Raw genomic sequence first — 72089 nt, 5'->3', positions numbered from 1 at the left:
TTAATACTATAGACATCCACAAGTCACAACAGACCATCATGTATGTTATTGCCATGAATCTAAAATCCCAATGAAGCCGTCACAAATAATTGCTTAAAAGCCAAAATGGATTTCAATAAAGTAATGGTTAAATGGGTGGTTATATTTAGAGCATAAACAAGCATTTGGGTATCAACAAACAACAAACAACAAAAAAATGCTGCTACAACAAGATTATTGTTATTCAGGATTTTGCTTCAATTCCAATGAATTTTGTTCAATCTCAATCTCATAGACTTTGATATCACAAAGCATTCCACCAGCTTCATCTGCAAAACTAATTTTCTTCCTTTCTTTTTCTTTTTGAACAGGAGGAGCCTTCTCCTCAATCATGCTCTTCACATCACTACCAGAATCATTATTGTCCTCATTCAGTTTCTGCAAACAAAATATAGAATCATTAAAGTCATTGATTTGTTTATTACAGCATCATACTTTAATTTTTACTTATTACATCTATGTATATTTTTTTTAAATAACTGCTTTGAAAGGTTTATGATGAAAGAAACACAAACCATGATTTTACAGAAACGATTACAGTCCCTTGTCATCATGGACAACCATTTTTTAGCCGATTCTTCAGTTTTTGTTGCACTTTTAATAGCTGATTTCACCTGCCAAAAAGTATCATTAAAATAGTCAAGTACATGAACAAAAAAGGTGTAAAAGAAAAGACATAATTGCCCCTCTCATAATGTACCCTGCATGTTTTGAAAACTTTAATTAATACCTCATCTGCCTCATTTTTCAAGGATGGGGAACGATAAGCTTCAAAGAGCAATTTTTCTTCTACAATGACCTTCATGGAGTTCAATTCACTCATCAGCTTTGATGCTAAAGATTCAATGTCATGCATCTGTCTCTGTGAGAAAGCAATGGCATTTTCAGAACACCCTTGAACGGTGGTGCAACCTGTGCTAAGGCGGGGAAGCGAGCGGCATAGCCGAGGCCCATCCAGACAGCCTTTAGGTGGAAGGCTTTTTTCAGGTGAACCTTTTTTGTAACTTTTTGGCTTTTTAACCATGGTTTTGGTGGAGATAACACCTTTTTCCTGTTGAGGAAGAGCATTTGGTTCATTGTAGTTGATATTTGAAGTAGTTGATGAAAACTTTTTATCAGGTTGTTCTTCAAAGGACAGTTTCTCTTTGCATTCTGGAAAGTCGAGATCATATGTTAAAACAGGAATAAACATAATATTAAGAAAACAAAAGCTTTGTGAATTAAGGATATAAAAGAAAGCATGTAAAACTATTGTATCTACTGACTTACTGTAATGGTCCATGTCATCTAATAACTCAGGGGATTTCATTGCCATGCATAGCTTTTCTTGAGAGGTTGGAGAAATAGCCTGTAAGATACACACATGATAAGCATATTTCAAAGAAGAAAATAAGAAATTTGATGATGAATAACTGAATATACTATTAGCAAGTACCTTTCTTGTTGAAGGGAGCCTTTCAGGATTTCGGGGTTCTATGCAATTAGGGTTTCTAATCACTGATGCCACTTTCATGATATCAGTTTGATAGTCTTGATTGAACAACTTTTCTTCTGAATCAGCATTAGCATTAGGAGGAATAACAGAGGGCTGGTCCTGAATAATAGGAGTCTCCTCAGAAACACAAATGTTTTCTGAATTCAAAGTGTTCAAGTCCACATCAGCATTCACTGAATCTTGAAGATCACAGATATTGTTGACTTCCTCATGCGCTGGTTGACTTTGAGAGTAATCAGATGTGCTTGTAGTCAGATCTTCAACAGGAGAATCTTCTTCCATGGGACTTACAGTTAAACTTTCCATGTTTTCTTCATTATCCAACACCATGTCCTTGGTGTCATCTAAAGCATCAAGTGAAGCTTCATTGATCTCACAAACTTCCCCTTCATTTGTAGATGAACCTGATTTATTGCTATTTAGTTCATGATTGATAAAAACAACCCCAGATTCAGAAGCAATGAATGTTGCTGGCATATTATTGTGAGTACCCTCTCTGCATTCAAAAGATTCTTCAACTTTGATTCCAGATTCAGAAGCAATGAATGATGCTGGCCCATTACAGTGAGAACTCTTTCTGAATTCAAAAGACTCCACTTCACAAGATTCTTCAACTTTGACATTAACAGATCCTGGAAAACTTTCTGTTGTAGGCATCTTCTTTGGTGAAGTCTTTGGAGCCTTGACTCTAAATTTAAACAGTGGTTGACTGAGATCCGAATCATCATAATCTGACTTTAAAGTCAGAACAGATTCAGAAGCTTTTCTTTTCTTTTTTACAGACTTTTTAACAAACTGTGATAATGTCAGTTCATCAGAACTATCTTCATTTGATGAAGATTCAGGTTGATCCTCTTCAAAAGCATAACCATTTCTTGTTTTTGTTTTTCTATCTGCAAAGGGCAGGTTTGTGTGTTCATTCCCTGTACCGATACTATTAAATTTTGTGTCATCATAACCATTCTGGAGCATAGCATCTTCAGCTTTATATATATCTTTTAGATTCTTGAATCTGACAATTGGGGTTCCATTTGAATCCCTGTTGTGAACTTTTTTCACCATGCCGTCTTCGATAACTGAGATAAAATGAGAAGTGATGCAAGGCTTTAACTTCATTACTTGACAACCAACCCCTTTGAGTGTTGCTTGAACACTCTATTATGATGTAACTTTTCTGTCCAAAAAAGAAAGCTGATATTAAAGAATGATTTCATATGGAGATGTACTGAATAATTTAACCATATGAAGAAACTGAACATTGAAGTTACCTAAAAAGTAAAAAAACCTAAAAGATACCAATGCTTATTAAACATAATTTGAAAGATTATACATTAAGGACCTAAAATCAAGACTCAATCCAAACATTCAAACCACAACAATATATGCATGTAAAAAAAATTTAATTATAACTATAAGTAATGGTTGCATGTCAATGACTGTGATGCTCTTAAAAGACAAAGCCCACGAACTCATTACATCATTCAGTAGCACCAAAGAAATGACTACATGATATCACTTTTGTGCCCCCTTTCGTCTAACACCCATTGGTTTCCACTAATTCCAAAGACTCAACCATCCACTCTTCTAAGACGAATGATTAAAAGTATCCCTCTTCGATTAAGCAAAAAAAATATTAATAACCAATAACGCCCAAAATAATATCGATTCGTGAAACCATAATGACCAGAGAGAAAGTGCGGTGGAGAGCGGAGACTCTACCTTAACCAGATCATGAACAAGTCGCGCAAACCTAAATGCAGTCAAATAACATGAAAATCCAGCGAATCTAAAAGAAACCCTAAAATAATTAGTAAAGCGTATTTGGCACGAAGTTACTTGGGATAAATTACAAGCAAGAGCTAATCGAACGCCTACAAGCTCCCTTCGTCTTTTTCTAAAACTGGATTTAAACCTCCTTCCGACAAACTAACAAAAATTGTAAATTACAGGAGCAAAAAAATCTACATACCAAACAAATCAAGGCAGATCTACTAGACGTATAAATCAGAAGCGATTAAAGTCCTAAAATAAGCATCAAACTGAAATTTCTAAATAGAATATTTGAGATTTACCAGAATGGTTGTATTTCCGGCAAGAAGTGAGAGATAGATAGCAGATGTGGTTGGAATAGAGCTTCGGTGATGAAGACGAGGAAATAGTAATATACTTGGTTTAGATCTGGCGCCAACACGTTTGGCGGCAACTAGGGTTTTGAACGGGCGGACCACGAGCGCTTTTATCGTGTGTTATACCTCACTTTCATTTTTACCACCGTTACGCCATTACCTATATGTTTTTTTTTTTTTAATACAAATATATATATTAAATTATTCATAAATTATTTCACCTATTAAGAAAGTGAGATTTGAACCCTCGACCTCAATAAGGAAAGGTAACATCGAATACCGTTGGGTTAGAAGCCCTTTGGTCCTATATGCTCCTTTAATCTATCAATTTCTTTAATATAAATACGACAAATGATGCAGGGATGAATTTTTTAATCAAAAATTAAATTGGACCAAAAAATCGATTAGTGGTATTTGGTTTGGTTTCAATTCGGTCGACTCATCATCGTGTTTGGTTCTAATAAAAAATAGTTTTTTAGATAACACATTTCTTACTATAACTGAAACCAATTAGAATGAATTACAAGTATTCGTTTTGGTTCTCATTTTCATGTTCATTCCTTAACCGGTTCCAAACCAATTCACATCCTTAAAAATTAAGTGATGGTTCCATGTTGGTTTTTTAAGAAAAATCTTTAATAAAGTTATGATATTTCAGTTTATGGTTTAATCCAAACATTTATTTTTTTAACTAGAAAAGTCTCGATTATTTAATTTTATACGATAAGTAATCTATCATTTTTTGTTGAAAAAAATATGGATTGTGTCATCAATTTTGGCAAAATATAAAATATTCAGGATTTTTCTGTTAAAAAATAAAAGTTGAGATTAAACCATAAACTGACTCAAATATTATAACATTATCGAATATTTTTTTAAACAACCATGTAAACCCCAGTCTCACATAATATTTTTGTATAGATTACGGGACAAAAGTAGAATAATATGACTTCATGGCCTTTGAGAATCCATTCTAGAGGTCAATATCGTTTTATTTCTTATAAAATATATTGAGAATCCATTCTAGAGGTCAATATCGTTTTATTTCTTATAAAATATACCATATAGAGTGACTCGTTGCATTCTTTATAGTATTCTCGTTTGGATTGATAACGATTTATGAGATTTATGAGTATTTATATAATGTAGTCTTTTGTGTTTTGTTTCTTTAAAATATCTTAAACTCTTTGGACTTTAGTCTTGACAAAAAGCAATCTAACTTGAGACAAACTCAAAATTAATATGTTGTTGAACGTTCAAAAAATATCGGCAAAAATTTCACTTTCAAACCATCCAAAAAAATACAGCCAATTATTCCAAGACAAACCACAATATAAATATTCTCAACATCATCTGCCATTAAAAAAAATTTCAACATCAAAGTAAATCCAAATAAAAGTGCAGAATAAAATCACGGGGATGTTGTATGATTATGTTGGACCCTTCCCTTTGGAACCAGAAGTACATGAAATGTTTAAACCATAAAATCGTAAACACAAATCTTAGTGAGTTTCCCAAGATATCACATAACATTCGGGCCCGCCCATCATAATGGGCTCCACCCATCATATAATGCAAAAGTCACAAAGACAACTAGCATCCTACATAGTATAATGAGAAGAACAAGCGACTTCTTAATGTCACAAAAACAGGTGCTACAATCCACCTATCGAATTACACAATGTCACACCTTAGGCTACATTCTAGACCCAACAATTTAACCAAAAGTCAATAAAGTCAAAAATTCTACGGTTAAAGTCAACTTCAACAACCTCCATGTAGTGGGCCCTCCTTGGCCACTTCATGGAAATATCAAGACAAACAGTTAACATACAGGACATTGCCACAACGTGGGCCCTCCTTGACCATGTCGTGTGTACTGTTTGTACTTATTTTGGTCAACTGTTGTAACATTTATATAAATAAATAAGAAATAACTATTCATATATTTATGTGCTTATGTGCTTTGTACGATATTTTATGCAATTGTATAAGCATTTAATAATATAGTAAATAAAATTAAAGTAAGTGTCAAAAATAGAAGATTATTTAGAATAAATAATCTTACCCTAGTTGTAGTATATGTAATAAGGATTATGGATATATAAGGAACGTTCGAATCCAACTTAGAACGAATAAATTATGCTTATTCAAAGTTTCGCGATTAAACCGACACAACTTTTCGTATCGTAAAAAGTGAAATTCTGATAAATTGTTTTTAGCTTAAGCAGTCTAAACTAAAATCGTAGTAGTCGTTAAACCGAGAGCATGCATATAGAGAATGTATAAATCTGACTTCATTAGAGGAAGTTATGATTTTTCTAAGATTCAGCGCAGCAGTGTACGCACATAAATCAAATTTTAAATCGGTCAATTTTTAGTCAACACAATCTAAACGAGAATAGAAGATCTCGTTAATAGAAGACCAGCAATATAAAGACAGCCGAAAACGTACTTCGGATGAGGAAGTTACGCATTTTATATGGCTTTTAACAGTTTAAACATGTGTGAAAAAGAATTCAAATTTAGTCGACGAAATCTAAATTAAAGTTGTGGATACCATTGATGTCTACGTGTGGATATAAATAACGTCAAAAATGATTCTCGTATAAAGAAGATACACAATTTTGAAAATATGAAAAACGACACGTGTGTGTGACGCGCAAAGCGTTCCAGAAGCAGCCACGCGGCCCCACCCATATTCGAACATGTGTCAGGTGCATAGAGGTCGACCATGTCAAGTGTGTGGCGCACAAACTAGTTTCCCTTCCTAAAAATAGCATTTTGTCTTCAGTCCAAATCCCTCACCCCTACAAACTTTCTCTCTCGGTATTCTTTGACTTTTAGCCCGTTTTTGCTTAGTTTTAGTCTTCGACGAATCCCTATGATCTTCAAAGTAGTAGTAGCTAGTGAGTAGAAGCTTTGTCAGTGCAATATCCTAAATTTTGTCAGGAAGAACCTTTGTAAGTTAAGCTACACTCTAGTATTGTCAGTGTAACTTATATTTATAGTTATAGTCATTATTATGAACTTATAAATAAGATTTATTAGTGATTCCAAGTCGTTATACTAATTGATCCACTTACGAGATAAGTGTCTAGAATGGTCATGTTAGCTTGGTTGTTGGAATTTAGAAGGGCTATACATCGAAATGGTTATGCCTCCCAACTTTCCTGCCTGGTTGATCCTCATTTGATATAATTCTTAGTATTCATTAAGATTATTGAGAAATCTAAACCCTTACGATAATAGTTCCATGAAGTATGAAATTAGGCTAAGACTTAGCGGTATGTACATCTAGGTCTTTTGGAAAATGTATGAGGCAAAGTTCTGCCCGATTCACCAATCACCAAACATTTTGTCAGGTGAGTGGATAATTACCATCAACAACATAATCTTAATTTAAAAGTATTAGTACTTATAAGCGATATTAAATGTTTACATGTATTATTTGTGTTATGTGCTACCTATGTTTACATGTATTATTTGTGTTATGTGCTACCTATATAAATACGATAGCACCATTGAGTTAGGAACTTTATTGGATATATATTACCTTTAGCATAAATTTGGAATGGTTATAAGTTAGACATTATATAGGTCTCATTATGGGGTAAAGTACTAAAGTATGTGGTCAGATAACGGAGTGTCATATTCCTCCTATTTCTTGGATGACCATAAATGGTGGGTCCAGATCATACAACTGGCAAGCATGTATGGGTCATCGACCATATTAGATGACAACACTTGACTATTCTAGGAAGTCTAGTGAATTACGTTGATAGCATGGAATTATAACCCATGAAAATAGATAAAATGGGATACCATATGTGACAACCCGATATTTTAAGTCAATGTAATGATCTAAAGTCAAGTATCGTAACCTATTTTTGAAATAATAAGAATAACGTCAAAAATGAAATGTTCAAAAATCTCAATTGGGATATATAAAGTGATAAATATCGTAACAAGGTTTTCAGAAATATAAAGAACATTAAAATCCGAGTTATAACGAAGAAGTTATGACCGATCGAAGATCCGGAACAAAACCGGTAAAACACTGTCAAACATAAAACGCGAAACTTCAATATAATACTCTTTAGCCTTAGGTATCTAAATGAAAGTCATAGATATCATTAAATCATAAACGTATATAAAAAGAATGTCCAGATATGACTTCGTATGAGAAAGTTATAATTTTTCTAAGTTTCGGATATAACAATAGACAGCTAAAAACTCGAAATAGAGATCGAGCGACTTTTAGCCGACACAACCTAAATGAGAATCGAAAATCTCGAAAATAGTAGTACAATGGTAAAAATACAGACGAAAAAGGATGTCGGATAAAGAAGTGATGAATTTTTAACGGACTTTTTCTAGTCCCGTCCTGTTAAAAATATAATATTAAAAAGAAAAGTCAAAATTAGCTGACGGAGTCTAAACAAAAGCTGTAGAGCATAATATCACCTACGCGTGGATATAAAGAACATCAAAATCGAAACTTGTATGCGAGAGATATGAATTTCCGAAGTTCGGGACACGAATCCCCATCCTGTCAGAGGACTCACAATGTGAGCCAGTGATAGATAGGCTCCAGTGTCGGGCTGTTAGAAGTCGATTCAGCAGATGGATAGGATCGAACTCACAACGTGAGCTCCAAAATTACTCCCTATAAATAGAAACCGAAGGTCTTGGGTTTAGGTTTCTCAACTCTACTTCCCTTTCTACTTTTACTCTGCGTTAAGCATCTCAATACTACCCCGACGGCCCAGTTAAGTGTCCAAGACCTAACGGAAGCCCGAAGTCCCGAAGTTCCCGAGAAACTTGCGTCTTTCCGGTCGAAGTGCTGCCTAAGCAAAGTATCGTTTTCATCCAACCGTCACTTTTACCATGTGAGTTCATTCCCCTAACTTATCTTGTGAATGATTTAAAATTATTTTATGGGGGTGGGGTTAAAGTAGAAAACATTATAGTTATTGAATCAATCACATGTGATTTATAACTATCAAAACAAGTGGATCTCTTATATTTCAAACTGTGTTATCAAACAAACTATTTCAAAACATTTTATAAACTGACATCAAGTCAACTATAACCATTCAAATGGTTAAAAATCTTTTATATTCTAAACTCTTTCATCAAAATCTTTCAAACTTATATATTGTCAAAATCATGTCTATATAGATATAGTTATATCAATGAGGTTAAAAGGGCTTAGGACTGATAACTCACTTTATTTCCTGTTCCTTGCTTGGTTGTGGACTTAGGGTCTCGGTTGTTTGTCCGAGTGTCGTTTGAATCTTAGCTATATATTAAGTATATGTGTATAAATATAAAAGTTCTTACATCATTTCAACACCTTTGGGTAGCAAAAGTGTACAAACATACTCAGTCATTCAAACAACATTACTAGTAAACTACAATATGTATAGTTTAAAGGATTACTACTTACTATTTATAGAACAATGAAACTTACAAGAGTCAGTTCAAACATACAATAACTAGAACATAAAGGAACATACATTGACAAGACCAGAAAGGAACATTCATACTTTTACAAGAACAATATAACTTTAATGTGAGCCACTACTTCATGGCATGGCAATATACAGTTGTGTCACGTTTTGTAACCAGAGTCTCTTAGAGGGAAAGCGGGTATTGTGTGTATAGATCTATATGAGACTGACAATCCCGCTTCCCGACTGTTCGCTACAGTTTGGCCGGCAGGCCAAGGGGTGACATTGGTCACATCAGTTTCGACGCCAATAGGTCGTCGTGTTATCCACTAGTCAATCGTTATAACCACATCACATTTTTGTTGGGTTTTGAGCATCCTAACACTCCTAAGTGTACATGCAACCCTAAATACCTTGGATCTATGTTTTCTCTATTATACATGCAAATATGAACTTTCTAAGGTATTCATCCTAACTAGCATAATAACATTGATTCATATGAATATATCAAGTTAGAATTACATATCTCTTTGATGTAGAATGTCTTCATGAATCTTGAGTGCCTAGTGCCCCAAGTGTGACACTTTAAATGGTTCACACAACACCAAATACACTTGGAATGACTTGAGAGAAATTGGAACACTTCATAAAAATCGGCTAGCCCTTTCATATATACTCTAGTGTCGGTTTTGTCACCAATAAGATGCTTATATAGTTAGTGACAATTAGGGTGAACCCTAATGATCATGGCTTTCCATTTACTTGGATCCATGGGTTCAAATATACCATGGAGCATCCATGGAGCATCTTATGGGTGTTAGCCCAACTTGACGATCCATAAAGCATTAGCCCACTATACAAGTATGGTTGATTTACACAATCAACTCATATATTTAATTAGTCTTCTTTTGATCACTTAATTGACCCTAGATTAATTCTTGATCAATACTAATTAAATAATCTTATTAATATATTAGAACTTATAATATATTAACAAACCTTAAGTGTTATTTATCTCATTATAGTCTATCCAAATGCATGATGCCATGCAACCCAAATGGACCATGTCGGGTCGGGTCAAGTCTTACCAATTATAGTTATGGACTCAGACATTAATGCAACAGTCTCCCACTTGGATAAGTCTAAAACTATTATTCCAATTATGACTTCAAGAACCGACTGACAATCGTAGCTCTCAAAAGCTTCTGTCGAACTCTGACCTTGCCGATGATCTCTGACCTTTGTCAATGACTTGTCCATTAGATAAGGGATCATATATGATGGGTTTTGGTCATAAGACATCCTATGTGCTCATACAAACCCTAATGCATGGATCTAGGTTTCTCTATTGTACATGCAATGAATCCAAGACTATAAACCCTAATTCTAGCATATGGAAATCGAAATTCACATGTAATTAGGTTTAAGAACATACCTTGATTGTTATATAGCAATAACAATCCAATTCCTCCTTGAATTGACCTTGGAAAGCTGAGAGTCACAAGTGTCACTCCTCTAATGGCTTACAAACACCATAAGCAAGTGGATAAGGTATAAAGAGAGAGGAGGGAGGTTAGAATTCGTCCTTAGGACCTCTTGGGAAGGGTTGGCCGAATTCATAAGCCTTAGGGGGTTTATATAGGTGTAAAGATTAGGGTTTTAGTCCTTATCCTTATCTAGTTGCTTGTCCACCAAACAACCATAAGATAAGTCCTAAAAATCCTTATCCTAGTCGAATTCTAAGGGCTTTACACCTCAAATTCGTTCACCATATATATAAGATAATCCTTACCTTATTTTGTAACTATCACATAATTACAATTCAGCCCCTCTAGTTTAATTAATTACACTTGATCACAAAATTAATTCTTAATTAATTATTGACCAATATTAATTAAACAAATATGATTTCTCCTTTAATATATTATTCTTATAACATATTAATAAATCATAATAACCTCTCTCTCTATTTATTTCTCCAATCAAGTTGCTTTGGTGAAGGCAACCCAAAAGGACCATGCACCATCGGGTCAAGTACATACCAAAATAGTTATGGACTTAGACACTAATCCAACAATATATTCCTCCACTCTAGATTTTTGTTTATGATATTTACTTTGTGAAATAGATCATTTGAACATAACTCCAATGATTCTCATTTCACACTCCCAATTCCTTACTCCAAACGCAAGAATTCTAAATTCATGTCATTTACTGAAATCTGTTAGATTCTAAACTTATATGCATTGATCCTCATGTAATGATTATGCACAGAGTCACAAAGACTTGACAACAAACATTACAAACCATTCCAAAGGAGATCAACTCCTTGGAAACATCCTTCTTGCATTAAGTTTCCTAATCTTACATAGATTGAATAATTTATAACATTGAAACATTTCCATATTCCATTTTGACTATCACTTTTGAACAAGAGTTGCCTCCTTACAGATTATGTCAATATGGTCCTTCTATCAATTAACATTATACTTCCAACGGTCCTTGAGTAACCAATCGTTGGTAAACCTTAGATTGTCTTCAACAATTGTTTAATGCTTTTACTTATGTCCAATTCTAGACCTTTTCCCTCCTTAATGCCCCAGGCATTTGGAAAATTTTAGAAAGGATGAATATAGCACATGTAATCGATCCTATATCCGAAGCATATGGGACACGATTCATGATGTCTCACATAAAGACTAAACCAGTCTTTTGCTATAATATTTCCATTTCAATTTGCCAAGTTCTCATAATTCAGATTATGAAAAGGGATGTCGTAATCATAATAGAATTTTAGAACGCAAATAATGGACCCATATATAGAATGTTCTTATGTTGAGTCATTCCAACATAACATTCATATATATACTTGACTAAATACGATTAAACCTGAATCTAAGCTTTTAGATTTGATATGAAGTATAATTTTCTCTCCCTTAATTACAACAAAACAACTTTTTCCCAATTGAAACCTTTTGTTTTCTATAATTAACATTGCTAACTTGCAAACTTTATCATAATTATCATGCTCCCACTAACATGATGATTATTAGCTTAACACTTATGCTCCCATTAACTTTGACATGTACTCAGAAATCAGCTGGAATGTAACGCCCTGTTCTAAAATATTCATTTATGGAATTTTAGAGGCCAAGGCCAGGGGCGTTTTAGTCCTTTATTATATTTGGAGGTATTATTCGAGAAGTTTTCGGGCCGGGGTGTGGTGTTAGAAACGTAGGGTTCCTCGTCACCTTTCCGTGGACATAAAGTTCGTCGGAAACGGATCAAGAATAAAGAAGTTACAACACTTTGAATATGTTGACAATAATAGCCCTAAATGGAAAAGTTGGCAAGGCAGCCCCTTTGCATGTATGTAGTGCACGCGTGTTTAGCTGGGTACGCCCAATGTAAGGCTGGTGTATGCCCAGCGTAGAAGAGCAAGTGACCGCAGGTCCGGGTAGGCGTACGCCCAACGTACGCTCAGAGTCTCAAAACCCTCATTTTTAGGGTAAGTCACTATATAAAGAACATGATACCCTGGTTTTCAGCCTCCCTCTCATTCTCACTCAGCCACCACGAAACCCTAAACTCTCTAGAGTGTTCTTGGAGATTGTAAGGCCATTTTGTGTGCATTTTGGTGGTTTTGGAGTGGAGTGACCATCTTGAGGTCTCATTGATCAAGGAAGAGCCTTTGGATCCAAGTTCTTTAGCTCAATTGCAAGCTCCTGAAGGTATAAAGTTTATAACTTTCCTCTTAGAAGCTTATATCTAGATCTAAGGAACTTTTGGGACCTTTTTAGGTCCAAAGGTTGGACCTTTAAGATGTAACTTCGCCTTCAAGCTTGGGATTGCCACCCTTAGAGCTAAAAGTTCCCCATAAGCAGTAAAGTCTCGAGTTTTATGGTCCCAATGAGCTCATGCATGAGATCTAGCCTTGGTTTTAGAAACTTATGGTCACCTTTTTTAGTTTGAGTATATTTGGTGGATTGCAAGTCACCAAGTTAGTGACTTTATGGACTGATACATCAGTAAGGACCTGGATATGAGTTAGTAGCCTCTGGAGTGGGGTATTAAGCACTTAATGGAAAAGTGTCTTAACAGGATGGTTACGTCGAGCGTAAGTGAAAGTACGCCCCGCGTACTCACTAGCAGGCCGGTACGCTTAGCGTCCAATGGAGTACGCCCATCGTACTCAGCAGAGTTGGGCTTTGTGCACATTGGGCCTCGGTGTAGGCTGTGTTGTGGATTTTGGGTCTGTGAGCCATAGTGGGCCATTAGAAGCCAGTTAGATTATGGGCCAGGGACATTTTTGGGCTTAAGTAGGGCCCCTATGAGGAGTTAGGCCCAATTTAGAGAATTGGGCCATTAGTGGGCCTTTAGTGGGCTTAGAAGAATTAAAGGGTTTGGGCCTTGGTTATGACCCACACCATAGCAGGGGGTAAAATAGTTATTTTACCCATGGAAGGATCCTTATTATGATTTAGTGTTTTAATTGGTCATGATAGCCACGGACCAGTCGGAAGAACAGTCAAGGATTTCTTACTCAGGCTTTCAGTAGTTAGTTCTTCGAGGCGAGCTTCCTTCCAGTAAGAACGGGTCTACGACCACAATGCCGACCCGTCTAGTTAGCAGTAGTTTCCGGACCTCAGTCCGATGCAGTAGTTCAGTGTGCTTGATGTCTTCGTGTTATGTGTTCCGAACTTCGGTTCGATACAATATGCAATATATGTGATCATGCTAGTTGATATATATATGCTATGTTATGTTCAGTTAGTCCAGGCTTCGGCCCGATGCAGTTAGCCGAACTTCGGTCCGATACAGGGGGCAAGGCCCCAGTTATTCCGGGCTTCGGCCCGATGCAGTTCCCGGACTTCGGTCCGATGCAGGGGCAAGGCCCCAATTAGTCCGGGCTTCGACCCGATGCAGTTAGCCAGACTTCGGTCCGATGCAGAGGGCAAGGCCCCAATTATTCCGGGCTTAGGCCCGATGCAGTTCCCGGACTTTGGTCCGATGCAGGGACAAGGCCCCAGTTAGTTCGGGCTTCGGCCCGATGCAGTTAGCCGGACTTCGGTCCGATGCAGGGGGAAAGGCCCCAGTTAGTCCGGGCTTCAGCCCGATGCAGTTCCCGGACTTCGGTCCGATGCAGGGGCAAGGACCCAGTTAGTCCGGGCTTCAGCCCGATGCAGTTCCCGGACTTCGGTCCGATGCAGGGGGCAAGGCCCCAGTTAGTCCGGGCTTCGGCCCGATGCAGTTTGTCGAACTTCGGTCTGATGCAGTGGCAAGGCCCAATATGTGTTTATAATGTTATTGTATGGTATGTGGTAGTTTGGGGGAGCTTACTAAGCTTCGTGCTTACAGTTTCAATTTTGGTTTCAGGTACTTCCGCAAGTAAAGGGAAGAGCTCGGGATGATGGCATCGCACACACCACAGCTTCAGTTTTTGTCCTGGGAGTTGATTTAGCTTTTCATAGATATGATTTGATACAGTCTTGATACAGTTTTCTCGTGATACTTTGTTATGGTTTTGAGATATTGACGTATGGGTTTTTACTATATGGTATTGATATAATGATTTTAGTAATGATTAAACAAAATTTTTGGGTCGTATTTTGGGTCGTTACAAGTTGGTATCAGAGCCTTGGTTTAAGGGATTCGGATATGCTTTCGAGTGTATTTGAACTCAAATAAGGACACGGTAAAAGATTTTCAAAAGAAAACTGTTTTCAAAAGAATTTTTGAGGAAAAGACTTAAAGAAAAGAGTTTTGAAAATGAGAAAAGGGTGTGGTGCATGCGATCAACCGAGCTCAAGTAAGTACTCCCAAATTACCCGTACAAGTTTATGTTATGATTGTCAGTTTCAGTTTCAGTAGAACAACATGCTAGAATAGGACTAAGGATATAGGAGGATGCCTTATGTGCCTATTATATGTGTTTTAGCTTTATGAGAATTGCATCCTAGTATTGAGTAGACAGTAGTAGGATAATATGTTTAGGTTATGCCTGATAGTATGAGCTTAACATTATATGCTAGCACAATTTCTCATTATGAGAATAGATTTACTTGAGTAGTTTCTTGTGTCCGAATGTTGCTTGCTTTGTGCTTTGTAGGACTCTGAGTGATGGTAGTTAGTCGTTAGGTGAATACGTCACGTCACATGTGATAAGGGTTGAATAATCTTAGAGTGCTGGATTTGGCCCTATTGCGCGGCTCTCGTTTGAGTCTAACCGTTGTAGGGACAAGTCTTTTACTCGAAGGATTATCTGAGCCTCGTCACATGTGATGGTATTCAGGTGATGGCTGATTAGCATTATAGGTAGGCCTTTAGCAGATGAGGACTGGATTGGGTGGAGTCAGAGATTTCCCTAGGGCAAGCCTAGGATGACAGTAGCAGAGATCAGTAGTAGCAGAAGTGACTTGGTGGAGTCGAGGTAGTACTTGAGGAAAGTACGGATATATGTGGAAGGTAGTATGGGCCCGTACTACTGAAAGCAGAGGATCCGTACTCGAATCAAGGAAGGATAAGATGAATCCAGGAAACCTATAGTGTGTGAGATCCCTTGAGTTTTGATGAGCATTGTGATGTTAGCGGTGGTATATTACCGAGTATAGTGACGCTACGTGGTATACCAGATGGTAGTTCTGGCGTCGACCGAGGGATCAAGCTCGGACTCTAGAGTCGGGCAGATTGAAGATCAGATGAGGGAGTTCATTCCATCCGAGAATTTCGTGCAGTATCATTGACCAGACTCCTGTGATCCTCAGTGATAAAGGAGAGCATTATAGAGATTTGTGATGAAAGGCCGAGTGCATTATGCACTGAGATAACAGTCATGATAGAGATCCGTACGTTGATGTTTCGGGAATTCAGAGTTTGTGAGGCTTCAGATTGACATGGGGGTTAGGGACCCTATTGTTAGCAGCAGATGGTTGGCCGATGTTGCTAATGCCTTTCGTACAAGCCGGTGTCCCGAGGGGGACAAGGTCATACTCGCCTCCTGCCTTCTGAAGGACAAAGCAAGAGATTGGTGGGAGGAGATTGGTCATGCCATTGGTGATGATGTCGCGTTGGACGCTGGGGTGATTTCTCGGCCAGGTTCAGGGCTGAGTTTTCAGCGATTATTGAGGTGCAGCAGTTGGCACGGGAGTTTTAGGATTTGGCGCAGACTACTGAGACAGTGGCGGAGATCACCGCCAAGTTCAGAGAGAGGGCCCTCCTTGTTCCGCAGTATATCACGGACGAGGAGATGAATAAGGCCCGATATCACGAGATGTTGAGGGCTGACATCAGGGAGTTTGTGACCAGGTCCGACTGTAAGACGCTGGAAGATATGATTTCTCGAGCTAGAGAGAGATTGATTTGGAGCAGATCCGGAAGAGGAAGTCGGATAAGGTTCAGGTAGCCACCGGTTCGAGTAAAAGGCCCAAGGAGTCAGATTCGAGATCGAGAGGTTACCAGAGCCGCGGCCGATGCGGGAGTCGCGGCAGGACGCACAAGGGTGCATGTAGGAATGGTAGTGGTGGAGATTCAGGCTGCTTTAAGTGTGGTCGGAATGGTCATCTTAGCAGGGATTGTACTGCTACTACCACATAGGGATCAGATCTGATATGTTTTCACTGCAGTAAGCGGGGCTACAAGAAGGCCCAGTGCCCCAGTTTGCTTTCAGCAGGACGGGTGATGGCACCTGCCCCTGCAACTTTGAGGATCACAGACGGCCGTCAGGGCCGAGCAGAGGCGCCTGTGGTAGGAGGCAGGGCTTTTCAGATGACTACCATGGAGATGCGAGCAGCTCCGGACGTTGCATGTATGTGTCTTCCGTTTTCTGTTTTCTTTAGTCATGGTTATACTGTTATGGTTCTGCATCGTTTTGGTATAAGTATTTTAGAATTGGGCGGCTTGCTTGCGATTTAGTTATATGTCATCTGCATGCCTTGGATAATAAAGTGGTAGTTAGGGGGTGGTGTCTTATGGAAGCAGGTTGCTTAGGATGCAGTAGCTATAGCATGCTTGTGTGGAACTCAGTAGTGACCCGCTGGATTAAGAAAGGTGTTATTGAGTGAAGGATCGGTTAGACCCCTAACTATGGTAAGCTTGGTTCTTCAGCAGATTGATTGTGGTATGGCAAAGAAGATTTGGAATTCTTCTCGAGCATTGAGCAGTGAGGTATGAGCAGGATCAAAGTGGGGGACAACCCTTCAAGCATTCATAATTGGCATCATGTTAAATTTAGAAAGGGTTGGTAATCTTCGAATGGTAAGGAAGGGAAGCCGAAGGGTTGAGTGGGTTCAGGAGATGGGGGTTTGGAAACTCCCAAACGATGGTTTCATGAACTTGGATTAATAGAAGGTTGGTTTGGGATTCAAGCCGAAGAATTCCTTAACGGAATGCTAGTGTATCAAGGATATAAGACGTCGAGGTTGATGCAGCATTTGATGACTGAGGGCTGGTTTTGGGCAATCAGGGTGAGGAATCGCTAACAGGAGTAGGGGTAGTCAGGATGTCCTCGGTATAGTAGTTAGTAAGTATCCAAATAGTAGTAGAGTGTTGTAAGTCTACGGGGGTAGCCGTAGCATTCATTAGCAGTCAAATAGTAGCAGAGTGTTGCAAGTCTGCAGGGGTAGCCGTAGCATTCAATAGCAGTCAGATAGTAATAGAGTGTTGCAAGTCTGCGGAGGTAGCCGTAACATTCACTAGCAGTCAGATAGTAGTAAAGTGTTGTAATTCTGTGTGGGTAGCCGTAGCATTCGCTAGCAGTCAAATAGTAGTAGAGTGTTGTAAGTCTTCGGGGGTAGCCGTAGCATTCGCTAGCAGTCGGATGGTAGTAGAGTGTTGTAAGTTTCCGGGGGTAGTCGTAGCATTCACTAGCAGTTAGATAGTAGTAGAGTGTTGTAAGTCTGTGGGGGTAGCCGTAGCATTCACGTGCAGTCAGATAGTAATGGAGTGTTGTAAGTTTGTGGGGGTAGCTGTAGCATTCACTAGCAGTCAGATAGTGGTAGAGTGTTGTAAGTCTACGGGGGTAGCCGTAACATTCACTAGCAGTCAGGTAGTAGTAGAGTGTTGTAAGTCTACGGGGGTAGCCGTAGCATTCATCAGGTTGGTTGGTAGCATGAGCGCGTTGTTTGGACGCGGGAGGAACAGTAGTACCCACCAGCTTGGGTGCAGCAGTGAGGATGTGGGAATCCACGGGTTGGATTTCAGAATTCCCAAATGGTTTTCTTGAACCAACGATTCAACAGTTGGATCGTCACCACAGTTATGAGGTCAAGGAAGCAGTGGACCGCTTAGGTTCGTGCATGTTAAGAGCTACCGTTAGTTTGGAATAATCGCTTCTAGTCTTGGTTTGATGATGTAAGGATTTGACGTATGGACCCGGTCGGTTGGATCGGGAGGTTGTTAGGGTCACAGTGTGTGACATCCCTATTTTTCATGGTCAGAAAAGACCGATTTTTGTTTATACTTTATAAAAATCAGAGTACTTCTTTTAATAAAAATGTTGCGGAATTTATTCCCAGTAAAACATGATATATACGTTATCAAAGCATTTTTGAAGAAATGTATTTTTATTCATTTTAAAACGTTTGGGATGTCATAGTTAATAAAGATACATAAGCATAAACAGAACTTACATTCATTATCACTAGTGATCTACATCTCTTTAATCTCTCAGTGTAATGTGACTTCATATCAACACCTGTGATATAAATAAACTGAGTGGGTCAGGTTGGGAAACTTGGTGAGTACAAAGGGTTTTCGTCCCACAATAAATAAGTTTATTAATTTTATCAAACCAAACAAACCCGATTACCCGTTCCCGTTATCCTCACTTTACGTCCCTAAGACATCTAACACAAGGGACCTAGTCTAAGGAATTTCATCGGGGTGACAACACATGCTTCGGGGGTTCCTTAGCAATTCATGTCAAATAAGGCAACCATGTGGAGGGTGGAGTACTTCACACAGATCAAATAAACACTTACAGGTTGCGAGCCTGCTAGCGTTCCACTGGACTGTCTAGAAAAGTTTGTGGTCGTCATCTATACTCCGCTAGATGACTGGATCATCAAAACATCTATATCGAGGTATCTCGTTATATTATTTGGTCACACAGAAACTATTACATCTACCCATGTTCTACCTAACATATTTTGTAGATATAAAATACATATTCAGTTTAAATCATGTAAAACTTGTATAAAATCGTTCATCCAGCATAGATAGCAAGTATACAGATAGTATGCACACATAACACATAATTTATTTAAAATAGTCCATATCTATGTGTAAGATGAAAGTAACTATGCACTCACTTGAGAAGGTGGTGAATCGGCACTCGGACAACACTTCGTTACTCTTAAAACAATTATCCCTTGACGAAACCTAGTATCATTACCACTAGAGTATAGTTTAACGTTTGACGAGACTAATTTAATAGTCTAGCTATTATTATTATTATATAAGCGTTAAAAAATACTTATATAACCCATAATAATAGCCCAACTACTCCTTATAAGGTACTAATAACATTACTATATTGTAACATAAGCTATACTAAAGATATGATAGGTACAACTCACTTACAGTGGGTTTTTCGCAAAACCGGGCTTCGCTGGAGTAGCGTTCCTGAGCCGAAAGGCTCTTTTCTCGGGATTCTGGGAGCCTCGGGGCTTCCTTTGGGTGCTAGGGAGGTTCCCTAGGCTTTTAGGGGGGGGGGGGTTAGGGAGGCTTAGAGAGAAGTTCTAGAGAGAGAAAGAAGGGTTTGAAGGTGTGAGAATGAATGGAACCCAGAACCTCTATTTATAGTGTGAATTCCTGATGGACTCGCCGAGTAGGAGGACCTACTTGCCGAGTTGGGGCATGTGGCAGCCTTCTGGTGGTGCCACGTGTCCAATTCTGGTGGTGCCACGTCACCCTCTATCGCGTATCAGCCTTCAAACTTAGAAAAATCATAACTCTCGCATACGAGCTCCGTTTTCCACGTTATTTTTTCAACGCGTAGGTAAAATCAAGATCTACAACTTTCATTTAGACTCCGTCGGCTAATTCTGGACCGATCTTAAATTTAACAGTAGGAGGCGTTTAGACTGTTAAATGACCGCGAAGAATTCGTAACTCCTTCATACGGACTCCGTTTTTGTCTATATTTTTACCGTTGAGTTCCTATTAATGAGATCTTCAACTCTCATTTAGGTCGCATAAGCCAAAAACCGCTCGAACTAAAATTCGAGTTTCGGGCCGTACACTGCTAAGCCGAAACTTCGAAAAATCATAACTTCCTCATACGAAGTCAGATTTGGGCGTTCTTTTTATGGATTTTCTCGGTTTAAAATACTATACAACTTTGGTTTAGATTACTAAGGCTAAAAAGTCTTTTATCGTAAATTCACTTTTTACGCTTCCCGATGCCGTGTCGGTTCTGTCGTAAAACTTCGACGGGCCATAACTTTTTCGTTATAACTCGGATTTCGGTGTTCTTTATATGTATGGAAACCTTGATACATATTATAAAACTTGGTTAAGATTATTTATTCTAAATAATCTTTTGTTAAAAAGTCGTTTTCGATCCCTATTGCCTATAAATTGACTAGCACGGATCTACGGGCGTTACAATTATCTCCCCCTTAAGATGATCACGTCCCGGAATCATCAACGAAACAGGGCTCGTATAATGACTCCATAATTCATCTCTTCATCCAAGGTAATAATTATAACTTCTTTATTCTTTCAAGTATATCTCTTAGACTTATTGACTGTAAGCAGTACTTGATCGTGCACCTGCTCTTTACCTCAGGTTAGACTCCAAATTATGACCTATCATCATGTGATGCACGTTTAGACTCAGGTCTCTTAGAGTGAAATTCTAAAACAGACTATGCCTTCCTTCATGTTCTAATGTGATATAATCACACTTTAACATGTAGCATTTCTTGCTACCAACTTCTTTAACAACGAGCGCGATACTTCTATTGATCGCTTTGATTTCAATCGTTTGGTTTAAGTCGGACGCTACATCAAACTTGGTTCTCTGAACCACGTAACCTACTCATCGTAGTTGGACTCAATGTGCTATGACCACTAGGGTCGGGATAACAACAATTTTCTTAGTCATTACCGAAACAATGGTAACGACATACTTGAATAAAACGAAATCATTTACTAGCCTCTTGGTAACCTTGTGACTTTCCCTGATCCAAGTGTGAGTCTTGTGCTTCCGGTAGTATAGGCCTCTACTACCTTTCACACCTACTCATACTCGTCCCAAGTATTGTCCCGCAGTTCACCCAAGTCACCATACAAGAAAAATCATATAACAACTTGACACATTAGATAAGAAAACTAGGTTTTATATTATTCCTTGAAACGATTACATAGGTGTTCAAGTTCAACCTATAATATGCCTCTAATAGGCAACACCACATGGTACTACTTACACGACTACTTCATAGATCCTCATTCCTAATCCCTTTCATTTCCATCTTCTTTGTCGAGGATCATATGGAACGCTCTTGACTTCAGTTTTGGTGGAATGTTTGGTCTTGCCGCCTCCTTCTTTTTCGGGCAATCCTTAGCAACATGCCCTTCTTCACGGCATTCATAACACACCTTTTTGTTGGCGGTGCACTCGTTGGCATAATGTCCGGTCTTCCCACACTTGTAGCAAGTCACTTCCTTGCTACATTTCCCAAAGTGATCCTTCTTGCACTTCTCGCACCATTTCACTTTGTTTCCTCCTCCGCTAAACTCCTTTGAACCAGAATTGATCTTCTTATTATGCCTCGTAGACCTCTCAAACTTCCTCTTTTCGCCAACCTCAATCTTGGTGGCAGCTCTTCCCTTAATCATATCCTCCACAGACTTGGCAGCCCAGATAGCTGCCTCCAGAGTAGGTGCCTGGCGCACTGGCACCGCGTACTCCCATGTAAGTCCCTTTGCGTACTTGTCGATTTTTGTCAGCTCATTAGGAACAAGACGCAAGGCGAATTCCATCTTCTCTATGAAGTTGTTGGTGTATTCATCAATTGACATGCTTCATTTCTTCAAGGTCAGGAATTGGTTCTCTAGCTCGAGTAAGTTTTGAGCTGAGCAGTACTTTCGTTTGAATTGCACTAGAAACTCTGCCCATGTCAGTTGTAGGGGCTCATTGGGGCTCAAAGTCTTCCCTATGGTATTCCACCAGCGAACAACGTCTCCTCAAAACTGATGTACTGCAAACGTGGTCTGTAGTTTTCCTCTGCAACCGCACGTCATGAAGGCTAACTCCATCTCTGAGATCCAATCCATGACCCCGATCGGATTTTCCTTTCTTGTGAAAGTTGAGGGCTTGCAAGTAAGAAAATCCTTGTACTTGCATCCATTCCTCTCGACTCCGTCATCTTGGTTGTTTTGTTGAACTATTGGTGAGTTGACTTGACCAACAGTCCCACTGTAGTTTCCCTCCTCAGTGTGCCCTTCGTTCAATTCGGGCTGTTCGATCTGAATAGTCGCCTCCTCTCGATTTTGCTGGAGCAAACGTCTGGTTTCCTCCATTTGATGATCCAACATCATCTGGATCATCGCTTGCACTTTGACCATCGTTATTGGCTCAGCAGCGGCTTCCACAACCGATATTTGCTCAATCACTGGGGGCTGATCTCGGTTCCCATTTGCATTCATGTTTCCGATACGGGTCCTTGCCATCTTGATCTATACACCAAATAAGGTGAATCTAGATCTTTATTTAGGATTGACGTTTAAATCATCCTTATCACTCCGAAACGTTTATATGCTAGTTCTAATATTGTATTCGTACGTTTAGCATCCTAAACACATAAGGTTTCCAGATCCGGTCGGCAACAGACCATAGATCCGATCAAACTATAACATAACAAATCATTTAGCACGTAAAATCAATTTAGGCATCATTCCTAAAATAAGCTAGTGCTTGTGTCTATTCAGGTGTATTACCTAAATCTATTAGACACACTCCTCACAATCATTGCTTAGCATTCTAAGTTTAAGTCTGGAAATAAATTCCATATTCCTAGTTCGCTTAAACTAATGCTCTGATACCAACTGTGACATCCCCATTTTTCACGGACAGAAAAGACCGATTTTTGTTTATAATTTATAAAAACCAGAGTACTTATTTTAATAAAAATGTTGCGGAATTTATTCCCAGTAAAACATGATAAATACGTTATCAAAGCATTTTTGAAAAAATGTATTTTTATTCATTTTAAAACGTTCGGGATGTCATCGTTAATACAGATACATAAGCATAAACAGAACTTACATTCATTATCACTAGTGATCTACATCTCTTTAATCTCTCAGTATAATGTGACTTCATATCAACACCTGTGATATAAATAAACTGAGTGGGTCAGGTTGGGAAACCTGGTGAGTGCAAAGGGTTTTCATCCCACAATAAATAAGTTTATTAATTTTATCAAACCAAACAAACCCGATTACCCGTTCCCGTTATCCTCACTTTACGTCCCTAAGACATCTAACACAAGGGACTTAGTCTAAGGACTTTCATCGGGGTGACAACACATGCTTCGGGAGTTCCTTAGCAATTCATGTCAAATAAGGCAACCATGTGGGGGATGGAATACTTCACACATATCAAATAAACACTTACAGGTTGCGAGCCTGCTAGCGTTCCACTGGACTGTCTAGAAAAGTCTGTGGTCGTCATCTATACTCCGCTAGATGACTGGATCATCAAAACATCTATATCGAGGTATCTCGTTATATTATTTGGTCACACAGAAACTATTACATCTACCCATGTTCTACCCAACACATTTTGTAGATATAAAATACATATTCAGTTTAAATCATGTAAAACTTGTATAAAATCGTTCATCCAGCATAGATAGCAAGTATACAGATAGTATGCACACATAGCACATAATTTATTTAAAATACTCCATATCTATGTGTAAGATGAAAGTAACTATGCACTCACTTGAGAAGGTGGTGACTCGGCACTCGGACAACACTTCGTTACTCTTAAAACAATTATCCCTTGACGAAACCTAGTATCATTACCACTAGAGTATAGTCTAACGTTTGACGAGACTAATTTAATAGTCTAGCTATTATTATTATTATTATATAAGCATTAAAAAAATACTTATATAACCCATAATAATAGCCCAAATACTCCTTATAAGGTACTAATAACATTACTATATTGTAACATAAGCTATACTAAAGATATGATAGGTACAACTCACTTACAACGGGTTTTTCGCAAAACCGGGCTTCGCTGGAGTAGCGTTCCTGAGCCGAAAGGCTCTTTTCTCGGGATTCTGGGAGCCTCGGGGCTTCCTTCGGGTGCTAGGGAGGTTCCCTAGGCTTTTAGGGGGGGGGGGGGGGTTAGGGAGGCTTAGAGAGAAGTTCTAGAGAGAGAAAGAAGGGTTTGAAGGTGTGAGAATGAATGGAACCCGGCACCTCTATTTATAGTGTGAATTCCTGATGGACTCGCCGAGTAGGAGGACCTACTCGCCGAGTTGGGGCATGTGTCAGCCTTCTGGTGGTGCCACGTCGCCCCCTATCGCGTATCAGCCTTCAAACTTAGAAAAATCATAACTATCGCATACGAGCTCCGTTTTCGACATTATTTTTTCAACGCGTAGGTAAAATCAAGATCTACAACTTTCATTTAGACTCCGTCGGCTAATTCTCGACCGATCTTAAATTTAACAGTAAGAGGCGTTTAGACTGTTAAATGACCGCGAAGAATTCGTAACTCCTTCATATGGAGTCCGTTTTTGTCTACATTTTTACCGTTGAGTTCCTATTAATGAGATCATCAACTCTCATTTAGTTCGCATAAACCAAAAACCGCTCGAACTAAAATTCGAGTTTCGGGCCGTACACTGCTAAGCCGAAACTTCGAAAAATCATAACTTCCTCATACGAAGTCAGATTTGGGCGTTCTTTTTATGGATTTTCTCGGTTTAAAATACTATACAACTTTGGTTTAGATTACTAAGGCCAAAAAGTCTTTTATCGTAAATTCACTTTTTACGCTTCCCGGTGCCGTGCCGGTTCTGTCGTAAAACTTCGACGGGACATAACTTTTTCGTTATAACTCGGATTTCGACGTTCTTTATATGTACGGAAACCTTGAGACATATTCTAAAACTTGGTTAAGATTATTTATTCTAAATAATCTTTTTTCAAAAGTTCATTTTCGATCCTTATTGCCGCTAAATTGACTAGCCCGGATCTACGGGCGTTACACAGTGGTAGGACGACTAGTGGGAAACTAGTTCCAGAAAAGGATTTCGTTCAGAAGTTGTGTGAGAGGTTATGTAAAAAGTCCTTGGAGTTCCACTATTGAGTTGAAACTCGGTGTTGCATACTTTGGGAGATAGTTCAATGTTTCAGGCAGTTCAGTGTTTCAGATAGTTTCAGTCTTATAGTCAGTATTAGTTTTGTGATGGGTATGCACGTGGAGGCGACCATGTCGTTCATGTTGCCAGGTGATGCTAAGTGGCTCACCGTGGAATCAGGTAATCTCGGAGCAATTACGTTGTCTATGTTGCGCAATTCTTGTAGAGTCTTGACCTTAGCAGAGTGAGACCTGCTTCTCGTCGGATTGTCTGTCTTCTCGCGCATAGTGGAGGTTTCAGTACTGGAGCATCGTATGTGGAATTATTTTGAGCAGTGGTGTGATGGTCGGCACTGGGAGTGGCCGGAATTACAGCTCAGCAGAGAATTGAAGGATGTTGGAAATGTTCGTTGCTTGGGGAAAGTTTCCTTGGAAAGGCTAGTGGTGGGTGCAGGGTAAAGGGGTAAACCCCTAGTGTACCAGTTGTAAGTGTACTAGGAGTACCGGTGGGATTTCCGGTTAAGTAAAAGTGTTATACTGGAGGATGGTAATGATCAGATTATTCGGGAAAATATATTTTTCAGGAATTCGATCGGATGGGCGAAGTGTATAGCCAGTGGCAAGCTGCAAGGTGTTTGTGAGATAGTTGGCCATAGAGAACTTCGAGGACGAAGTCTAGTTTAAGTGGGGGAGAGTTGTAACGCCCTGTATTAAAATAATCATTTATGGAATTTCAGAGGCCAAGAAACGGATCAAGAATAAAGAAGTTACAACACTTTGAAGATGTTGACAATAATGGCCCTAAATGGAAAAGTCGGCAAGGCATCCCCTTAGCATGCATGTAGTGCACGCGTGTTTAGCTGAGTACGCCCAGCGTAAGGCTGGTGTATGCCCAACGTAGAAGAGCAAGTGATCGCGGGTCTGAGTAGGCGTACGCCCGGCATGCGCTTAGAGTCTCGAAACCCTAATTTTTAGGGTAAGTCACTATATAAAGAACATGATACCCTGGTTTTCAGCCTCCCTCTCATTCTCACTCAGCCACCACGAAACCCTAAACTCTCTAGAGTGTTCTTGGAGATTGTAAGGCCATTTTGTGTGCATTTTGGTGGTTTTTGAGTGGAGTGACCATCTTGAGGTCTCATTAATCAAGGAAGAGCCTTTGGATCCAAGTTCTTTAGCTCAATTGCAAGCTCCTGAAGGTATAAAGTTTCTAACTTTCCTCTTAGAAGCTTAGATCTAGATCTAAGGAACTTTTGGGACCTTTTTGGGTCCAAAGGTTGGACCTTTAAGATGTAACTTCGCCTTCAAGCTTGGGATTGCCACCCTTAGAGCTAAAAGTTCCCCATAAGCAGTAAAGTCTCGATTTTTATGGTCCCAATGAGCTCATGCATGTGATATAGCCTTGGTTTTAGAAACGTATGGTCACCTTTTTGAGTTTGAGTATATTTGGTGGATTGCAAGTCACCAAGTTAGTGACTTTATAGACTAAGACATCAGTAAGGACCTGGATCTGAGTTAGTAGCCTCTGGAGTGGGGTATTAAGCACTTAATGGAAAAGTGTCTTAACAGGATGGTTACGTCGAGCGTAAGTGAAAGTACGCCCCGCGTACTCACTAGCAGGTCGGTACACTTAGCGTACAATGGAGTACGCCCATCGTACTCAGCAGAGTTGGGCTTTGTGCACATTGGGCCTTGGTGTAGGCTGTGTTGTGGATTTTGGGTCTGTGAGCCATAGTGGGCCATCAGAAGTCAGTTAGATTATGGGCCAGGGACATTTTTGGGCTTAAGTAGGGCCCCTATGAGGAGTTAGGCCCAATTTAGAGAATCAGACCATTAGTGGGCCATTGATGGACTTAGAAGAATTAAAGGTTTTGGGCCTTGGTTATGACCCACACCATAACAAGGGATAAAATAGTCATTTTACCCATGGAAGGATCCTTATTATGATTTAGTGTTTTAATTGGTCATGATAGCCACGGAGCAGTCGGAACAGGAGTCAAGGATTTCTTACTCACGCTTTCAACAGTCAGTTCTTCGAGGCGAGTTTCCTTCCAGTAGGAACGGGTCTACGGCCACAATGCTGACCCGTCTAGTTAGCAGTAGTTTCCGGACCTCAGTCTGATGCAGTAGTTCAGTATGCTTGATGTCTTTGTGATTCAAGCATGTTTTTGTGTTATGTGTTTCGAACTTTGGTTCCATACAGTATGCAATATATGTGATCATGCTAGTTGATATATTTATGCTATGTTATGTTCAGTTAGTCCGGGCTTTGGCCCGATGTAGTTAGCCAGACTTTGGTCCGATGCAGGGGGCAAGGCCCAGTTATTCCGGGCTTCAGCCCAATGCAGTTCCCGAACTTCGGTCCGATGCAGGGGCAAGGACCCAGTTAGTCCGGGCTTCGGCCCGATTCAGTTCCCGGACTTCGGTCCGATGCAGGGGCAAGGACCCAGTTAGTCTGGGCTTCGGCCCGATGCAGTTCCCGGACTTCAGTCCGATGCAGGGGGCAAGGCCCTAGTTAGTCCGGGCTTCGGCCCGATGCAGTTTGTCGAACTTCGGTCTGATGCAGTGGCAAGGCCCAATATGTGTTTATAATGTTATTGTATGGTATGTGGTAGTTTGGGGGAGCTTACTAAGCTTCGTGCTTACAGTTTCAGTTTTGGTTTCAGGTACTTCCGTAAGTAAAGGGAAGAGCTCGGGATGATGACATCGCACACACCACAACTTCAATTTTTGTCCTTGGAGTTGATTTAGCTTTTCATAGATATAATTTGATACAGTCTTGATACAGTTTTCTCGTGATACTTTGTTATGGTTTTGAGATATTGACATATGGGTTTTTACTTTATGGTATTGATATAATGATTTTAGTAATGATTAAACAAAATTTTTGGGTCGTATTTTGGGTCGTTACATGGATTTCTAGAAATCAATACTTTATTGACTTTCTTACCAAAGTTCAGATTTCTGATACTAGATTGCTTTGATAAAACTTTATCATAATCATACACCTTATCTTAGATAGCTAACAGGTGTGTCCAAACAATTTTAAGAACTATGAAAAAGGATGTCGTAATCATAGTCTTGATTTTTTAGACCTTTGCCAGTTCTCACAAGTCCATGTTAGTGTGCCGGTAAACCACACACGTTCCACTAACGACTTTGAGAATGCAAATATCACAATTGCTATCTAGCTAAAATCTACTTAGTGAAAGTGTTTCCTTACCATCATTTTCATGAATCGGAAAGAAACCTTATGACACTTAGATTTAATGGTGTATCTGTTCTTATTCATGTGAATTGTCAAAACCATAGTCACAAGACAAGGATAATGACAAATACAAACTCATATGGACTAAACTCAATCTTAATTTCTTGCCACCTGGCAGCTCAAGGGCCTGTCATTGCTTCCAAGTTGTTGTGCAACCAATTGAGAACTCTAAGAACTCATATGCAAAGCCAACTTTAATTGGAATGGGCACAGAATATGTCAACACGATAGATTATGAACCTCAAGTCGTGTGCTAGTGAAGAACTTTAGGTTCTATTCTTGATTAGTTCTTGAGACTTTCAAGACCTTAAGACTCCTACTGTCCTCTTGACATATAAGACTTTCTTGTCATATATTCAAGAGATAGTGTGGATTCTAATCAAGACAAACACTTCACACAATTGGCCTTAGTTGTCTTTGTTTTATTCAAAACATCACAACTTACCAATTTCAAATGTACAATAGTAGAAAACTTTTACTCTTACATTTGACATGTGTTTTAAACCTTCTCTAAGACATGTCACTCGAGTTACAATCTTGGAGTATGACTCTAAGACTTGTATTGGAATGAACTATGACTCATCTTCTTGATTTAACCATTTCAACAATTCAAAATTCATCTTCTTAGTCATAAGAATGCACTAAGATTTCCTTAGAGAACTAATTGTGCTCTGGTTTCTTAATCATTAAGATGATCACAAAAACTGATACTAAGGTACTCTCTCATCTTTTCAAATTTAAGAAACTTTTATCTTTCTGCCTAAGTTGATTCTTCTTATTTGCTCTGTCATACATTGGAACCTTTTCTAATGTCTCAGAATTACACTTAAGCTTGTAAGTATAACCATATTTACTGAGCTTTAGTAAATTATGACGAATAATCTTATCGTTCTTTAGTGGTGGACTTGACCAGTGCACAAGAATGTGTACTCGATCCCTTAGTCCTTCACTTGACTCACACATACATGTGAACAAAGAACTAGTATTAATTTTCCAAAGATGAAAAAAATCTCATTCATCATGCTATACAACTTGCATGATTCCAAGTTCCTGTCCAATTAAAACTTGGGTGATGAGGATCTTTCCTTATTTGGTAAATTTAGACATTACCACAAATGAAAGAATCAATTTCATATTTTCACTCCTGCTATTAATGGATTCATACAAGCAACAATTTTTTTTCATAGACGCCATTGTAAGGATACATAAAATAATGAAGGCTCACTTGATCTTCAAGTCCTTCTCCAAGATTCTCTCATCCAAGGCTCTATTCTCTCAAATAATGAAGGCTCACTCAATTCTAGGGTTTCTGGAGCTCAAAAGGGAAGTAGAGGGGCTAGGGAAGGGATGTGATGTTCTTTAAATAGGGCTCAACCCCCGGGATTAGGGTTTTCCTTATCCAAACCAGACTTGCCGACTTGGTCACTTACTCTATGCCCGGATCCCGCTCTGACTCGTCGAGTTCCTCCCTGGACTCGACGAGTTGACTCTTGGCTTAGAGCTTTTCCTTTATTTTCTTGGTCTTTCTGACTCTGGGTGTTACATACTCACCAGGTTTCCCAACTTGACCCACTCAGTTTATTTATATCACAAGTGTTGATATGAAGTCACATTACACTGAGAGATTAAGAGGATATAAATCACTAGTGATAATGAATGTAAGTTCTGTTTATGCTTATGTTTCTATGTTGACCATGACATCCCAAATGTTTTAAAATGAATAAAAATACTTTTCTTCGGAAATGCTTTGATAACGTATTTATCATGTTTTACTGAGAACAAATTCCGCAACCTTTTTATTAAAAGAGATACTCTGATTTTTATAAAACATAAACAAAAATCGGTCTTTTCTGGCCGTGAAATTGGGGATGTCACAAGACGAGTTTGGGAAACAGAACAACTACCGGCTGAAAGCCAGGGCTGAATCAAGTACCAAGAAGAACAACTCCCATTATGAGTAGAGCCTACTATATCTCTCTTTTATATAAATTATAAAAGAAATCATAGATTAACCAAGACGATTTAAAGAAAATTGCGGCCTGGTCAACAAGCTTCTCAATGTCCTTTCATCTGCTTATACGAGAAAGGCCTAAATAGAGCCCCAAAAGAGGCATCTATTTATGATCTAAAGACAGATTTAGAATATGAGGTAGTCGTTGTGAGGCATAAAACTAACCTTAAGAGGCAGTATGAGACCTATTTCTCACTTTATCGATGTAGGTGGTTTCAAATTTAATAATTTATTATTTTTCTTATGTTCTTATAAATGCACCGTCAGTTAGTATTATGCGCTTAATATAATTCAATACATATCAATGGAAGGCAAATAGACAAAAAGTTGTGCCGCTAGCCCTTTAACACAATATATTATAATGAATGTTTTTATACTGAGTTTTAGGACTCGGCGATGTCAAACCCCGTGCTTCCATGTTCCTGCACCCACTCCGGAGTTAACACAATACGTCTTCGTCGTCTAACCGATGATCAAGACTTTCAAATTTCTCGGACTTACGCCCTACTGGTAGATTTGAATGCCTATCGATATGAAGTTAGGAATCTTCGTCAGAACCAAGTGACACTATAGAGACGTGTAACGCCCGTAGATCCGGGCTAGTTAATTTGGAGGCAATAAGTGTCGAAAACGACTTTTCGGCAAAAAATTATTTATAATAGATAGTCTTAACCAAGTTGTAGAATATGTCTCAAGGTTTCTGTACATATAAAGAACGCCGAAATCCGAGTTATAACGAATAAGTTATGGCACGTCGAAGTTTTACGGCAAAACCGACACGACACCGGGAAGCGTAAATAGTAAATTTACGATGGGGTGACTCTTAGCCTTGGAAATCTAAACGAAAGTTGTAGTATATGTTAAACAGAGAACATACAAAAAAGAACGCCCAAATCTGACTTCGTATGAGGAAGTTATGAATTTTCTAAGATTTGGCTTAGCAGTGCATGACCCGAAACTCGATTTTTAGTTCGAGCGGTTTTTGGCTTACGCGACCTAAATGAGAGTTGAAGATCACATTAATAGGAACTCAACAGTAAAAAGACAGACGAAAACGGAGTCCGTATGAAGGAGTTATGAATTCTTCGCGGTCATGTAACATTCTAAACGCCTCCTACTGTTAAATTTGAGATCGGTCGAGAATTAGCCGACGGAGTCTAAACGAAAGTTGTAGATCTTGATTTTACATACGCGTTGAAAAAATAACGTTGAAAACGGATATTGTATGCGAGAGTTATGATTTTTCTAAGTTTGAAGGCTGATACGCAATAGGGGGTGACGTGACACCACCAGAATTGGACACGTGGCACCACCAGAAGGCTGCCACATGCCCCAACTCGGCGAGTAGGTCCTCCTACTCGGTGAGTCCATCAGTAAGCACCCCTATAAATAGAGGTGTCGGGTTCCCTCACTTCCTCACACCTTCAAACCCTTCTTTCTCTCTCTAGTTTCTCTCTCTAAAGCCCCAACACCCCCCCTAAAGTCTAGGTAAACCCCTAGCACCCAAAGGAATCCCCGAGGCTCCCAAAGTCCCAAGAAAAGAGCCTTTCGGCTCGGAAACGCTGCTCCAGCGAAGCCCGGTTTTCGAGAAAATCCGTTGTAAGTGAGATATGCCTACCCTATCTTTAGTATAACTTATGTTTCAATATAGTAATGTTATTAGGACCTTATAAGGAGTATTTGGGCTATTATTATGGGTTATATAAGTATTGTTGAACGCTTATATAATAGTAATAATAGTTAGACTATTAATTAGTCTCGTTAAACGTTAGACTAAACTCTAATGGTAATGATATTAGGTTTCGTCAGGGGATAATTGTTTTAAGAATAACGAAGTGCTGTCGGAGTGTCGATTCACCACCTTATCAAGTGAGTGCATAGTTACTTTCATCTTATACATAGATATGGAGTATTTTATATAAATTACGTGCTATGTGTGCATATTATTTGAATACTTGTTGTCTATGCTGGATGAACGATTTTATACATGTTTTAAAAGATTTAAACGATATATTTATTTTATATCTACAAATATGTTGGGATAAAACATGGGTAGATTAAATAGTCGGTGTGTGATGAAATAAAATGATGATATATAGGTGATGATAGGAAGATGACGATAATTAGGTGATAGATAGGTGATGATGAATAGGTGATGTAGGATGAACGATACTATAACCTTGTTCGACAATTTGGAGATGTAGTCATCTACTAAAGTATAGATGGCGACCATGGACTATTCTAGACAACCCGTGGAAACACCAACAAACTTATAACCTGTAGGTGATGAATTACGAGTCCATGTGATGTTGTGACTGTAAATTCATGTGATGATACTCTAACCCTTACTATGAATTACGAGTTCAGGCAACGTTGTAACTACATATTCATGCCTTAGGAACGAGCATATAAGGAAATGTGAGGTAAAAAGATGAGAGGTAAATATGATATAGGAGATGACCCTTAAGATAATTCTTTAAGGAATATCAAAGAAGATAACGGGGATGGGTAATCAGGTTGATTGTTTGATGTTTAAATATAATAATTATATTATTGTGGGTTGAAAACCCTATGTACTTTGTAACATCCCAAAATTCAATTCATTTTTAAATAAGTTATTACATAAAACCATCAGTATAAAAAACATTCATTATAATATATCGTGACAAACCAAAGTGTCGGTAATCAAAACATGTTATCATAAAACCATATCAGAGTGTAATCCCAAAGATCTCATGTGCGGAAAACATAGTGTGATGCGCTGCAATCGAGCCGACTCCTTTCCTTGAAAACAAAATACATGAAACCAAAATTGAAAACCGTAAGCACGAAGCTTAGTGAGTTCCCCAGATACCACATACCATACAAACCAACTTATCCATACATGCCATACATAGCCAAGAATCGTACATAACCAACATATCCATAATCAAGTAAGGTGCTATGTGCCAAACATAGTCTTGCCAAGGTGCTATGTGCCAAACATAGTCTTGTGGTTATGCCACGGGCCACACGTGGTCTTCTTGGTCAAGCCTGAGGCCACTCCCTAGGTCTTACAGACAAGTGCCAAGGGCCACCCCCTTGTCTTTCATGCAAGTATCACAAAGACAACTATACATATTACTCTACCAGGCTACTCCGCATATAGTGTGCCGGGAGCCACCTCCTGGTCTTCCATACACAATAGCATACAGTGCGCCAGGAGCCACCTCCTGGTCTTCCTTACATATTACCTAGGGCTAACCCCCAGGTCTTCTTATCATACATTATAACATATTGTATGCCAGGAGCCGCCTCCGGGTCTTTCATGCATAATGCCTAGGGCTAACCCCCGGGTCTTCCTATCATACAAAACTACATGGGCCGACATTGTGGCCGTAGACCCATACAAACAGTGAAGAGGCTCACCTCGCACTATTGAAGTTTGCTGATAAACCTCTGGCTGCTGACCGACAACTCTCTGAACCGCTGCCCCACTAGCTCCTCAAGCTACTAATATCAATATAACACTTAGTTTCAAATTAAACTCTAGAAGTCAAACTAAGTCAACTCTGGTCAAAGTCAAAGTCCTGGTCGAAGTCAACCTTCCAGTTGACTCGAATCGCCAAGTCAACCCATAGACTCGCCGAGTCCTTAAACTCAGTAGCTCTCAAAATACGACCCAACTCGCCGAGTCACCCCAAGACTCGTCGAGTTTAACGATCTCTAAGTCCCATCCTGACTAACTCACTGAGTCATCACTCAACTCGTTGATCTGCGTCTTAACCAGAAGAGGTTGGGGGTTCTGCGATCTGACTCGTCGAGTCCAAGAACAGACTCGCCGAGTCCAAGACAATCTTCAACCGACTCGCTGAGTCCATGCCCATCTTCATCCAACTCGTTGAGTTCACCCATGTGACTCGTCGAGTCTCTTCAGTTCTTAATCCATACAGTGGATTTTCGAGCCATGCAGGGGCTCAAATCCATAGATCCATTCCTCTAGAGCCTAACCCCTACGTAAAGTGGAAAACTTTACGTGTAAGCAAGGAGTTATAGGCTTAAAACACTCTAGGGCTAGGGTTTGTAACAAAGGGGCTTCACCAACTACTTATTCGCCTAAACTTTATGACTTTCTGGATTATTACCAACCTAGATCTGAGGTAGCAACCTCAGATCTACTCCAAACTCGAAATATATCTCATCCATACTCAAAATGCCCAAATCTCAAACATAAGGTAGATCTAGATGCACAAAAGCCCTAGCAACAAACTATTACCTCAAATGAAAGCTCCAACTGAAGTAAATCCCGGATCTACACCACTCCTTTGCAGCAAAGCCTTTGATCTTCAAGTCCCTCTCCAAGATTCTCTCATCCAAGGCTCTATTCTCTCAAATAATGAAGGCTCACTCAATTCTAGGGTTTCTGGAACTCAAAAGGGAAGTATAGGGGCTAGGGAAGGGATGTGATGTTCTTTAAATAGGGCTCAACCCCCGGGATTAGGGTTTTCCTTATCCAAACCAGACTCGCCGACTTGGTCACTTACTCTATGCCCGGATCCCGCTCTGACTCGTCGAGTTCCTCCCTGGACTCGACGAGTTGACTCTTGGCTTAGAGCTTTTCCTTTATTTTCTTGGTCTTTCTGACTCTGGGTGTTACATACTCACCAGGTTTCCCAACTTGACCCACTCAGTTTATTTATATCACAAGTGTTGATATGAAGTCACATTACACTGAGAGATTAAGAGGATATAAATCACTAGTGATAATGAATGTAAGTTCTGTTTATGCTTATGTTTCTATATTGACCATGACATCCCAAATGTTTTAAAATAAATAAAAATACTTTTCTTCGGAAATGCTTTGATAACGTATTTATCATGTTTTACTGAGAACAAATTCCGCAACCTTTTTATTAAAAGAGATACTCTGATTTTTATAAAACATAAACAAAAATCGGTCTTTTATGGCCGTGAAATTGGGGATGTCACAAGACGAGTTTGGGAAACAGAACAACTACCGGCTGAAAGCCAGGGCTGAATCAAGTACCAAGAACAACTCCCATTATGAGTAGAGCCTACTATATCTCTCTTTTATATAAATTATAAAAGAAATCATAGATTAACCAAGACGATTTAAAGAAAATTGCGGCCTGGTCAACAAGCTTCTCAATGTCCTTTCATCTGCTTATACGAGAAAGGCCTAAATAGAGCCCCAGAAGAGGCATCTATTTATGATCTAAAGACAGATTTAGAATACGAGGTAGTCGTTGTGAGGCATAAAACTAACCTTAAGAGGCAGTATGAGACCTATTTCTCACTTTATCGATGTAGGTGGTTTCAAATTTAATAATTTATTATTTTTCTTATGTTCTTATAAATGCACCGTCAGTTAGTATTATGCGCTTAATATAATTCAATACATATCAATGGAAGACAAATAGACAAAAAGTTGTGCCGCTAGCACTTTAAAAGTTCTCAAATATATAAACTTTTGTATTTTACTTTTATTTTAAATTAAATCCATTCTAATAAATGAATGTTTTTTTTACCACCTGTCACACTCTCATTCAAATTGTCAAATGCCATTCTAAATTAATTTTTTTCCCATGTAATTTTATGAGTTTTTCTATTTTATTAAATTATATATAATACTTTAATATAATAATTGTAATAAATGTAGCAATAAATTGATATTAATTTCATTAATAAACTTACATTTTAATTTCAAAATTCCCAAAATTTAAGCTCATTAGTTTCTTTTATTTATTTAAATTATTTGTTTAAATTTAAAAGATAAAAAATATTTTTATTATACTAACTTTTTTTTCCTTATAAATTGAAAGTTTTTAAATATTTTAAAATTTATATATATATTTTAAATTAACCTATATAATTTACGGGTCTCACAAATAATCAATATAATAAATGAGAAATTAAATTACCTCCTACCTTTTATTATGCCAACAATTATTCATACCATTAGAATTATAACAAATTACCATTCAATTTAATTTTATTTGATGTATTTCTAATATAGTGTTAATGAGTTAGTTAAAAAAATATGAAATGATGACAGTTGTCATAATTTTATTGGGTAAAAACATTTATTTGCATAAAAAATAGAAATTAATTTAATTTTCTCGTAATAAATGGTTTCATCTTATATATAAAAAATAGAGACAAAAATAATAGCATAAAAAACGTTTCTCACCAAACCACAACAAAATATTGGCCGGAGAAACCGATAACTCCGCTTACTGCTAGTTTCTACAAAGGTATACACATAGTCTATTGGCTCCTTGCGGCGCCTAGGGCAACTACTCCGGCTCCACAAAATGAAGGCGTCTTTCAAGGCAAAGTACGACGCCGACAAAACCACCCCCGCCTCGGCCATCACCCTCGCCTTTAACGCCGGCGATGTCAAACTCCGTGCTTCCATGACCGATGCTACTCTGGTCAACGGCCCCTGCTTAAACGGTTTAGCTCTAGCCGTGGATAAACCTGGATCCTTCACCATCGACTACAATGTCCCCAAAAAGGTACCCCAGAGTCCAGATTAGGTCTAATACAGTGAAATTCATAGATGTGATGTTATTATTAATCAGATAACATATATCGATGAAAATACAAGTTTGTATATTTGCTCCTTTTGCCGCTTGATTTTTTTAATTTATGCTTCTGCTTGTGAATTCGATTAAGTACGCATATATTACAAACCAGCTCTTCTGATTTTATCGATTCGTGTCGGACGATTGATTTTAGGTTTCCGATTTATGAACACGATAGATTAATTATATGCAAAATTATACGCGAATAAGCTTATCTATATACCAATTACAAGCGTGTCTGTATATTTATACTCATCTTTGTGTCTTGTCTATTGGTGTAGATTATAGACTGTGTGTGTATGTAATATGAATTTGTTGTTCCTGAATTGCATTTTGTTTGGACTACAGGACTTCAGATTTCAGTTCATGAACACAATCAAAATTTCAGAGAAGCCATTAAACTTGGTGTACAGTCACAGCAGAGGAGATCAGCGAACTATGCTTGATGGAACACTGGTGATTGATTCAGCCAACAAGGTATCAGCCAATCATGTTCTTGGTTCTGGAAACTGCAAATTGAAGTACACTTATGTCCATGGAGGGCTGACCATTGAGCCTAGCTATGAATTAGCCAAAGATTCATGGGATTTTGCAGTTTCAAGGAAGGTTTACACAGATCACGTGTTACGAGCTGTGTATCAGACCTCCAATCAAAATTTGGCACTAGATTGGACGACTAAATCACAGATGGCTGGATCTTATAAGGTATTACATTATGCTCCTTATTTTCTTCACAAATCTTTGGCTTTATGTCATTTTTATATCGGTTTATTGGAAACAGTTTATGGAAGCTTCCAAAATTACGTAGTAATGAACAGTTGTTGAACACATATTAAAGTTACAGATGAAATGAAACTACAATTGTTACATGTTTACAAAAAAACTATATACTTAAATAAGAAAAATATACATCAACTTCAACATATAATTTGTTCACTCTTAGTGGTAGGTCCAAGGAATGAAATTCCATTCTCCCTACCTTTATTTAAAAAGGCAAATTCCTCCTTTTATACATAATCCAAGGATCAATTTTCAAACCAAACAGAAAACATCAAAGAATTACATTCCAAGTCATGTCCAACCAAACACATGACAGATTCAAATTCCTTGAGATTCCAATTCTTTTAGTAGATTCCATTTTGCAAACAAAATGGCCCCTTATAAACCATTAGTTGTGGGTTCAAAACATGAACACGCTCTGTACTATATCCTCCTATTCAAAATTATGAGAATCTCAATCTATATTATATTATATATTTACATGTAAGCAAACTGCTAACCATGGTTTTCTTACATATGCAGATTTCAGCACTTTTCAACTTGGAGGATGGAGTAAAAGTCCCACGAGTGACAGCTGAAAGCACGTGGGATTTTGAAATGTGAAATTTGGTTGCCATTTTTAATGATATCAGTTTACTTGTTAACTTGGTTCGATATTAATATTGTCTTTTCAATGATGTAACTATTTACATACCTTTGTAAGCATCATTGCCTAAAGTCTAAACGTTTGTGTCATATAAATTGGTTTAAATTATTCCATAAGGCTTCCTCTCTTGAACATGAGTTAGAAGATAGGGTTGTCTCCTTTCAGTTTTAAATATCTTTTAGATTAATCAAAGATGTATACAATTTTCATATTAGAATATAAATTAAATATCTTTTTAAATTATAAGTAATTTGCAAAAGCATTGTATCCGGGTTTGAATCTGAAATCTTGGTTTTATGATTTCACTTTTCGCCGGTTTACCTTGTTTGCTTTGATGGATCATTCATATGATATTCGAATATTACTCAAATAATGATATAACCCATAACATTGGAACAAAAATTGTTTGTTTTGTAGATCTATTTGTTCAACTAAAACCATTTATTTTTTCTTGGATGAAGATAAAATCGTATTATTGAATTAATAAAGAGAAAATTTCAAAAATTACCAAAATACAAACCCTAGTGCCAAAAAGTTACCAAAAAAGGAGGTTTTCCAAAACCAACCAAGGAGTTTGCAAGGGTCCTTTGTGGACTCTCTTTCTTTCTTCATACTCGTGTTATTAGAGATTTTTTCGTAATACATCTCTATCCGCAATATCATTTCTGTGGAATTGCGGATTGATGTATTGTACTTCGAACATGCTCTTTACAAAGTGATGTCGCAAAAGGCTTTTTGTGGACTCGTATTGCAGACTAAAACTTTGAAAACATAATTTTTTAACCGTTAAATAAATACCAAGTTCGCAGAGGGAAAGATGGGTCTTGATATTTTTAGAAAATCTCATTTTTTTGGCACTAAGATGTGTATTTTGGTTATATTTGAAAATTTCTCTTATTAAAATGTAAATAAACCAACAAAAGAATCCATTGATCAGTTGTGTTCTTGACTAATTGTACGGAAAACAAAACAATGTAATTCATTTGCGGATCTTGCTCGATGAACGTGTCCATATGACCATCACCATAAACTTTTGACATATGATAATGACAGGGAGCAATCATATATCTCTTTGCTATCATAAGTAAAAGGACTGATCTTGTAGTTCACCAAACTTAGAAGGGTGAATATAACATCATAGCAAACCCAAGGGTCAATTTTCTTTTATGCTATTAGCAAACATCAGTTTTAGCGCCTTCTTAACAAATTTCGAAACACTTGCCGCCCAAATCACCCATTTTTGCATCTCCCTCCATAACCCCCCTCCCACCGCTCTTTTCTTTATCCTCACCTGCAAATTTACTCATTCAGATAATCAGATTCATTTCCAATCTTTCTCCACCAAATCGAAACCCTAATTCTCTGACGTTTTCATCACAGACGATGGAAATCGACGATGATTACGAGTCATTTTCCTTTCCCAACAACGAGCCTTCACCTTCACCCAAGCATCGAAGACTCAAACGCCTCAAGAAATCTACGGTTGTTGCAGATCAATCAGCCCCGGTCGAATCAGTAAGCGAACTCATTGACTTGCCTCGAGTTGATTTTGCCAGTATAGAAGCCCTAGAATCTTCGGATATCCGAGCATTTGATGATTCATGTGAGCCGCTTTCGTCTCCGCCGGCTGAGGGTTTTGATGGTGATGTAGATGGAAAAGAACTGAGCACTGCTTGTGCTGATACGCTTGTGAATGTAGATCGGAAGGAAACGAAAAGGTTATTAGAATTCGAAGAGGGGCTTGATGACGGTAGTGTGAAGGAAAAAGATCTGAGCTCTTGTTACAATGATACACGCGTGAATAGCGATCGGAAGGAAACAAAGAGAGATTTAGAGTTTGAAGAAGGTTTGGGTGATGATGGAATGGAAAATAATTCAAACTCTGGCGATGGTGACACGCCCGTGAGAATAAACCGGAAGGAAATCAAGAGAGCATTGGAGTTTGAAGATGAGATTACTGAGAGTGCAGTGGATAAAATGGTGGGAAATGAAGCAGAGATGAACTCTGTTGCTGGTGAATCGCCTGTGAGAACAGATAGGAAGGAAACGAAGAGAACATTGGATTTTGACGATGAGATTACTGAGAGTGTAGTTGATTCAATGGTGGGAAAGGAAGAATTGATTGCAGATATGAAAATCAAGGAAAATGAGGAGAAGGAAGTAAATGAGGATGCGATGAATGAGAAGAAAGGGAAGATAAAGAGACTTAAGAGTTCCAGTGAGGACCCAAAAGTCAAAGCCTCTTCTACTAACAAAAAAAGGGAAGCAAAGGTACATATCTTCTACGTCTTTGGATTGTTTTAGACTAGATACCTTTTCTCGTCGTTTTCAGGTTAACTACGAGTTGTTATATCTTTTATTTTCTAATGTTAAAAATATAAAAGAAGTTAAAAAAACACAATTACTTATTTTGCGTTGAGCTGTTTTATATCCCCCCTGTTGGTGATTTTGTTTATTGGATTTACAGGAAAGGAGAGCTCATCTAGAACAACTTCATGCTGAGTCTCAGAGACTTTTAAGAGGTGCTAGTTTTAATCATGTATTATCACTTGGTGTTTCTTAATGGTAGCAATGCATTCTATATAATCTTTTTTATCGCTCTGATTTGAATTCCATGTATCTCATCTGTTAGAGACTAGAGGTGCTTCGTTTAAACCAGTACCGATTGTGCAAAAGCCCATATCATCCATTTTGGAAAAAATAAGACAAAGGAAGCTTGAGGTGTCAAAGAAGTGAGTATTTATCTTGATTTATTATATTTGCTACATGTAGCCTATATTCCTAGTTTCATACCCTTTTCTTATTCTAAATTTGCAGGTTTTCCCAGTTTAATTGTGATGATCCTGTCAAGGAAGATGATGCTTGTCAGAAACAGACCACAAATCATTCCAAGAATGTGGAAATAGAAGTTGGTGACCTATCAGAGTCTGTGAAAGAAAATGAAGTTTTAAGTGGCCCAAAAGAAGATGATATTGATATGGATGGACCTGATGTCTGTGGAGAACAGAAGACCCATGACAATGATTCTCCCCAAATGGTATGCAGTTATGAATATAAAATTATATTTTGCAAGAATTATTTTGTATCAAAGATTCTCATATGATTATATCTTTTAACGTTGCTACAGCCTTTGGATGACAAATCTACACCTGTTCTTCGGGCTCCAGTTGATGATACTCAGGTTGTTTTTAACTTCTATCTCTATTGAGAAAAATATTTTACATAATTTATATTCAACCTTTTTGTCCATGTATGCTCATTACTTTGCTAAATGTAGGATCTTTTTGGTGATTCCCAAACAAGTGATAGCACAGAGTCTAAAGATGAGGAACCTGATGAACATACTATTAGCTCTCAAGAAGAAGAAATGGAACCTTCTTTGCTAACAATGAAATTAAAATTTGATTCTGTTCCTGATGATATGTAAGTTTAAGGTCAAATTTTTGTGTTAAACTTGTAATAATTACCATCTAAATATGTGATTCTTTTGCAAAATTTCAGCTCTGATGAAGAAGAAAATGACAAGGAGAATGTTGCTCCATATGTGAAAGAGAGTTCTTCTCCAAAAGGAGCTCCTGTAAAAGCATTTCTTGATGATGAGGCTGAGGAAGAAGATGATAGTGACAATGACAGAATTCGGTTTGGAGACGATGAAGAAAATGAAGATGATGATGATGATGATGATGATGACATTGAGGAACTCAGAGAGATGATAGTAACTGGGTATAAAGAAAAACCAGTTGACAAAGAAACCCGAGATGAACTTCACCAAAAATGGCTTGAAGAAAAAGATGCAGCTGGAACTGATGATCTTTTGAGAAGACTAAATGTTGCTTCTAAACTCAGAGAGGGATCTTTACTTGATGATGATGAGGAAGAAGGTGAAGAGGATGTAGATCTGAATGATGATGTTGAAGAAGATGAAGATGAAGATGAAGAACGCCGACGTGTTCCTCGATTAAATTCAAAAAAAGCAAAAGAAATGATTGCTCAGATGTTTCTTGATAAAGATGAAGCTTTTTCATCATCTGATGATGAGGAAACAGAGAAGATACTTGCCAAAAAGCGGCTGCTCAACAAAGCTGTGAGTAATTTGTTTTTTTTTTTTTTTTTTTTAAATCTTATATATATCCTTGTAATATTATTTAAATTTTAAACTCATATTGTATGTTGAATAGGAAGAAAAGTGTAAATTAGTGTCACCTGATGAGGATGATGATTCACGGGAAGTTTTTTGTCGTATAAAGAAGCTAAATACAGTGCCTGATGCACACAAGAAGGCTAAGATAACAGGTAAGCTGTGAATGTGAGTGGATACTTTGATTACTTTAAAATCTTGTCATTTTGCCTTAACTGATACTTTTTTGCAGCATTCATTGATACAATAGGAGGGAATAGCAACAGCTCTTCTAAGGTAAACTAATTTTTTTTATAGTTTTTTATAATCACATTTATAACTTCATTAATAAGTTATGAAGCTTATAATTGTTGCAGTCATCTTTCTTGAGTCGAGTGTCAAGCCATTCTGTTCCAACTTCCTCCAAACAACTGAAACAAGGATCCGGTGTGGGTCCCTGTCGAGCATATATATTTGGACGAGATGACAGCAATAGCAGAAGCTCAATGTCAATTTCAGAGGATGCTTCAGATTCAGTAAGTGTTTCAAGTATCTCTATAAAGACTTAGTATTTTTATGATTTTATTTTATTTAAATGATGTTTTACCTTATCTCAATAAAATGATGAATAATGTAATGATGATTGTTGGGTGATGCAGACAACAAAGGAAATCCAAACCAAGAAAGTTACAACCAAGTACAGCATCTCACAGTCACAAGTCAGATCAATTAATGAAAACAGTAGCAGTAATAGTAACAGTAGCACTTCATTTTTTGAGATGCTGAAGAGATCTTCTGTGCAAACCAATGTTGGTAATAAGGAAAGTAGTGTAGTTGAGCTGAGTCAATCTGTTTTTGCTGCCTTCAAGATCCCAAAGAAGCCTCTAAAGATCCAAGGAAGAGTATAGGAATTCTATGTTGATCATACTATCTTTTGAACTCAATAACTTGTTATTCAATAGGTAAATAAGGTTAAATTGCATGCGGAACTATATTTTTAATGTTGTTTTAGTAATTTGTATTTGGTATTTGTTGGAACTTTTAGTATACAAGATTGTTTGACTTTTTTTTTTGTTGCAACTTTTTTTATAATTAGTTGTCCCATATTGATCTTATTCGCCTTTGTATATGAAGTCTACTTTTGTTCTTTTGAGAAAAATCTTAAGGACTTGATATGGTTGCATTTGTTTTTATATATGCCGGGCCAATTGTAAGAGTGAGCTACAGATCTTGTATTAGATTAATCACTTGTAACAATTGTAATTTTGTAAACTTGGTTTATTAACACTCTAAAAAGTTACTTTGGTTGCATATGTTGTTAGTTTGGAGCATGTTGGAGTACCTGTTGAAAGTTGTCCTTAACATGAAGGGTAAGCTTGAGTTAGATTAAAGAAACAAAATCTATGTGTTATCAATTGGAAATGTATGTTCACATTACTAATTATCATATTCTACCTTGGAATAAGTAATACAAAGAAGTTCTTATGGTGTACTTATTGATACAGGTGAAAAACTTGTGATTAAGGAATTGTTTTATAAGGAAATGGCTAAAAATGTAAGTACATTACCTAAATTTGTTCATCACCAAAGTATATTTTTCAAATATGTTTTTATGGTTTTGGGGCATAAGAGACCTTATGAAGGCTTAGAAAAAGTCTTGAAGAACAATCAATGTGTTTACAATACAGACAAGGATCCATGTTAGCTTGTAAATGGAATATTAAGACTTAGAAGATACTTGTTTGTTGCATTTGTTGTAGTTTTAATGAAATAAACAGTAACACCCGGCTTGCCATCACATAACTTTGTTGCATATATGGTATTTATGATTTATGATACTATATAAGTATCATTTTTGTTAATATGGGAATTACAGTATTTGTTTGAAAGATGCTTTTTTTTTCAATGTACTTTGTATTAATATTAATGTGTTACAAATAAGATAACTAGAACTCGTTTAGGAGTGCGCTCTTGAGAATATACTCTAATATTAAGGAGCCCCATGGAGTAGTACAACTGTTTTATGGTGATATATATATCGAAAATTCGAAACAGTCAAGGGCTCAAGTATGAGTAATTACTATATGAGAATATTATTTTTATGTAGAGTAGGCTTCTTGTAGACATTGAATTCCTATATAAGCTACATACCAAATATATCTTATATGAATTATGATGCTCTTAGGACGGGATAGTGTGTTCCAACTCAAGGGTGCTAACAAGAGTTCTTTTTGAAGAAATAATAAAGTTAGTGTTGAAAAATAAAAAAAAGTAATAAGAGCAATGTACCTGAGACTTTCGGGATGATTTAGTATGTGAGCAATGTCTAAACCTTTGTTTTGTGATGACTATTTATATTACATTACTAATTGAATTTAATTAAGTTAATATCTATTAATCTTGTATGATGTTAACAATGTTAATTTGTGCACTATGCACTCTTTTAAATTAGTAAGTGTTAAATGTTAGATTAGATGTCTTCTACGACTCTCCGCTAGAATATGTCGCTATCTCGATTAAGAAAAAATATGCTTGAAAGTTATTGGAAATGAGAATTATAAAGTGTTTGAAGATTTGAAAGTTTCGCATTTTGCAATGTCAATTACTAAACTTAATTACATTACACGTCAAGATTTTGAAAAAAAAAATTATGCAGAATGCTAAACATTGTGGAATATTTTAAAGCATCCCCAATATGAAATGTTTTAGGTGTATTTTTAAAGTGCTTTCACCCCTAAAAAAAACTTAAGAGAAACTAAAAACTATTAAACTGAGTTTTTTCAAGGTTATGTTTTTTCATGAAACTTTTTAATTAATAAACTCTAAGCATGAGTTTTTTTAATGGTTTGATTGGCCTGTTTGTAACCAATTATAAATACATAACTTATACTAAAGTCCCATAAAATATAAATTAAAAAAAATCTCTTTCAATTGTTAAGATAAAATAAGCTTTTTCATAAAAAAAACTTCTAGAGAAAGTCTTATATTATGGATGCTCTCATACATATACCAATTAATGAAAGATCGTTGCAAAATTTGGTTATGTGGTATGGTTATGATGTACGATATGATATGTTAATATGACTAAGTTATAACATGTCGACATCATCCCTATCTATATTGATGTGCAATGGAAATGAGTTAAATAGTAACAATGTATAACGATTCTCTCTCAAAGCATCCACACATGTGCAATATCTAACTCCTTGCAAATGGTGGGCTACTTAACCTATTCATCAATTTTAGAAAGAGAACGTAATGACACAATATTAGATTGATTTCTAAACATTGAAAAAAGAGAAAGTTAGTGGTTGATGGACCCACAAATTATATTGCAAGCCTTTCATAGTTTGCAAGAAGCGACCTTACATGGAAAATTAAGATATCTATGTGGCAAGTTGAAAGCTTCTGTAAGAACCGATGCAGATGGTGTCACTCCCTCTCATTCTCTTTGTCTATCAATATATCTCTTTCTACTGTCTCTTTTTAATATTATTATTATATTAAAAAAATAAAAATGATTTGAGGTGATAGAGTGGCATATTTTGTTAGAGTTAATGATCGGAAAATGAGGCTACTTTTTATTTTATTGTGATAAGATACCATAGCCTTAATGAGTATTTTATGAAAGGGATAATGAAATTTTTAGAGGGAAACTAATTTTCGTTTTTGTTCATATTTAGTTACTAAATTTTTTTTCGTTATCTATTTGCCATTGAACTATTGAAACTGTTCACATTTTACCTTTATGACCGACAACAGCCGGTCATAAGGGTAAAATGTGAACAGTTTCAATAGTTCAATGACAAATAGATAACGAAAAAAAATTTAGTGACTAAATGTGACAAAAGTCGAAAGTTCGTTACCCTTTCAAGTCATTATCCCTTTATGAAATAGAAAAATTGGTTATTTTTGTTAAATAAACAATATCTTATTTCACTTTTTTCTTTTAAATGATTTCTTTTAAATTTATAGGAGTGCGGAAGAGCTCCTAAAACCCGGTTCTGGTTTGCGCAAATTTGTAGGGCTCCAGAAATCAGTAACTTCGAACCCCAAAACCTCCGTGCAAATGGAGAGTGCCTTCGCGAGTGCTTCCGCAATCGGTGATCAACGCCAAAAGATTGAAGAATACAAGCATATTCTTTCATCCGTAATCGCGTCCAACGACGTAGTACAAGCCAAAAAGTTCATTGATCACAGTTAGGGTTTTATCTAACAGATGATGATGCAATCTGTGTAATTTTCTGTATATGTATGTTCTTTTATTTATTGATTATTGTGTTGAATTGACAGTTCTTTCGGACGATGTTCCGTTGGTTGTATCAAGACAGCTGCTACAGACATTTGCACAAGAGTTGGGGAGGTTGGAGCCTGAGAATCAAAAGGAGATCGCTCATTACACGCTTCATCAGATTCAGCCTCGTGTTGTATCATTTGAGGAACAGGTTTGTTTCATAATAAATCATCAATCATCTATCATCTATGCATGGTTCAGTAGCAGCATTAGAGTGTTTTGAAGTAGAGATAAAGTACATTGGTTTTGGGAGGTGACAGCAATTCTGTGAATAGGATTCTATATGTCATCCGAAGATGGTGTTAGCTCTTTATATACTATACACTAAGATAGTCTCGTTAGGCTCTATAAGATGACATCCTTTAGTGGTTTACTTTCATTTGGGACTTCTATGCATATCAGAATGAGCAGTTTTTTGGCTGCATTTTATGAATTGATTCATATTTCAACAAGAGTTTCATATAGATCCTGCAACTTGCAGGTTCTTGTTATTCGCGAGAAGCTTGCAGAGTTGTATGAGTCAGAACAGCTATGGTCGAAAGCAGCACAGATGCTCAGTGGCATCGATCTTGACTCTGGAATGAGGTAGGAGAGAATGAAAATTTTGTTATCTTTTATTATATTCGACAAACTCACATGCTGCAATCATTCTGCTACATGTGTTTTATTTAACAAAACTATCTTTTGCTGGGATATCCAAATATTATTCATGCTAACGATAGAAAAAAGTCAGCATTATTTATCAAAATAAAGCCTACCAGATCATTTGAGTTACTCAGGTGTTCTGTTTTAGTTACTACTTGTCCTACTCTTTCTCCTTGATGCCTGGTAATCACCAATTGTAGGTCTTTCTTTCAAAACCAGTCTTCCCACTAGACTTTATCTTCTTGAAAACAAAATAATGCTTTGCTAATGGTAGATAGGGAATATTTAACAAGTGGTTCTGTTGAAAATGATGCTTCAACATGCTAGTATTTTGTTTGACCATGTTATGTCAATTCACTCTCACATTATTTCCATAGTATAATCCAATATTATACTAATAAAAACAAGATGTAACTACTGTTGCTTGTGCTTACAAGCTTTCCCCTAAAAAGACCGTTGCAACCGTGACATGAACATATTTGCTAAGTTGAAGAGTAATTAGAAATACAGAGAAAGGTTGCCTTGTGACAATGATGGTTTCTTCTCTTGTATATCTAGAATGGATCTTCCTTTTCTTCCATTCATAAATATTTATAAAATGGGTATTATTTGAAGTTCAGTGATTGTGGTCTAGTTATTAGTACTTCATATTTTCTACTTGGCACTTGTATTTGTTTCCTTACCCTTTTTCATGTTAATTTAGACTAATCTCTGCCTATTTCATCTTTGCAGAGTGATTGATGATAAGTTTAGGCTGACAAAATGTGTGCAAATTGCTCGTCTATACCTCGAGGTATCATTTAATTAACGGAAAGAAATAATAGTTATTTATTATTATGATCTTGCATTTTTTTGCATTACATTGCTACTGTTTCTTTTGAATAGTTATCATCTTGGCGTTTTTCAATTTGCTCTAGCAACCCTATCTAGATTTTTACATGATCCTTCCCAGAAGATACTTGTCTTATTGTTTATAACAAGTGGATTTGTTAATTGTTATGTAATTGCTTTTTGGTAGGATGATGATGCTGTGAATGCAGAGGCTTTTATCAACAAAGCTTCTTTTTTGGTTAGCAACAGTCAGCATGAAGTATTGAATTTACAGTATAAGGTTGAGAAGACTGCTGGAACTTTGGTGTAACTTGAATTCTTAACAAGGCTTCATTTATATTACATTAAAATTTGATTATTGTTATATTTTCCTTCTTTTGTTTAAGGTTTGTTATGCAAGGATACTTGATTTAAAAAGGAAGTTCTTGGAAGCTGCACTTCGCTATTATGACATTTCACAAATTGAAAAGCGCCAAATCGGAGACGAGTAAGTATTTTACAATAATTTGAATACATGTAAATTGTAATAAATCTTTAGTTTTTATATCTTTGAATTGTTTTTTTTGTAACAGAGTGATTGATGAAGATGCACTAGAACAGGCCCTAGCTGCTGCAGTGACCTGCACAATTTTGGCTGCTGCTGGTCCTCAGCGGTCTCGTGTTCTTGCAACTTTGTACAAAGTAATTACTTTTGCTTTATGACACCTGTCCACTATCAGTTTATTATCATTTATGACATCTGGCTACTAACAAACACAACTTTTGTTTTATCAATTTATTCTCTTGAAGGATGAACGATGCTCAAGGTTAAAAATTTATCCAATTTTGCAAAAGGTATTGGTATTGTCTCACAGGTTAAATTGGTGGAGGTATTATTTGAAGTTAAAGTTGATAATCTTGAAATGGTTTTTGAGATTTTCAGGTGTATTTAGAAAGAATATTGAGGAAACCTGAGATAGATGCATTTTCCGAAGAACTGAAAGCACATCAGGTATCATCATTAAAACCTTCAATTATTAAGTTGGTTAATCTTAATTTGTTATCATTTCTAACATCTTTGCTTCTTCAACAGAAAGCAATTTTACCTGATAATGTTACTGTTCTTGATCGAGCAATGATTGAACATAATCTCTTGAGTGCAAGCAAGCTCTATACAAACATAAGGTATGTCATATTTCTGCTTCTTCTTTCTATGTGAGTAAATATATGATATTAGTTTGTGGGTTTTTACAATGTTTAAAACAATATGATATTAGGATTTAAATTGTTGTGTTTATGTGGCTAACTTCCAAATTATGTGTTTGAAATAGCTTTGGTGAGCTTGGCACACTACTGGGCATTGCTCCTCATAAGGTATGCTTTCAAGTTTTATTTCTAAAAAATTTATTTTTTGTATTTTTTTTAGTAAATGATAGTTTTTTGCAGGCAGAAAAAATTGCATCAAGAATGATTTGTGAAGATAGAATGAGGGGGTCTATAGATCAGGTATTTATAGTGATCATTTTCTACCAACGTCTTTTAATTTTTTTTTTCATAATAGCTTTGTTTTGTTTTTTTAAAAATGATTTCTGAGTTGTGCTGTGGTTTTCATATATATCAGGTAGAAGCAGTTATTCATTTCGAGGATGATAATGAAGAACTTCAGCAATGGGATGAACAGGTGATTAATTGTTTTTTTTTTCAATATATTTTTAAAACGTCATTTCTCTTTTTGTAGTTAACCGTTTTCTGAGAAAAAATAAAAATAATTAAGAGCAACTATTTTATTTGGTTAAATTTGATGTTTTCAAAATGTGGAATTTTTTTTGCAGATTTTTGGACTTTGTCAAGCGTTGAATGATGTTCTCGATACAATGGCCAAGAAGGGGTTAGCGATTCCTGTGTAACTAACTCATCAGTATCTAGTTTTTTTTTTTTTTTTTTTTTTTTTGGTTAAAATACGAAACAAATTTGTCCAGAAATTTATTTTTCTTTTTATTTTCTTTTAAAATTGGAATCGAATGGAGAACCGATTCAATCTAATATATTATTGGTACTTTTCAAAAGTAGGTACTATTGTAGATGTCAAGAAGGACACTCACATGTGCGTTTAATGTTTATTATACACCTAACTACCAAAAATTAAAATCGATAAATTATGAAATGACATCACAACAAAATGTGATGATTGATGCGGTTACCAAATTTCATAAATTTTGTTCCTTCAGTGTTTTTAGTATTTTGATAAATAGTTTATTTGAAGAGAACATGCACTTGTTTCGTATCAAAATATATAGGGTAAATGACACAAAAAACACTCTTTTTATATAGAAATTCGATTTTGACACTGTGTTCTTTTTTGTGTCAATTTTGACACTGTGTTTTCCAATTTGTTACAATTCTGACCACTTGACCGGTTAACCAGGTTGCATGTTGACGTGTCAGTTTTGATGACGTGACATGCTGACATGATATGCTGACGTGTCAAAATTGAATTTTTTTCTCACAAAAAACACTAAGTTTTCATTTTTTTTCCGATTTTGACACTACGTTTAATTTTTTCTTTCAACTTTGACACTATGTTTTTTTGTTCCAAATCGAACATTATTTTTTCCAATTTTGTTCAATGTTGACAATTTTCTATTTGAAACCATATAAATATTTTTTTAATACATTTAAACCGTATAAATATGTTTTTTTTTCCATTTAAAAACCATAGTTTTGTATAAATACATTTTTTTTACATTCAAACCATATTTTTATGTATAAATATGTATTAACTATATAAAAATTGTATTTTATATTAATATGTAACTTTAAAATGTGTGAAAGTTTATAGGCGTGTAGTTGATCAAAATTTGGATATCAAGTTTGCAACCCATCAAATTTTTACATCTTATTAGAAGCTTATGGTTAGTTTGATTCTCATGATATAACTAATGCTTTGAATGTAAGAAAAAAAACACCTTGTATTTAAATAAAAATGTGGTTTTTAAATGAAAAAAATATGTTATACGGTTTAAAATGTTATAAAAAAAAAATATTTATACGGTTTCAAATGGAAAATAGACAAAATTGAACAAAATTCGATAAATGATGTTCGATTGGAACAAAAAAAACATAGTGTCAAAATTGAAATAAAAAATTAAACTTAGTGTCAAAATCAAAAAAAAGTGAAAACTTAGTGTTTTTTGTGGAAAAAAAATCAATTTTGACACGTCAGCATATCATGTCAGCATGTCACGTCATCAAAACTGACACGTCAGCATGTAACCTGGTTAACCGGTCAAGTGGTCAGAATTGTAACGAATTGAAAAACACAGTGTCAAAATTGACACAAAAAATAACACGGTGTCAAAATCGAATTTCTGTGTAAAAATAGTGTTTTTTATGCCATTTACCCAAATATATAAAAATGATTATGAAACAAAAATTAGCATATGACGTATGCAACAAAGCAAAGAATGTGTTCAGATTTCGTATTGAAATTTTGTCAACGTGTATCACATTTATTTGAAATTATGGATTGTTTATACTTATTTTAAACGACATTACTTTTGGAACATGGAAGATGGTTTTAAGAATTGTTATAGTTCATAATTTAGAGGCAGTAATATCAATTAATTAATGTGTAAATGGGTTAAATTGGAGCTGTATTTTTTTTTTTTTTTTAATTTTATAACGGGTTAAAAATATAAAACGAAATTAGGAATGATAATGGGGTTATCTCCGAAATCAGAATTTAGAAAAACTAATTCCACAACAATATGAACGAGTAGTAACTCGCCGTTTAAAAAAAAATCCATAACAATATTAGAATAATTATATAACACAAACACCAAATCAAACAAGATCGTCCAAATTGTTGTTCCATCTTCTTTCATATGGACGGTTTATGGTTCTATATGTTGTCACATAGTAGCATCGGCGACCTCTGACTTCCATGTCATTACTTAAATTTTCCGTGTCATCCCTATTATGAAATTCTACACCCATCTTTGTTCTCTCACAATATGTTTGTTTCACATATTTCAAAGTAATTTGGAGATCTTAAAAAATGCATTTGGTTTACAAAATCAATGAAATTTGAATTCTTTAAAATCAATTAAATTTCAGTTGTTATTGAATTGTCATTTTTCTGGGATAAGAGCAAAGTTTTTTTTTTTTTTTTTTTTTTTTTTTTTTTTTTTTTTTTTTTTTTTTTTTTGATGTGATATGTTTATTAAAAAGACTAAAATGTATTCTTACCTCCTCTCTGTTTTAGTTTTAATTCATTAAATTACAACAAATTATCATAACCCCACGATCAAGCCGAGAACCACACCCTTACCTATACCAACCCTCACCACACCCTACCTTTGTCTAAGATACGTTCTATTCTCATAACATGTACCAATTGTACAACTTGACAACTAATTCAATAACTCACAAAGTCATAAAGTTGCCTTACCATTCTCGTATTGTATTAGACCGGAGGGTGTGGGTGGGAAGCTTCCCTCACTTTTTGTGGGCCATACCCTCATTTCCCTCACCTAAAAGCCAAGGAATGGGTGGGAAACCATTCCCTCACTTTTTTTTAAATATATTTCATACATATATTATATTCATTTTGTAGAGAATTAAAAACCATGAGTTTTGATATATTTTTAATATTTTTTTAGTAGGTATATAATTTTATAAATATTAAAGAAGATAAAAAGAAAAAAAAACCCTGACCAATAGCACGAAGGGAGAGAGTGCGGCACTCCATTCCCCATCTCTTTCCCGCAACTTTTTTCCCTCACCTTTCCCTCACCCACGGAGTGGTGGGCAGGAGTGAGGGAAGCTTCCCTCACCTCTTTCCCGCACCCACTCCGTCCAACCTTATAAACATAACCGTTTTTATAACACTCAATTAATTTTCTCATGGATTATAGCGCTTTACGTTATACAACACTTCTAATATCAACTTCAAACTCAAAACCAATATTTAATTAGATTGTTAATCTATACTATGACATATTAATTATTCCAAATTAACAAACTACAAAACTTGAAATTTGTATTTTTTGATGTTATGCATGTCAAGTACTTGTATCATTTATAAATTCATGATATCTCTTTAATTAATCATAATTAATTTAATGATGGACTATACACGATGAATAAATGATTATCTATGATAAATTTCATAATTTGTCCAATCCTTGAAAATGAGGGTTCTTAAAGATATCCATATCACTTGAATTAAAAATTATACAAAGAAAGAGTATAATTTTAATCAATTAGTTGAAAAAGCTCATTGATTTATGCTTGAAGATCAACTACACATACATACTATGACATCGACAACCAACAAATATAAGATTTGGAGAAAATTTTAGATGAATTAATGAAAACTTGATCAGTAATCGACTTGACATGGTTGTCAATCAGATTCTGATTGGTTCGTCCACATGTCCAAACGTAAAGAAGAGTCTTAGCTACATGGTGTCAAAAATTGGTGTTAAATGTCCTTCCCCCACTCTTACACATGCCGATTTAGTGACTGGGTCAGCCACTGACATGGCCACTTGACTCAGCCGTGTAATAATCTGAATTTTTCTTAGCTTTTGTTCGATTATGATTTTCTTGCAACTTTAAACCTTCATATCTTCCTTGTATGACATCTGTTTGGCTTGATTTTTTTTCATTGTTTTCAAAATTAAAATGGTTATCCGTAAATATATTAAACTTTTAATTTAAACATCAGGAAATCGTACTTTTTAGGCTCCAAAGTAGTTTCTTAGGCTTTTTTGAACTTTTCCAAAATATCATGAATTCTTTATTTTATTTTGTGGACTCTTCTCATTCATCGTTAATCACTTGATAATCATTAAAAGTGTTTTCGAGTCTTAGACATTGCAAAAATCATCTTAGAATGATCGTTAAACTCGTTTTATACCTCTATTTGGTTTGTATCAAATCACTTTACAACCAACTTCCAATGTCCATATTTTTTTTATATATAATCCATTTGGATTGACTATTTTTTACTACTTGTTCTATTTTATATTATCTATGTAATTAGTATAACTGATAAAGTCTTACCTCCTTCTCATAGACTGAAACACGAGTTCTTAACAATACTCTTTCTAACACTTCGTGAAATTTCACTAGTGTTTGTTGATTTTTTTCTAACTTCAAACATACATAATTTTCTCATCTAAGTTCTGGTTTTGGTGAATCTTGTATCCATGGAAAGGTGACCATGAGCTCTACAATTTCTTCTTACTAATGATTGTATGAATAGTATTCTAATTTTGTGTTATCATCCCATGAACATAGTTGTTTATCCATTTATAACGTCCCAAAAATTACAAAGAGTTTTTTCATTTATAAAATAGATCAACCACCTTTATCTTGAAAACCATTGATTGACATTTGTTTAATTGAAACCATACATTACCAAGTTAAATTTACAAAATCATGAAAATGAATATATTTGATGCATGTGTACAGTCCAGTCGAGTTCTTCTCATGAACAACCTGCAAAACATTTAATCCACAACTGTTAGCATAAAGCTTAGTGAGTTCCCCAGTATACCTTATATTCCACCATACATACAATGCATCCACACAAAATTCTCAACTCTAACACCGAGCAACCAAATATCTTATCCACATACATATATTGTTAAATGCGACTTTAGAATTTGGAGCATTCACATGGAGCATTTGAGTTTAATGGAGCACTTGGAACTCAATGGAGCACTTGTGATTCATGGAGCATGTGACAAAGGAATATATTATCTGAGAAAGGAATGCATCTCTTGACAAAGGAATGTATCTTCTGACAAAGGAAAAGATATGCAAAAGTGACAAGAGATGCCACGAAGTGACTTGATATGCCACCAAGTGACATGATATGCCACCATGTGACTTCATATGCCACCAAGTGAACTGATATGTGTGACATCCCCATCTTTTATGGTTAGAAAAGACCATTTTATTTATGCTTATTTTAAAAACAAAGTATTCTTTATACTGTAGAATTTGTCCCATAAGAGTATTTTCGAAGAAATGTTTTTCATTGATTTATTAGAACTTGGGATGTCATAACCGATACAAAAAAACATACACATAAACATGATTATTATTGGCCTTACAACATCTAATGGCCTACATTTCCTTTAATTTCTCATCAGATCCAAACATCAAATACCTTTGTCCCGCTACTTGTGATACAAAGAAACTGTGTGGGCCAGGTTGGGAAACCTGGTGAGTATAGATGGTTTTTAACCCACAATATTATAACTAATTTGTTATAATTATATAATTCAGATAAGTTAATTATCCAGATTATCCATTCCCGTTATTCTCACTCCCTGATCTTAGACTGATGATCTCAAGGGATCTATCCTAAAGGATCTCTAAATGAATAATATTGCCTCAGGGATTCCTTAGAAATATATGATGATAAGATGACCATGAGGTGAACAGAATACCCACATGAATAATTTATTCATACCTACATGTCGTAGTCCTGTCCGTATGTGGTTCCTTAATACCCATGTTTGACTTGACTTGTCAAGAATAGTTTGTAGTCATCATCAATACCCTACTAGTTGACTACATCCCTAGTTCGGTAGTACTATAAGAGTCTTGGCCTCTTATTAATATTTTCATCTGTCGTTACCCTTCACTACCCCATATATTATAAGTCTAGAAAAAAAATACATATATGGTTAAATAAAATCAGCTCATATAATTTCATCTAACACAAAAGGTCTTAATCACAGATAATAGGCACACATAACACTCAATTATCTAAATACTTCATATCTTTATGTAGGATGAAAGTAACTATGCACTCAATTGATAAAAGTGGATGCCTCAGAATTCCGGTTCAGGTGTTGATGGTCTAGAGAGGCCATAATTGAATGATGACAAGATCCAAGATTTGATCACTACTCAGGTGACTTTGGCAGTTAGAGAGGCGATTCTAGAGGTGTCCGGGTCTGTCAAGACCATGCTAATTGAGCTGGTTGACAAGCACTACTGATATATTCCAATTTATGCGTCTTTTTTATTAGTTTTTTATTAGCATTTTGCATCATATTTTATGCATTTGTGTGTATTAGTTTAAATAATGTCTAATTCATGTATTTCGTCAGAATTCCCGTCCTGCTCATGTTTTTATATCGTTTTCAAATTTTTTGAGTGGAGCAGTGTTTTGGAAGCAACTTGGATGCATATTTGGAGCTTAATGGAGCTAAAACAACTGAGAAAGTTGGAACCTGGGATAGATTTACTGAAATTCAAGAGTTCGTGTCCGAAAACCGAGTTTTAGGAAAATTTCGATCGTGTTTTTCCCTATATGATCGTGCTTTACCTTTGCAACTTTTCCAGGACGAAAATCAAGTTTCAGGACTTCAAAGACAAAACACGATCGAGGTTATCATATTTTGTTAGATATAGCAACATACCTCATTAATCGGGGAATTTGGAGATTGCGAACCAAAAATGCGATCATGTTTGTCATAAACACGATCGTGTTTTTTTTTGCTCCAGAAGTTTTTGACTTGCATATAAATACGACCTCTCTGATAAGTTTTAACCCTAGACATTCCCAAACAAAGAAAAACCCTTTTCAGGCGTTTTTAGGCCAATTTATGCACTTTTAGATTGATTTTGAAGATCTGAAGGTTGTGGATCATCTCATTAATCCCGCTAGATGATATCCATGTCGACGAATGTCTAAACTACGTGGATAAACCAATGGCGATTATTGATAGGAAGACGAAGGCCTTATGCAACAAGGTGGTGCCCTTGGTTAAGGTTTAGTGGCAAGATTGGAAGGGGTCAAAGTGGACTTGGGTTTTGACCTAAATCAAACCCTAGCCTCAATTTTTGTCATTTTGAGCTTTTGTGGTATTTTTGATGGGTTTTATAGGTTATAAAAGATTTACACGTGGCGGAAAAACACTTAAACCCTTAAGTTCACATGCAACCTAGAAATGATCTATGATTTCTCTATTGATAACAACTAACTATGAATATCAAGAAACCCTAGGAGAGAGGCTATGAAATCGAAATTCATACAAAATCAGGGTTACATAACTTTTGATTATTATTGTAAATAATCATAGTAGAATCCTTCTTGTAGATCTTGGAAAGCTAGCACCAAAGGAATGGAGGCCTCTAATGGCTTGTATCCAAAACCCTAGTAACAAGAAGACTTGAGGAGAGAGGAGGGTAGATCAAAATTTCAGCTCTATGAATGCAAGAAGGAGTGGACGGAAATAATAAGAGCCAGGGAGGGGTTTATATAGCTGAAGGAAACTTCAGGCCAAAGCAAGGGTTTTTGGGATAAGGCTAGGGATGTCAATGGGGGCAAACGGAACGAGGATTGCATCCCCCGCCCCCGCCCCCACCTCTGAAATCTCCATCCTTTCCACCCCGCCCCGCCCCCGAATTCACCCGCCCCCAATTGATTTTGGGCAACTTTATTTGGGCTAAAAAAGTTTTTGTTTGGGCTAAAAGAAACTATTTTTTGGGTAATAAATAAATATTTATAACATAATTTTACAGGTTACAAACAACTTAAAAACATGTTTTTTTATTGAATTTTTGTTTGTAAAAATCATTTTATTATTTATTATATTTATACAACTAATATATGTCAAATTATATAATTTATTAACGGGGGCCCCACGGGGGTTTCAAGACGGGACTACCAACCCCCGCCCCCACCCCCGAAATTAAAACGGGGGTTAACCTTGCCCCCGCCCCCGCCCCTGCTCCCGCCCCCGGTTTTTTTCAACAAATGCCCCCATATGGGACGGGGCCCCCACGGGATCGGGGTCCCACGGGACTTTTTGACATCCCTAGATGAGGCCCATATTAACTAATATAATAATCAAGCTGCCTTATCTCCTTATCCTAAGCCTCATGAACAAAAATTCTAGGTTATTCCTAGCTAAATTTCATTCACTCCCATCCCATGTGGTTCTAGAACTTTCATGCTTCAACTTTTAATAAATAATCAAACAACCCCTGCACTTTTAATTAATTCAATTAATCCCAAAATAATTCCAATTAATTTCTGATTAATTTCAAATTAATTACTATTATTTCCTATTAATATATTTATAAACTATTTATTCCAATTTATTAATCATATTATAAAATAGCAATTCAGCCTCTCTCTCCAAAAGTCATTCTATTCAAATACTAGTTTTGGGGGCAACCACAAAAGGACTTTGCTTCTAATTCAAGAATATACCAATTTAGTTATTGGCTTAGTCACCTTAATCTAACAATTTTGTGGTTCTTTGAAGAAGAAGGCGCTCTTGGTGCATAGATCCAACAAGCAAACCTCCTCATCACCCTCTTGCATACATTTTGGACTCTTGTAAGTCCATAAGTCCCTATCTTTTGTGTGGAATCCTCTTAGATCTATGTTTAGAAGCGTGTTCATCATGTTCTTGATGTTTTAGATGGATGGATTCCATAAAGTTGGCAACTTTATGGATCATTGAGGTCCCTTTGTGGTGATATGTTCCAGATCTAGTGTTTTATGGAATCCTTGATCTCATGCATGAGTTTTAAGTTCATTTCTTTCATTTTGACCTAACTTGGAAAAGACATGTATTGGACATGCTTGTCTATAAATCAAAGATTTTTATGTTGTATTTGGGTGTAAGAAAGGCCTCCTGGAAAGTATGGATGAATGAATTAAAGGATTAAGAGCTTAATCCATTTAGTTGGACAGAACAGATACCACGACGTGGTGGTTTGATCCCCACAAAGTGACGATATGTAGTCTTGCGATTGTTTTGTCACGAGGCTACCACAAACGTGACTTATGCTTGGCCACGACGTGGTGGTCACCTGAGGTTGACTTTGACAGTTGAATTTGGACCAAAAGGGCTTTTATGTTATAAATTGAGAATGTGCATTTGATTGTTGTATATGTAGCTCATAACACCAGTCTCTGTTTCGTGTGAGCCGTGTTGATTCTCTGCTAGTCTGCAAGGTGAGTTTTCTCACTATACTTCGTACTGTAGTATGTGTCTTATATGTGTAGGATGTTGATATGCTATAGTGGTATGTTAGATGGGTAGATTTGTTATGATTACACGTGTTTGCTGGTTATTGTTTGTTTGCATATGTCAACATATTGTGGTTGGGTTGAGACAGTCATGCTCTATGTCGTAGGCCAAGATACCCGGGCGGTCCAGTTGATATTGTAGGCCCAAGAGAGCGGTCTAACCCCGTGTTATTGGCTCATGATAGCGGTCTAGGTGTACTGAAGGCTCATGTGTGTATGCATTTTATGTGTATTGTTGTGTGGGATATGTTGGTGATCTCACTAATCTTTAGTTTATAATTGTAGATTAAAATGTTTCAGGTACTTCAGAAGATTGGGGGAAGACGAAGGCTTGACTATACATATCATCTAGTGGTTGCCATGTCTTTGAGAAATGCTATGTTTTGATACTCTGATTTTATAATATGGTTATGAAACAATATTTTGATGATATATGCTTTACAAAAAAATGGTTTATTCCCCTTTTGAAAATGCAAAAAATTTTAGTATGGATTTTAGGATGTTATAAGATGAAATTGAATATCTTTTGTTGTTGGATCGGGTTCCACGTGTACTGTCCACATGATATCGTTTATCATTGAATATTTTTGACTAGTCATTTTAACTTTTGACAATAACCAAATCCATAATTTTGAAAGTCGTTGGATCATATCCATGATTTTGCAATTTTGTCTTAAATAAATGAAGATAAAGAAATTTGGTTTTGTTTGTTTACCGCCCTACTTACAATCACCTAGCAAACCAAATGCTGTGGGATATATTAGAAAACTTAATTCAAAAAAATCTAGGACTAAATTCTACAAAAACTAGTTCACATGTGGTTACATGCACCCAAATTGATATCAGAAATCAAAATCAGACATTAAACAAGAAACTCGCTTTTCATTTTTCTTCAACTGTCTTCTTTTGACCTGACCATTCTTTAATTCTCTTGTCAGCCAATGAGGCCTACAAAAAAAAAAAAAAAAAAAAAAGGAACACGATACAAATAAGTTAAGTCTGTTCGAATAGTTGAAGCTTGTTTAAATGATAAGCCAATAAATTACTAATAATAAATAATTGGTGTCATGTAAATTACCTCTTTGTCCCAGTTGGTTCTGTAAGAAATTAAGAACAAGACCATAGTTTGTACCACAGTTCCACTCATCATGCCTACCCATATACCCTGTAATATTTTCAATTGTTAATTTACTGATATATATATATATATATATATATATATATATATATATATATATATATATATATATATATATATATATATATATATATATATATATATATATTTTTTTTTTTTTTTTAACTTTTAAAAGATTAGAATTATTTGAAATTACTAAAAATGTTTTTACCTTTATGCCCCATCCGGCAAGAAATCCCAGAGAGAGCCCCAAAGGTACGCCGAATATGTAGTAGCATGCTATATTTATATAAGCGATTACTGCTTGCCATCCTGCCCCGATTGCTACCCCTAAATTGTATCACAATAAAATTATTTTAAGTATAAATAATTACAACCCAAAATATAAAAAGATTGAATCAAAGCATAAGTATTCAAAATAACCATTATTGGATGAGATGTTTACTAAATAAACCGTATTTTTTAGCTAATCACAAAAATGCCACCAATTGTCCAGTTCCGTATTGGTCGACGAAATTGCTTCCCGCCATAAAAAACCTTGTCCTTGAAAAAAAAAGATTTTTACTTGTTCTTTTTTTCATTGTGGGAATCAATTTCTAGAATTTTTGGAATTATCAAGTGAAAAGTAGCGAAATTGTTGGTCTTTTATGTGATTGAAGAAAAACCGATTATGTTTGGTTACATATAAACTTTTGAAATATGTAAAGTAACATAAAATATAAGTTACATGTTGGATTATGAGTTTTTTTTTGTTATTCCTTGAATTAATATATACATAAATACAAAAAAGATAAGAGTGATTGAAATAAATAAAGTTACCGGAAAGTGCTGGTTGAATATTATTAATGACAAGGCAAGCGGCTAATAAAGGAGTGAGAGCATAAACCGCTTCTTGAACTTCCAAACTATCAGCAAAAATGGCAGGATACTGATGCCGGAAAATTACCAGAAGAATGGCCAGAAAAGAACCGAATATAAATGACGAAATCACCACCACCCCAATTGCGAATTTTGCAGCTCTTGGGTGCCCTGCTCCTAATTCATTTGATACCCTCACACTGCAACCAAACCATAAATATTAATATTAATAAATAAATAATTTTCGGATTTATTTTTTTAATAATACATCTGTTTTTAGTAATTCATAAAAATATAAACTTAAAACTCACCTTACGGCTATGTTAAATCCGATTGCTATCATAACAGCCCATCCAACAATGTTTGTGCTGCAATAGTTATATATTCAAAATGCATCATTATTACCAAATGTTAATATTGATAAAAACAACAAAATAGTATAACCATCATTTTTTTTTAATCTTTTTTATAAATAACTTATAGTTGATCGGATAATGAAATAAAAAAATTACTGCCGTTTACTAAATTAAAAAACAATTAATATATCATATCATGGTGAATCCGTCTTGCACGCTATGATTAAAGTCATGTAATGATGACTACTTTTTTATACACTGTAAAACGAAAGTCTCCACGAAAGTACAAAACTAATTCAATAAATATATAGTCACAAAAGCAAGCTAATTAATATGTCGTATCATAAGTTGTCCTTTATGAATTTTTCTACTCCTACCAATTTATTTATTGAAAACTGTATGCCGATGTTTTTAACCCATTCCCATAATTCCATACATTACGAATCTAACATCTCATATATATATATATATATATATATATATATATATATATATATATATATATATATATATATATATATATATATATATATATATATATATATATATCACAGATGGGATCTAGTCAACAAAAGGCTGCTCAGTATTTGAAAAATTTTATATTTGATAACCGCAATTCAGGCATTTATAGCGCCTGTGAATGTTTTTTCTAATACTAATATAATCTTGTCATGATTTTTAAATGATTATAGAACTGAATTAAATTAAAAATTATATAATGAACAACAGTAAATGTTTGATATGTAATTATAAATGAAGTACCATGTGAAGAGAGTAGGTTTATCAAGATCACAAGAGCTTCTAGTTATGTGAATTGTGGCATTTCCAATTTTAATTTCCGGCTACTTGTTGAAAGTTGTTGGCTTTAATAATATTTTGAGTTTTAATAACTACTAATCAGTAATAGGTAAAAAAATAATTTCGCATCAAAAACTTATTGGAAATATAAAAAGATATATTTACTTTGGAAATTCTTTTAAGCATACAGTAACTTATAAAATAAAATGTAAAATGAATAATAAACTAACCATACGGAGAGTGCATCAACTGCAATTTCAGCATTCTTCAAATATCCAGCAAAAAGTACCAATGCCATAAAATACCATGTTTCCAAGCTGCATCAAACATTTAAAACTTATTTATGTATGCTGCATCAAATTGAATCGTAGTCTACAAAAAGTTTAAAAGACTTGTAGTCTACAAACTTTCGATTTAATAAATTGTATAGGTGCGACTTTTATCTAGAGACTTATCGAATAATACCTAACATATCCGACAAAACATCTATAGCTTCTATTCTAAAGTTTAAACTATTGTAAAAAACAATCATCAAAACGAATTTGAATACCCTATAAACCCTATTTTGATTATTTATTTGTAACAAAAAATAGAACTATATTATAAATTTTAACCGAATTTAAAGATTTTTTTAGATATCATTATCTTTTATTTAGATGGTTAAACATAATTATATGATATCTAGAAGTTTAAAAAACTTAACAATTGAAAATATTCAATGAAATAAATTTTAAATCGATTGACAATAATCGTTAGTTTAAAAATAATTACTGGTATTTATAAAAATATCATTATCAAAATTGAAAAAATAAATTAATTAATATTTTAAATTAATTTAAGTTATTTAACTATAACAATTATTAAAAATATTATTAAACTTAAAATTATAGATGTCGTTCAAGAACTTTTTAACCATATTAATTTCGATTATAACTTTTGAATTTGATTCCATCATAATATTTATAGCACTAGGTTTTAACTTTTAACTTTCAATCCTCTAAAACACTTCTCTCTGATCATATAAATCAAATAATAGTATATGTGTTTCTGTTAGTATTTTATGTATGCTCATAAAATAATATAAAATATATTATTATATATCTCATAATTAATAGACCCATTTCTTTAGTGTTTCTGTCATATAAATCAAATAATACTATAAGATATATTATTATATATCTCATAATTAATAGACCTATTGTATTTGTATTGAAACATGTACATCTATTACTTATTTATGTATGCTCCCTATGAAATCGTTGTCTAAAAGATTTAAATAGTATGCATTTTAGTAAAATATCTGATATGATCAAATATTCACCACACATATAAAAAAAAAACAATTTAAAAAACGTAAAGAAACAAACAACGATTCGATTTTGTCTTACCACAGCATGATAGCTGACGCGAAGGACAGCTTCACAAAGCTCCATAGATTATTGAACGCAGCGAAGCTAAATCCTGACCATGCTTCACCACACGAGCCTCTGAATATATACACCATCTGAGCCACCACGATGAACCACCACGACGCATTCAGCACCATAGCTCCGCCGAACAACCCCCACCCCAACTTCAACATGAAGAGCCAGCTAAAAAAGGTATGCAGCACCAACGCCGTTCCCGTTATGTAAGCCAACACCATTATCCTACTCTGAGCTTGAAGAAACTTGGCCATCGGAAAGTTTAAAGCGTAAGCAAACAGCTGCGGAATCATCCATAACGCCATCCTCCCCGCCGCGTGAGCTATTTCTTCCTTTTGCCCGATCAATAGAAGCACCGGGGTCGCGAAGATGTAGAGGGACAGCATAAGGAGAGCGGTGGTGATGAGAATAATCCACGATCTCTGCATATATACTCCCATCATGTTAATCTGACCTGCTCCATACGCTTGCCCACACAGTGTCTCCAACGCGCTGCCCATTCCAAGCTGTGGATTAATGATTTCATCGTAAACAGTTAATACACCCATCGATTAACGTCGAAGTTGTTAATTTAGGGAAATTTTTTGAATTCAAAACCCTTAGATGAAGTAAATTACGAACCATGATCCCCAAAGAGAAACCTGCAATGACTGAGTTTTCGACGGAGAAAGCTGCGAGATCAAGAGTTCCAACATGACCGGCGAACGTCTGCGTGACAGCACCGAGAGAGTATCGGCAGACAGCGGTGAAGATGGCGGGGCCGGCGAGGTACCACATCCTCTTCGATTCGATTCCAAATTGTCTAACGAACTCCTTTAATCCGGTTACCGGAGGACTATCTTCGACGCCGGTGCGGAAGTGGGCGTTTGTTGAGATATTTTTAGAGGTAAGAAGCGGTGCATCTGCGTCGTTTTCCATTGAAATTGTTCGCACACTTTGACTACTCTACTGTTGAGTAGCGTGTGAGAGGAAGGAAAGAATCAAGTTCTGTAGGTTTCAGATCCAGTGATGAACTGATGATAAATACTATATATATATATATATATATATATATATATATATATATATATATATATATATATATATATATATCGAGAGAGAGAGAGAGAGAGAGAGAGAGAGAGAGAGAGAGAGAGAGAGAGAGAGAGAGAGAGAGAGAGAGAGAGAGAGAGAGAGAGAGAGAGAGAGAGAGAGAGAGAGATGAACGGAGAGCCACCTACCCTCCAATGATCGTCGAGTTGGTAAAATGGGTGTGTGTAGTAAAATGTAAATCCCAATTCCTGCGATTTAGCATAGATATCAAAATGATTTCGTACTTCTCAAATAAAGATAATATTTAATTTTTTCTTATTTTATAGAGCGGCAGATAATATTTGAACGAGCACCAATAAAATCGTCAAACACGTGCTCCTATACAGATAATAATATTTAACGATAATTAGAAATTAAAATTACATTTGATTCTTTTAATAAACTAATTTAATCAAACTTCGTTCTATGGCATGTATAAGAAATCAAATTATACAACAGAAAATAATGAAATAAAATAAAACTACGGCTCAGTATTGTTGAACATAAGAGTATTAAGAAAATACCAAATCAATGGTATCGAACAATCATATCAAAACATTTATTTTTAACCAATGTAAACACAAATCATCTACCCAATTCAATCTTCGACCATCGACGAGACGGGCTAACAGCGAACAACCATGTGCTACAATGAAATCGTCATCTCACAACACCCGAACAAACTGTCGACAGTCTTGGTACTACCTCTATCTATCATACATAATATGGAGTCAATATCGACTCCTCGCATTCAAATTAACCTTGCTCGGAATTCAATCAAGAATGATAAGTCGACCTGATATGTTCACTTTTATTGGAACTAATTTATTCCATCTAGTCCATAGTATGCATAAGTATCAAACCAATGCGGTTTTTATCATATATTTAAAGCATGACTAAACTACCATGATAACCATGCCTACCCATTTAATGATAAAGATCAAATGTGAATGAAAACGACAAAAAACGTAACCTATACATGTCCATTTTCAGTTGGCATGGGCGGCTCAACCATTTTGGGGGCTCTAAGCGAACCAAAATTATGGGGCCCTTTGGCCTTTACTATACTCGGAAATCGAAAACGGATGAGATGAATATTTTGCAGAAATCAGAATTGGTAGAAGAATGCAAAGTTGTTTCAGCTTCATGAGTGCAACCATCGTTGATTTATTCTTCTGCTTCATTTATTTTGTGGTTACCGGATTGGAATTTTTAATGGACTAAACCTTTGGACTTTGGAGAATATGGGGCCCCTTAGAATTGGGGGCCCTAAGCCCTATCTTAAAAAACTTCTACATAGAGCCGACCCTGAATAGTTGGTCATAAATTCTAGTTTGCCGACCCTGAATAGTTGGTCATAAATTCTAGTTTTAAAAAACTTCTACATAGAGCCGACCCTGAATAGTTGGTCATAAATTCTAGTTTTAAATGTCGGTTGATTGTGCAACATAAACATTACAAAGTCTTGAATTCAGGACAATGATAAAAAATCATCAACTTATTCTGAAGAAATTCACAACAAAATTTCTTGATATACAACACATTGTATATAAAGACTCTTACTAGACTAATGTATTATTTATAATAATCCACATACGAGCAACATGCTCATGAAAATCTTATGCATCAAACCTTTAGATAGTGGGTTTGCTAGAACTAAATTCTTTCATATGTGTTATATCAAAAATTTCCACCTTGAACTCTCTTGTTGGAGTCGATAAAATCAGACTTAGTTAAGCTAACCTTGGTAAAGGTAGCTAAATTGTTGTCATAATAAATATTCAATGGTTTGTCAATGTCATCCACTACTCATAATTTAGTGACAAAATGTAACACTTGAATTGGGGTACGTTTCTTTTTAGCCATTTTCATTTCAAAATATTGCAATTTGGTCCTTGGGGTTAGTACGTGATGCGTACCATTAGGTACACTTAGCGTACTAGCTAAGACGTAAAATAATGAATTTACGATAGAAGATTTTTTTGGCCTTAGTAATAAAACCAAAGTTGTAGTATACGTTAAACCGAGAACATCTATAAAACGAACGCCCAAATCTGACTTCGTATTAGGAAGTTATGATTTTTCTAATATTCGGCTTAGCAGTGCACGACCCGAAACTCGAATTTTAGTTCGAGCGGTTTTTGGCTTACGTGACCTAAACGAGAGTTTAAGATCTCATTAATAGGAACTCAACGGTAAAAAGACAGACGAAAACGGAGTCCGTATGAAGGAGTTACGAATTCTTCGCGGTTATTTAACAGTCTAATCACTTCCTACTGTTAAATTAAAGATCGGTCGAGATATAGCCGACGGAGTCTAAATGAAAGTTGTAGATCTTGTTTTTACCTACGCGTGGATATAAAGAACGTCGAAAACGGAGCTCGTATGCGAAAGTTATGAATTTTTGAAAATCAGCTGATTTCCACCTTGTGTGCGATGCCACGTGTCAGCACTAGGCTGTGACTTGGAGCCCAAGCTCACTCACGACGTGAACATCAAGAGATTCACGACGTGAACCTTCCTCCAGCCCCTATAAATAAGTGGTGAGGCCTCCATTCATTCTCACACCTTCCTACTTCTTCCTCTCTCTAGAACCTCTCTCTAGCCCCCGAAAAGCCTAAGGAAGCTCCCTAGCACGAGGCGGAAGCCTCAGAGTGCCCGACGGCTCCGAGAAGAAGAGCCTTTCGGCTCGGGAACGTTGCTACAGCGGAGCCCGGTTTTGAGAAAAATCCGCTGTAAGTGAGCTACGCCCAACCTATCTTTAGTATAACTTATGTTTTAATATAGTAATATTATTAGGACCTTAAAATAATTATTTGGGCTATTATTATGAGTTATATAGAGTCTTGTTTAACGCTTATATAATAATAATAATAGCTAGACTATCAATTAGTCGCGGTTAAGGTTAGACTAAACCCTAGTGGTATTGATACTAGGTTTTGTCGAGGGAAATTGTTTTGAGATAACAAAGTGCTGTCCGAGTACCGAGTCACCACCTTATCAAGTGAGTGCATAGTTACTTTCATCTTACACATAGATATGAAGTATTTTATATAAATTACGTGCTATGTGTGCATATTATCTGAGTACTTGCTGTCTATGCTGGATGAACGATTTTATACATGTTTTAAATGATTTAAACTGTATATGTATTTTATATCTACGATAACATGTTGGGTAAAACATGGGTAGATGTAATAGATGGAATATGAGTTGGATGATGAGTTGAGAGGTGTTATATACCACGAGGTGAGGGTGAGAGGTGGACGATGTGAGAAGCATTTTCCCCAATTGATGGCCCCGTCATTCAGCAGAGTATGGACGACAACCACAGACTATTCTAGACAGTCCAGTGGAACACTAGCAGGCTCGCAACCTGTAGGTGTTGTGAACGATGTGTTCACCTGGTGTACTCTAAACCTTGGTGATCATGCATACTTGATGCCTAAACTCTGGCGATCATGGAGACTTGATGCCTAAACTCTGGCGATCATGCAGACTTGATGCCTAAACTCTGGTGATCATGCAGACTTGATGCTTAAACCTTGGTGATCATGCAGACTTGACGCCTAAACCCTGACGACTATGTAGACTTAGTGCCTGTTGTGTAAAACGTGGCAACGATGGACTTCGTGCCGATTCCTTAGGATGATTCTTAGGAATGAGTGAATGAGAAATAGCTGATTCTTAGGGCAGATCCTTAAGAATAAAGAAGATAATGGGGCTGGGTAATTGGGTTGATTGCTTGATTGTTTAAACATAATAATTATATTATTGTGTGTTGAAAACCCTATGTACTCACCAGGTTTCCCAACCTGACCCACTCAGTTTATTTATATCACAGGTGTTGTTATGATATCATATTACGCTGAGAGATTAAAGAAATGTAAATCACTAGTGATAATGAATGTAAGTTCTGTTTATGCTTATGTTTCTGCATTGACGATGACATCCCAAATGTTTTAAAATAAGTAAAAATATTTTTCTTCGGAAAAGCTTCGATAACGTATTTATCATATTTCACTGGGAACAAATTTCGCAACCTATTTATTAAAAGAGATACTCTGATTTTTATAAAGCATAAACAAAATCGGTATTTTCTGGCCGTGAAAATGGGGATGTCACAGTTGGTATCAGAGCATTAGTTTAAGCGAACTAGGAATTTTTAGGATTTCTAGACTTAAACTTAGAATGCTAAGCGATGATTGTGAGGTGTGGGCACTAGCTTATTTTAGGAATTATGCCTAAAATGCTTTTATGTGCTAAATGCTTTGTGTCTTATATGTTGTTATTTATTTGGATCTATGGTCTGTTGCCGACCGGATCTGGAAACCTTATGTGTTTAGGATTCTAAACGTACAACTACAATATTAGAGCTAGCATGTAAACGTTTCAGAGTGATAAGGATGATTTAAACGTCTATCCTAAATAAAGATCTAGACTCACCTTATTTGGTGTATAGATCAAGATGGCAAGGACTCGTAGCGGAAACGTAAATGCAAATGGAAATAGGAACCAACCCCTTTAACCACCAGTGATACAATAAATACCTGTTGTCGAAGAAGTGGCACCTGAGCCAATAACGATGGTCGGAGTGCAAGCGATGATCCAGATGATGTTGGATCTCCAAATGGAGGAAACAAGGTGTTTACTTCAATAGAACCGAGAAGAACTTACGATACCAATTGAACAGCCCGAGCTGAATGATGGGCAGTAAGAAGGAGGAAACTACAGTGGGACGGTTGGCCAAACCAACCCACCGATAGTTAGACAAAACAATCAGGATGGAGGAAAGGACGGACGTGGATGCAAGTACAAGGATTTCATGGCATCCAAACCACCAAGTCCATCTGGAAGCCCGACGCCGGTGGAAGTTATGGACTGGATCTCCGAGATGGAGACAATGTTTGAGAGTTACGAGTGTAGCAACAGACAGAAGACCGCTCTCGTGGATCCTCTATTAAAATCTAGAGTACTAAGTTGGTGGAAGCTACTAGCTGATTCAATGCCTAAGGGAGAAGCTAGTAAGATGCTTTGGGAGGATTTTCTGGTGCAACTGAAGATGCAATACTGCTCTGAGCAAGATCTTCTGGAAATCAACAACGAGTTCCAGAATCTGAAGAAGGGAAGAATGAGCGTTACTGAATACGCTGCGAGCTTTACAGAGAAAATGAAGCTTGTTCCTCACCTCGTCCCAACTGAACTCTCCAAGGTTAACAAGTTTTCCCTCAGATTACCAGTGGACTTCGGTCCAATGGTTAAGCAAACTACCACTTTGAAAGCCGCCATTTGGGCAGCCAGGAATGTTGAGACCCAGATTAGGGAAAGGGGTCTGGAGAGAGTTGAAGTTGGCGAGAAAAGGAAGCATGAAGGATCTTCAAAATCCAACAAAGAAAGGAAATTCTCAAAGATTGACGAAGGAGGAGGAGGTGAAGCCAAATGGTGCGAGAAGTGTAAAAAGAAGCACTTCAGGAAATGTAGCGAGGATGTGACTTGCTACAAATGTGGAAAGACAGTGCATTACGCCAGCAAGTGTGCGTCCAACAAGAAGGTGTGCTATGGATGTAACAAAGAAGGGCATATTTCTAGGGACTGCCCAATGAAAAACGAGGCAGCAAGGCCAAACACACCACCAAGGCCAAGGGCATTCCACATGATCCTCGACGAAGCAGAAAACAACGCGAGGAACCAAGGATGAGGAATTCATACCTGAAGATTAAGTCATGAAGTAACCAAGGGGATAGCATCATATCATGTGGCCTAGTAGAGGCATAGTCTAGGGTAAACTTGAACACCTATGTAATAGTTTCAAGAAATAATAAAGTCTTCGTTTTGTTATCTGGTGTGTTAAACTGTTATGTGATTTTCTTGTATGGTAACTTGGAAAACTGCGAGACAATACTTGGGATGAGTATGAGTAGTTGTGAAAGGTAGTAGATGCATATACTACTGGAACCACGGGACTCACGCTTGGATCATGGAAATTCACAAGGTTACCAAGAAGCCAGTAATTGATTCCGTTTTATTCAAGCATGTCGTTACCATCGTTTCGGTAATGACTAAGAAGATTGTTGTTATTCCGACCCTAGTGGTCATATCAAATTGAGTCCAACTACGATGAGTATGTTATGTGGTTCAAAGAACCAAGTTCGACGTAACATCTGACTTAAGCCTTAAGATTGAAGTAAAAGATAATCGAAGTGATCGGTAGAGTTATCGTGACGGTTGCTTGTAGCTAGAAATGATACCTTTTAAGATGTGATTAGAACATGAAGGAAGGTATAGTCTGTTCTGGAATTTGACTATAAATGACCTGAGTCCAAGCAATGCATCATACGATGAGAGGTCATTAGAACATGACCCATCGGTCTATTATGATAATCGAAGGAAGAAAATTATCTCAAGTTTGCTAAAGAAGGAGTCTCCAATTAAGATCGAGATCGTGACATGAAGATCATGACTGAAAGTCTAACATGAGATATAGATCGGGTCCAAGATCGGGCACCGCCTGCAGTCAGGAAGTCTTAGAGTTAGATACTCGTTCGAAGAAACATCAAAGTTACAGTTATTACTTAGGATGAAGAGATAACGTATGGAGTCATCATGTGAGCCCTATTTTGTTGATGATTCCGGGACGTAATCATCCTAAGGGGGAGATAATTGTAACGGCCGTAGATCAGGCTAGTCAATTTAGAGATAATAGGGGTCGAAAATGACTTTTTGACAAAAGATTATTTAGAATAAATAATCTTAACCAAGTTGTAGAATATGC

The 72089-nt window shown here is 36.3% G+C and overlaps 5 protein-coding genes across 7 annotated transcripts; 3 read left to right on the top strand and 2 right to left on the bottom strand.

The window, feature by feature from the left end:
• Positions 1-110: 110 nt before the first annotated feature.
• Positions 111-3787, bottom strand: LOC145070937 (uncharacterized). Of its 2 annotated transcripts, none has more exons than XM_079017915.1 (6): positions 3607-3787; positions 1475-2708; positions 1309-1387; positions 770-1191; positions 555-653; positions 111-417 (listed from the first exon to the last, which is right to left on the bottom strand). In XM_079017915.1, the coding sequence occupies exons 2-6, from the start codon at positions 2648-2650 to the stop codon at positions 220-222; spliced, it is 1974 nt and encodes a 657-aa protein (XP_078874041.1). In that variant the 5' UTR covers positions 2651-2708; positions 3607-3787; the 3' UTR covers positions 111-219. The 2 variants fall into 2 exon arrangements, with proteins under 2 accessions (XP_078874041.1, XP_078874101.1); XM_079017975.1 differs by having other exon boundaries at positions 1475-2703.
• Positions 3788-36889: 33102 nt separating this feature from the next.
• On the top strand, positions 36890-38848 carry LOC145070843 (outer envelope pore 24B-like protein). The gene is made up of 3 exons (XM_079017832.1): positions 36890-37237; positions 37655-38011; positions 38609-38848. Exons 1-3 carry the CDS (start codon positions 37034-37036, stop codon positions 38687-38689), a joined length of 642 nt encoding a protein of 213 aa, XP_078873958.1. The 5' UTR covers positions 36890-37033; the 3' UTR covers positions 38690-38848.
• Positions 38849-39957: 1109 nt separating this feature from the next.
• LOC145070746 (DNA ligase-like protein) lies at positions 39958-43964 on the top strand. The gene is made up of 11 exons (XM_079017739.1): positions 39958-41003; positions 41200-41254; positions 41365-41464; positions 41550-41769; positions 41860-41913; positions 42010-42155; positions 42234-42816; positions 42911-43025; positions 43103-43146; positions 43227-43385; positions 43509-43964. The coding sequence occupies exons 1-11, from the start codon at positions 40116-40118 to the stop codon at positions 43755-43757; spliced, it is 2613 nt and encodes an 870-aa protein (XP_078873865.1). The 5' UTR covers positions 39958-40115; the 3' UTR covers positions 43758-43964.
• Positions 43965-46831: 2867 nt separating this feature from the next.
• Positions 46832-50664, top strand: COP8 (Proteasome component (PCI) domain protein). Its single transcript, XM_079017647.1, has 14 exons — positions 46832-47048; positions 47143-47294; positions 47625-47728; positions 48521-48581; positions 48807-48899; positions 49006-49106; positions 49192-49300; positions 49409-49453; positions 49542-49610; positions 49692-49783; positions 49930-49972; positions 50045-50104; positions 50220-50279; positions 50431-50664. The coding sequence occupies exons 1-14, from the start codon at positions 46919-46921 to the stop codon at positions 50503-50505; spliced, it is 1194 nt and encodes a 397-aa protein (XP_078873773.1). The 5' UTR covers positions 46832-46918; the 3' UTR covers positions 50506-50664.
• A 9663-nt stretch (positions 50665-60327) lies between these two features.
• On the bottom strand, positions 60328-65534 carry LOC145070511 (protein DETOXIFICATION 29-like). 2 transcript variants are annotated; one of them, XM_079017547.1, is made up of 9 exons: positions 65467-65534; positions 64868-65233; positions 64211-64752; positions 63053-63139; positions 61980-62036; positions 61630-61868; positions 61022-61140; positions 60751-60837; positions 60328-60620 (listed from the first exon to the last, which is right to left on the bottom strand). In XM_079017547.1, the coding sequence occupies exons 2-9, from the start codon at positions 65162-65164 to the stop codon at positions 60555-60557; spliced, it is 1494 nt and encodes a 497-aa protein (XP_078873673.1). In that variant the 5' UTR covers positions 65165-65233; positions 65467-65534; the 3' UTR covers positions 60328-60554. The 2 variants fall into 2 exon arrangements, with proteins under 2 accessions (XP_078873673.1, XP_078873606.1); XM_079017480.1 differs by lacking the exon at positions 65467-65534 and having other exon boundaries at positions 64868-65270.
• Between the last annotated feature and the right edge of the window lie 6555 nt (positions 65535-72089).

Source organism: Lactuca serriola, chromosome 1 (assembly GCF_051521515.1).
Source record: "Lactuca serriola cultivar US96UC23 chromosome 1, Lser_US96UC23_V15, whole genome shotgun sequence".
In the NCBI taxonomy this organism is placed as follows: domain Eukaryota; kingdom Viridiplantae; phylum Streptophyta; class Magnoliopsida; order Asterales; family Asteraceae; genus Lactuca; species Lactuca serriola.
This window is presented reverse-complemented; position numbering and strand designations above follow the sequence as displayed.

Coding starts and splice junctions, on each gene's coding strand:
- LOC145070511 (XM_079017547.1), bottom strand. CDS start 65,164: ATGGAAAACGACGCAGATGCACCGCTTCTTACCTCTAAAAATATCTCA. Junction 64,753..64,867: donor GTTTCTCTTTGGGGATCATG/GTTCGTAATTTA, acceptor ATTAATCCACAG/CTTGGAATGGGCAGCGCGTT. Junction 62,037..63,052: donor GTTGATGCACTCTCCGTATG/GTTAGTTTATTA, acceptor TAACTATTGCAG/CACAAACATTGTTGGATGGG.
- COP8 (XM_079017647.1), top strand. CDS start 46,919: ATGGAGAGTGCCTTCGCGAGTGCTTCCGCAATCGGTGATCAACGCCAA. Junction 49,611..49,691: donor AAGAACTGAAAGCACATCAG/GTATCATCATTA, acceptor CTTCTTCAACAG/AAAGCAATTTTACCTGATAA. Junction 50,280..50,430: donor TTCAGCAATGGGATGAACAG/GTGATTAATTGT, acceptor TTTTTTTTGCAG/ATTTTTGGACTTTGTCAAGC.
- LOC145070937 (XM_079017915.1), bottom strand. CDS start 2,650: ATGAAGTTAAAGCCTTGCATCACTTCTCATTTTATCTCAGTTATCGAA. Junction 1,388..1,474: donor GGCTCCCTTCAACAAGAAAG/GTACTTGCTAAT, acceptor TGTATCTTACAG/GCTATTTCTCCAACCTCTCA. Junction 1,192..1,308: donor AGATGACATGGACCATTACA/GTAAGTCAGTAG, acceptor TCGACTTTCCAG/AATGCAAAGAGAAACTGTCC.
- LOC145070843 (XM_079017832.1), top strand. CDS start 37,034: ATGAAGGCGTCTTTCAAGGCAAAGTACGACGCCGACAAAACCACCCCC. Junction 37,238..37,654: donor ACTACAATGTCCCCAAAAAG/GTACCCCAGAGT, acceptor TTTGGACTACAG/GACTTCAGATTTCAGTTCAT. Junction 38,012..38,608: donor AGATGGCTGGATCTTATAAG/GTATTACATTAT, acceptor TTACATATGCAG/ATTTCAGCACTTTTCAACTT.
- LOC145070746 (XM_079017739.1), top strand. CDS start 40,116: ATGGAAATCGACGATGATTACGAGTCATTTTCCTTTCCCAACAACGAG. Junction 41,914..42,009: donor CTCCAGTTGATGATACTCAG/GTTGTTTTTAAC, acceptor TGCTAAATGTAG/GATCTTTTTGGTGATTCCCA. Junction 42,817..42,910: donor AGCGGCTGCTCAACAAAGCT/GTGAGTAATTTG, acceptor TATGTTGAATAG/GAAGAAAAGTGTAAATTAGT.